The following is a 71,160-nucleotide window of genomic DNA, read 5'->3' as shown; positions in this document are numbered from 1 at the left end:
TCCTGCAGCGATGGGCAAGGGGCGAAACGGCAGGTGGAAGATGCCACTGGAAGCCGCAGTCCCGATCCTGCATGTAGGCGGTTCAGGGTATTGGTCGCCTGATGCTGACCCGGAGACGAAAGCATTTTTCGGCAGCACCCTGAACGACCAAGCAGCCTTATCTAGGGACAGCACTGCTTGCTCCGCACGGAGAGGGGCCTAGAAAAGGTGGCCTAAACAAAGCTCGTCTCCCCACCCCCAGTTGGCTAGCCGCGGTCAACGGGCATCCTTACTTGCGGTCAAAAAATACAGCACCAACCCCAAATCAGACTTTTCCCTGCAGCCACTGTGGCCGGATCTGCCTGTCCCGCATTGGTCTTGTCAGCCACCAGCGAGCCTGCAGCAGACGTGGACTACTGCACCCTCCTTAAATCTTCGTTCGCGAAGTCAAGCCGATGCAGGACATATATATATATAAATTTTTGGCCACTGTGTGATACAGAGTGTTGGACTGAATGGGCGATTGGCCTGATCCAACATGGCCTCTCTTATGTTCTTATGGGCCTACAAAATATACAGGGTGGACATAAAAACCACTACGATGGCACAGTCTGGTACATGCCATTACTATCTGGGGGTAAGATGCAGGACATTGGTTTCTGTTAAATTCTCTGTGGCTTTACATAGTGTATAGTGCATTAGGGAGGGATGGTGGCTTAGTGGTAGAGCATCTGCTTGGTAAGCAGAAGGTCCCAGGCTCAATCCCTGGCAACTCCAAGTAAAAAGGGTCCAGGCAAGTAGGCGTGAAAAATCTCAGCTGGGGACCCTGGAGAGCCACTGCCAGTCTGAGTAGACAATACTGACTTTGATGGACCGCGGGTCTGATTCAATAGAAGGCAGCTCCACATGTTCATAGTGTAAAACATTGCTTATTGCTTGTATAGTTCCCTGAGGAAGAAGTCATCGGAACGAGGGATTATCTAGAATCCTCGTATGAACTAGGACTTCCGACAGGACTTCTGATGGACTTGATGGTTTCCATTTGAGAACTAATGAGTGTGAACTTATAATGGACTTTGTGAATTAATTTCTTTGTTTATTGGACTTTATGTACTCTGTTGCTTTAATGCTCCATGCTAAGAGGCAATAACATTGTGTAGAAATTCAATAAGATTTTGTCATCATTGACATTTTTGAAAATTGTTCTTTATTTGTGTGCTGTTATAGCTAGCCGGGTGTTAGTTTTATTTTGGTCCTTCATGCTGTAATCCTTAAATATTTTTCAACCTGAATAGACTAGGCAAAGCGCAGAGAAGCAGGGCTTTTTAAAAAAAGCAGGAATGCAGTTTTGGCACCAGGGGGTGTGTCCTAATATGCAAATGAGTTCCTGCTGTGCTTTTTTTTTTCTTACAAAGCCCTATCTGAAACAATGGGGATGTCAGGGGTGTGTGGCCTAATATGCAAATGAGTCCTTGCTGGGTTTTTCTACAAAAAAGAAAGCCCTGCACAGATGTGCACAGTTTCTTTTGCTTTACATTTTCTCTTACCTTTAATTCCACTCGCCTTTGCAAGCACCAGAAATAAGCTTTCGTGTGCATGCACACTTCTTCAGATACCGTGCATGCATATGAAAGCTTCTACCCAGAATTAAACTTTGTTGGTTTTAAAGGTGCCACTAGACTCGAACTTTGTTCTGTCACTTCAGACCAACACTGGTACCGACTCAATCTTCTTACAAGCAAGTCACACTTCCCCACTGGGGTGACAAAGGAGCCAAAGGAACTGTAATGGGTCAAAAAATCTGGAACCAGCTGCAATTCTGAGCAAAACTTGGAATATCGTTGCTAGCCACGTTCCCCTCCAGAAAATGCAAATATAATCTGACACTTTTATTTTAAAACTTTTTTTAAAAAAATTGAACGTATACGTAAGCAAACAGATGAACATAAGAACATAAGAGAAGCCATGTTAGATCAGGCCAATGGCCCATCCAGTCCAACATTCTGTGTCACACAGCGGCCAAATATATATATATATACACACAAACACACACACACACACTGTGGCTAATAGCCACTGATGGACCTCTGCTCCATATTTTTATCTAACCCCTTCTTGAAGGTGGCTATGCTTGTGGACGCCACCACCTCCTGTGGCAGTGAATTCCACATGTTAATCACCCTTTGGGTGAAGAAGTACTTCCTTTTATCCGTTTTAACCTGTCTGCTCAGCAATTTCATCGAATGCCCACGAGTTCTTGTATTGTGAGAAAGGGAGAAAAGTACTTTCTCTACTTTCTCCATCCCATGCATTATCTTGTAAACTTCTATCATGTCACCCCTCAGTCGACGTTTCTCCAAGCTAAAGAGCCCTAAGCGTTTCAACCTTTCTTCATAGGAAGGTGTTCCAGCCCTTTAATCATTTTAGTTGCCCTTTTCTGAACTTTCTCCAATGCTATAATATCCTTTTTGAGGTGCGGCGACCAGAACTGCACACAGTACTCCAAATGAGACCGCACCATCGATTTATACAGAGGCATTATGATACTGGCTGATTTGTTTTCAATTCCCTTCCTAATAATTCCCAGCATGGCGTTGGCCTTTTTTATTGCAAACGCACACTGTCTTGACATTTTCAGTGAATTATCTACCATGACCCCAAGATCTCTCTCTTGGTCTGTCTCTGCCAGTTCACACCCCATCAACTTGTATTTGTAGCTGGGATTCTTGGCCCCAATGTGCATTACTTTGCACTTGGCCACATTGAACCGCATCTGCCACGTTGACGCCCACTCACCCAGCCTCAACAGATCCCTTTGGAGTTCCTCACAATCCTCTCTGGTTCTCACCACCCTGAACAATTTAGTGTCATCCGCAAATTTGGCCACTTCACTGCTCACTCCCAACTCTAAATCATTTATGAACAAGTTAAAGAGGATGGGACCCAGTACCGAGCCCTGCGGCACCCCACTGCTTACCATCCTCCATTGCGAAGACTGCCCATTTATACTCACTCTCTGCTTCCTATTACTCAGCCAGTTTTTGATCCACAAGAGGACCTGTCCTTTTACTCCATGACTCTCAAGCTTTCTAAGGAGCCTTTGATGAGGAACTTTATCAAAAGCTTTCTGGAAGTCAAGGTAAACAACATCTATCGGGTCTCCTTTGTCCACATGTTTGTTCACCCCCTCAAAGAAATGTAACAGGTTAGTGAGGCAAGATCTTCCCTTACAGAACCCATGCTGAGTCTTCCTCAATAACCCGTGTTCATCAATGTGCCTACTCATTCTGTCCTTGATAATGGTTTCTACCAACTTTCCCGGTATTGAAGTCAGACTGACTGGCCTGTAATTTCCCGGATCTCCTCTGGAACCCTTTTTAAAGATGGGGGTGACATTTGCTACCTTCCAGTCCTCAGGAACGGAGGCAGATTTCAATGAAACATTACAGATTTTTGTTAGAAGATCCACAAGTTCAACTTTGAGTTCTTTCAGAACTCTCGGATGTATGCCATCCGGACCCGGTGACTTATTAGTTTTTAATTTGTCTATCAGTTGTAGGACCTCTTCTTTTGTCACCTCAATCTGATGACGTGATGTCCAGCTATGAAGGCTTTTTCTTTCTTTCTTTTTTTGAGGGGGAGGGGTTGCTTCTTTTTATGAAGCTCTGGCTGGTGCCCTCATGAACGACCTTCTTAAGAAGTTTATTCCGGCTTGAGAAGCAGAGCAATCCTGGAGACATTACATTGGAATCCAAGTGCCATGAGCCCTGACGAGGAGGAGCTGGAAGGGTTAGCAGACCTGGAAGAGTTGCCACCGGTTCCTCAGCTGAACAAACAGCAGCTGGCCCTTCAATCACTCTCCACACACCAGTGTCAGCTGTTGACGATCAATCTCCTCCAAACTCTCCTCCTCCCATCTCAAGAGTTCGAAGCAGGCTCCGGAAAGCACTTTCAGAGCGAAGACATGAGGCACACCGATGCTTCAGATCTCTCAGCCCTGAGTTCTAACAGAGTCACTGCCACTCAGGGAGCAGGCTGATTGAGACTCCCATATAGCTCCCACCCAGGACCTTGTAACCTTGTGAAAGCAGCAAGTCTATTCTCTGGCTTGCATCCACGCTCCTTCCTGATCCTGACCTGTTTGATTTCCTTGGCACCCTGAGCTTTTGGCTTTTGGACATTGACTTCTGATTCCGGTTTGTGATTCTGCATTGGTGACTTGGCTCCTGCTTGACTTCCCGGACTTTGACCTTGGACTGGCTTTGGACTCCTGCCTGCCTGCACCCTGAGAACGTGACACCAAGCACAGCAAGCAAAATGAACAAACAAAAAAGCTAGGGCTGTCAGCCTCCAGGTGGGACCTGGAGATCCCCCGTTTTTCCAACTGATCTCCAGCTGGCAGAGATCAGCTTCCCTGGAGAAAATGCTGCAAAAAACACCAGAAGTGATAATACTATCACACTGTGCATGCAAATGCATTCTTGTTTAGTGCAAAATAAAATAAGACACGGGAACACATGTAGACGTGGGTGGAGTCTTTTGGTGTTCTGTTCGTGATTTAGATGGAGAGAATAAGGAACTGCTTATTAAAGGAATCCTCACAGTTTCGCTTATCAAGTTCTTCTCATGCTCAAGGTTTCGCTTATCAAGTTCAGCTCATGCTCTCAACATCTGCTATAGGCAGATAGAGCCGATAGCAGATGTTGAGAGCATGTGCTGATCCATGTTATAGAAAGTATTGTGGCTCTGTGTAACGTCAGGAGAAAAGGCTGAAGAACTTGATAAGCGAAACTGTGAGGATTCTTTTAATAAGCGGTTCCATATTCTCTCTGTCTAAATCACGAACAGAGCACCAAAAGGCTCCACCCACATCTACAGTTTATTTTGAAGAGGCAATTGCCAGTGAGAGACTGATGCAGTGACTTTGTGGGGATATTCAAACAATACATGTTCCCTTGTCTTATTTTATTTTGCATTAAACAAGAACGCATTTACACACTTACAGTGTGATAGTATTATTGCTTCCGGTGGTTTTTGCAGCTCTTTCTATATACACCAGGAGTGGCCAACGGTAGTTCTCCAGATGTTTTTTGCCTACAACTCCCATCAGCCCCAGCCAGCATGGCCAATGGCTGGGGCTGATGGGAGTTGTAGGCAAAAAACATCTGGAGAGCTACCGTTGGCCACCCCAATATACACCAGTCCCAGTAGTTCTAATCACCCCTGGAGAAAAAGGCTTCTTTGAAAGGTGGACTCCATGGCATTGTACCATTGCTGAGCCCCTTCCCTAACTCTGCCTTCTCCTGGATCCACCCCCAAAGTCTCCAGATATGATTTTCCATCACCATACCTGGCAGATTTCTGGAAAAGGAGAAGGGCTGGAGAATCCATGGTTTCCTCTCAGGCAAAATGGCAACATTACCCTTGGCAGAGTGGAAAAAGTGAGCTGACGGGGACAGCTTCAGGTCATCTCAGGGTCATGGACTGCCTCCCCCCAAATCCCCCTTTTATAGAAAAATAGGCGGTGGAGCTCATAATCATAACTCATTCACATATGCTGCTGCCCCCAACCAAAAGCAACCTGATGCAAGAAAGGAGAGCCCCGAGTGAGCGAAGCCTGCTTGGGCTGGCTAGAAATCCAGCCAGCCCAAACAGGCCTCACTCACCTGGGGCTCTTCTTGCCGCCGCCCCCCCCCCCCTGTCAAAAGGCCAGCAAGCCACCTGCTGCCCAAAATCACATAGGTAGTGGAGAAAGGGTGGTTTGGGCTTCTCCAGGGGTTAATGAGGGCTGCTGGGGGGCGTGGCAAAGATCCTGGTTGTTGGCTGCCCGCCTGCTCTCCTAATCCAGGGATTGTTATGCAGCTGCACCTCCTATTCAGTGGACAAGGGAGGTGGGGAGGAAGAGGGGGAACCCTCAGAAAGGTTCTGGAGTTGTGCTCCTGTGAGCTCCTGCTCAATCTGAGGCCTGATTGAGGTTAATATTAATGATAACTTTGGCAGTTTGTATTTCACTGTTTGGGGTTATGATATTGAATGTGAATTATTGGCTGCCTTTAGAGCAGGGATCCTCGGATGGCTGCAGATTCCTTTTACCCGCCTCCCCCTGCCGGAGAAGAGGGGAAGGCCGTGGCCACTGCTAGTTGGCCCTCGCCATTTACTGCCCAGCCCAGCAATGGACAAAGGCTTTGTGTGTGCCTTTGGGTGGTCGGCGCGCACGAGAATAAGAAAGACAAAAAACTTTGGCTGAAACTCGACTCTATTTTTGTTCTTTATTGTTTCTGTCCCGGTCACCATCCTTTCCCTTCAGCACCTCTTGAATGGTTTAACAGAACATAATGCCGCTTTGAAAATCCAGGGTTGGTATAAATGGCATGCAAATGCAGATTCATTCAAAGGGGGTTCCCTTATCCTTTAATCAACCCCAGTCACCTGTGCTCAGTAGTGTGCATACGTGCCATCAGTCTTACCAATGAATGACCTCCAAAATGTCAGGTTCAGCCTCGCTCAGGAATCTTGCAAACCGCAGGCTTTGGCTTCCTTTATTCAAGAAGAAAACGAAGATATTGGATTTATATCCCGCCTTCCACTCCGAAGAGTCTCAGAGCGGCTCACAATCTCCTTTCCCTTCCTCCCCCACAACAGACACCCTGTGAGGGGGTGAAAGAGCTCTTACAGCAACTGTCCTTTCAAGGACAACTCCTACGAGAGCTATGGCTAACCCAAGGCCATTCCAGCAGGTGCAAGTTGAGGAGTGGTGAATCAAACCCAGTTAACCCAGTTGTCCCAGATAAGCGTCCTTGCACTTAAGAAGAAGATATTGGCTTTATATACCACCCTACACTCCGAAGAGTCTCAGAGCGGCTCACAATCTCCTTTCCCTTCCTCCCCCACAACAGACACCCTGTGAGGTGGGTGGGGCTGAGAGGGCTCTCACAGCAGCTGCCTTTTCAAGGACAACCTCTGCCAGAGCTATGGCTGACCCAAGGCCATTCCAGCAGGTGCAAGTGGAGGACTGGGGAATCAAACCCTGTTCTCCCAGATAAGAGAGCTCTGGCTGACCCAAGGCCATTCCAGCAGGTGCAAGTGGAAGAGTGGGGAATCAAACCCAGTGCTCCCAGATAAGAGTCCGCACACTTAACCACTACACCAAACTGGCTCTCTACACCAAACTTACTTAATGTAAGAGTCACATAGAATAAACATAAGAAGTTTAAGAGAAGAAGACTGCAGCTTTATATCCCACCCTTCTCTCTGAATCAGAGACTCAAAGCGGCTTACAATCTCCTATTTCTTCTCCTTCCACAACAGACTCCCTGTGAGGTGGGTGGGGCTGAGAGGGCTCTCACAGCAGCTGCCCTTTCAAGGACAACTCCTGCGAGAGCTCTGGCTGACCCGAGGCCATTCCAGCAGCTGCAAGTGGAGGAGTGGGGAATCAAACCCGGTTCTCCTAGATAAGAGAGCTCTGGCTGACCCAAGGCCATTCCAGCAGCTGCAAGTGGAGGAGTGGGGAATCAAACCCGGTTCTCCCAGATAAGAGGGCTATGGCTGACCCAAGGCCATTCCAGCAGGCGCAAGTGGAGGAGGGGGGAATCAAGCCCGGTTCTTCCAGATAAGAGTCCGCACACTTAACCACTACACCAAACTGGCTCTCCGTCTCATGTTGGGTCTCATATTGAATCCGTCTCATGTTGGGTTTTCCTTTTTTCCTGCCGCCTTCAACCTTTCTTAGCATGATTGTCTTTTCTTGCAGTGCAGAAGTTAGAGAGCAGCAGTTCTGAGAGCACGTGAGCCAGGGCTACCAACAGCATGGCTGACTGTGAGGATACAGCTAGAGGTGAGTGTGATGCTATGGAGTAATTAATCTGAAATGAGAGAATCAGTGACCACTTCTCTTTCTCTGCCGTTCTAAACACTCACAAATCAGAACTTCCACTCTGGCTTGGAAAGCATGGTGGTGGGAAATCCACTGTTGTTGCTGTAGCTTTCTTCCTTTATCACCCCAGGTTTCCCTCATGTTCTCAAACCCACAGCAAATATCAAAAATAATTGTTTTTTTCCTCCAGCATCCAGGCACAGCTGTGGAGCTATAATCTCCCCACCAATGGGGCCGTTCTAATGTGGGAAAAGCTTGGCTAAGGAGCTGTGTACAAGCTCTCCCGCAAGAGCAAATAAGAACATGTAACTGCTCATTCCAGAGCACTTAATATGGGCCAGAGCAAAGTTGGAGTCTAGTGGTATCTTTAAGACCAACAACATTTTATTCTGGGTCTGCTCAGGGATCGCACAACTAGTTAGCATGCCAGAGACTGGTGGTGCATGCCCATTCTTAGTTGGTAAAGCGATTATCTCCAGTCCAACACTCTGTGTCACATAAGAACATAAGGGAAGCCATGTTGGATCAGACCAATGGCCCATCCAGTCCAACACCCTGTGTCACATAAGAACATAAGAGAAGCCATGTTGGATCAGACCAATGGCCCATCCAGTCCAACACTCTGTGTCACAGAAGAACATAAGAGAAGCCATGTTGGATCAGGCCAATGGCCCATCCAGTGCAACGCTCTGTGTCACATAAGAAAAGCCATGTGGGATCAGGCCAATGGCCCATCCAGTCCAACACTCTGTGTCACAGAAGAACATAAGAGAAGCCATGTTGGATCAGGCCAGTGGCCCTTCCAGTCCAACACTCTGTGTCACATAAGAGAAGCCATGTTGGATCAGGCCAGTGGACCCCCTTAAGGTGAAGAAGTACTGTACTTCCTTTTATCTGTCTTAATCTGTCTGCTCAGCAATTTCATTGAATTCCCACGAGTTCTTGTATTGTGAGAAAGAGAGAAAAGTACTTCTTTCTCTACTTTCTCCATCCCATGCATAGTCTTGTAAACCTCTATCATGTCACCCCGCAGTCGATTTCTCTGGCTAATTCCAATAACAATCAAGACTTTGTCATGCTAGCTAAATGCGACCCCTGGAAATACCCAAAATTAAACTTTGGTGGTCTTTAAAGGTGCTGCTGGACTCCAACGTTTGTTCTATTGCCTCAGAACAACATGACTACCCACCTGAAATGGTTTTAAAAAATATTTCTTCCTTGCCCCTAGAAACCACTTGTTGTGAGCTAGTCAGCTCCCTCCTCCTCAAAGGATGAGGAAATGGAGGTCAGGCACTGCACCTATGGAATGCCTAGTTCTCCCAGATAAGAGTCCGCTTACTTCACCATAACACCAAACTGGCTCTCAAGAAGAAGTTATTGGATTTATATCCTGCCCTATGCTCTGAATCTCATAGTCTCAGAGTGGTCACAATCTCCTTTACCTTCCTCCCCGACAACAGACACCCTGTGAGGTGGTTGGGGCTGAGAGGGCTCTCCCAGAAGCTGCCTTTTCAAGGACAACTCCTGCGAAAGCTATGGCTGACCCAAGGCCATTTCAGCAGCTAGAAAGTGGAGGAGTGGGGAAGCAAACCCGGTTCTCCCAGATAAGAGTCCGCGCACTTAGAAGACTGCAGATTTATTCCCCGCCCTTCTCTCTGAATCAGAGACTCAGAGCAGCTTACAATCTCCTATATCTTCTCCCCCCCACAACAGCTGCAAGTGGAGGAGCAGGGAATCAAACCCAGTTCTCCCAGATAACAGTCCGTGTGCTTAACCACTACACCAAACTGGCTTGCTCATTCTGGCAGGAGACAAATGGGACAAAGGCCCCACGCTGCCTGCATCCGCCAAACCGACAGAGCACAGAAGACATAAAAAACACTTGACAGCCGTGGAAAGTCAAAGGAGTGCCCAGCTACTTGCTCAATGACAGTCAGCACTGATTTCTGAAGCTGGGTTCGAGGGCAGAGCCAGCAAAAGATGTCACCAGGGTGGTGTCAGCCAACTAGGCTGATAAAAGGAAGATGTCGTGAGGAAGCAATTTAGCCTGCCACTCCTCTGTGTGCTAGCCTGCTCAGGGAACAGAGCATTGCCTCGTCTGTGGTCTTACGTTGCGCCTTGTAACCTGTGCTTCCCTTTTCTAAGTAGAAACTCCGCTCCTGTTTCCTGCCCTAGATTTCCACCTCTAAAAATTTTGAATCCCGATCCTTGTCGTTTCCCTTGACTCTCCGAGGAAACCCTCGGCTAGTTGGCTCTGTGCTGGTTTGTGGCCTTGCCCTTATCTCTTGCCTTGAGTTGTTGTGTTTGTGGTTATGCCTCCTGGAACTCCTAGGGAGAGAAAAAAGGTGCCAATGAACTTGACATTTGTTCTTGAGTTATAACTCTGCTGATCCATACAAGGTGGCTTGTGTTTGGTTATTACCAGATCGGTCCTTGAATGCAACACCACTCAGGCTAGAGTGAATATAGAATCATATAGTTGGAAGGGACCTCTAGGGTCATCTAGTCCAACCCCCTGCACAATGCAGGAAACTCGCAAAGACCTCCCCCTAAATTCACAGAATCCACATTGCTGTCAGATGGCCATCTAGCCTCTCTTTAAAAACCTCCAAGGACGGAGAGCCCACCACCTCCAAAGGAGGAAGCCTGTTCCACTGAGGAACCGCTCTAAACTCACAAACACCTCCCCTAAATTCACAGGATCCTCATTGCTGTCAGATGGCCATCTAGCCTCTCTTGAAAAACCTCCAAGGAAGGAGAGCCCACCACCTCCTGAGAAAGCCAATGCATGGTTATAGGATGGGGGAGACTTGTCTTAGCAGTAATATGTGCAAAAAGGATCTAGGGGTCTTATTGGATCATATGCTGAACAAGAGTCAACAGTGTGATGCGGTGGCTAAAAAGGCAAATGCAATTTTGGTTTGTATCAACAGAAGTATAGTGTCCAGATCACGTGATGTGGTGGCATCGCTTTATTCTGCTCTGGTAAGACCTCACCTGGAGTATTGTGTTCAGTTTTGGGCACCACATTTTAAGAAGGATATAGGCAAGCTGGAACGGGTCCAGAGGAGGGTGACGAAGATGGTGAGGGGTCTGGAGACCAAGTCCTATGAGGAAAGGTTGAAGGAACTGGGGATGTTTAGCCTGGAGAGGTAGCAACTGAGAGGTGATATGATAACCATCTTCAAGTCCTTGATGGGCTGTCCTATAGAGGATGGTGTGGAATTGTTTTCTGTGGCCCCGGAAGGTAGGACCAGAACCAACGGGTTGAAATTAAATCAAAAGAGTTTCCAGCTCAACATTAGGAAGAGCTTCCTGACCGTTAGAGCGGTTCCTCGGTGGAACAGGCTTCCTTGGGAGGTGGTGGGTACTCCTTCCTTGGAGGTTTTTCAGCAGAGGCTAGATGGCCATCTGTCAGCAATGAAGATCCTGTGAATTTAAAGGGAGGTGTTTGTGAGTTTCCTACATTGTGCAGGGGGTTGGACTAGATGACCCTGGAGGTCCCTTCCAACTCTATGATTCTGTGATTCTATAAGCCTGTTCCACTGAGGAATCGCTCTAACGTTAAGGAAGTTCGAAGTCCTCCTTCCATTCCACCCCCACCCCCGTGTGTGTGTCCTCATTCCTTGTCTGCATATGGACATATATGAACCTATGAAGCTGCCTTCTACTGAATCAGACCTCCCCCCTCCCTCCGGGTCCACCCAAGTCAATCTACTCAGACTGGCAGCGGCTCTCCAGGGTCTCAAGCTGAGGTTTTTCACACCTATTTGCCTGGACCCTTTTGAGTTGGAGATGCCGGGGATTGAACCGAGGACCTTCTGCTTACCAAGCAGGTGCTCTACTACCGAGTCACCATCCCTTCCCATATATATGAACATATGAAGCTGCCTTCTACTGAATCAGACCCTCAGTCCATCAAAGTCCTGTCTTGTCTACTCAGACTGGCAGTGGCTCTCCAGGGTCTCAAGCGAGGTTTTTCACGCCTATTTGCCTGGACCCTTTTTAGTGGGAGATGCTGGGGATTGAACTGAGGACCTTCTGCTTACCAAGCAGGTTCTCTACCACCGAGTCACCATCCCTTCCCATATATATGAACATATGAAGCTGCCTTCTACTGAATCAGACCCTCAGTCCATCAAAGTCCTGTCTTGTCTACTCAGACTGGCAGCGGCTCTCCAGGGTCTCCAGCTGAGGTTTTTCACGCCTCTTTGCCTGGACCCCTTTTGAGTTGGAGATGCCGGGGATTGAACTTGGGACCTTCTGCTTACCAAGCAGAGGCTCTGCCACTGAGCCACCGTCCCTCCCGTCACTGTCACTGGATGCTCACCACCGCTTGAAGGCTTTTCCACAGGGGCCCTGGGCAGTGCATGTAGCTGGGCGAATGGCAGGACCCCAGCAAATGTGAGTGGGGGGCGGGGTCAAGAGTAGGGGGCCCTGGTAGCTGCCCCTTAGGGCTGCCAACCTCCAGGTGGCACCTGGAGATCTTCTGCTATTACAGCTGGTCTCCAGATGACCAAGATCAGTTCCCCTGGCGAAAATGGTTACTTTGGAGGGGGGGGCTCTATAGCATTAGACCCCGAGGCCCCTCCCCTCCCCAAACCACGCCCTCCCCAGGCTCCACCCCCCCACACACAAATGGCCAGGTATTTCCCAACCTGAAAACAGCAGCCCTACTGCCTCACCTCTGGGTATGCTGACGCCAGCCCCAGTTGCTTGGTGAAACAGCCACAACGAGGCTAGTGACTTGGTGTGAGCGCTATAAATGGAGGTGTGGGGCGGGGAGAGCCCACACAGGCTGTGGACCCCTGACCCAGACCTGCAGAGGCCTCGGTTGGGAGACCGGCCGCAGGTTCGATTCTGGACCCTACGGCTCTTTCACGGAATCAGAGAGGAAAAGACACAACCGTATATCTCCCACCTAGGCCTTCCAGGAAATAAAAGACAACAGATAAGTGCGCGTGGCAAATGAAATGTAGGAACGGAGCCCTCTTGTCTCTTCCTGAGTCTCATACAGTCCAGCGGCTGCCGTCAGAACACGCAGTTATGGCATCGGAGCACGCCGCAGGGGTTACCCACAGCGGGCCGCCGTCTCTTGCCACGGGGCAATGGAGACTGTCTGCACTGCGTACAGTCCAGCCCTGCTCCACGTTTGCCGAGGCTGCGGGGGGGGAGGCTAGCATTCTATGGAATCTTCCAGAAGCTGTAGAAGGGTGGCAGGCATCCTAACGTTACTGACAGCCAGGCAGACGGGGGGGTCTTGACGTGCCGGAGACCCTGCTTTGGGTGTCTCCTCCCCTTCATCTTCCTCCTCCGAGATCTCTTTGCTCTCCTCTTGCAGGGTCGGCAGCGAGGTACTAGGTTCCCTCTTTGGGCCCGGGAGGGAGTCGCTGACCCCTGGGGTCACCGTCAGGGTGCCAGCGCAGGGAGCGGCATGGGAGGGGTTCGTGCGCTCCCCGCACCCTTCGCCATCCGCACAGTTCCTCGAGGCAGGCTGACTTTCAGGGCCAGACTCCATTTTCCTGGGGCTCCCTTCCGTTTGGTCTGTCTGCAAAGACTTTTCCTGCTGCTGAGAGCTGGGCCTCGAAGGTGGCTTCTCTGCATCCGTTTGCGGCTTCTTTGGTTGCTTTTCCTCCATGCTCGCCTGGGCGTTTGAGGTCAGCGGCTCCTTTGGTCCTTCCACCACCTCTGCTTCCACCCTGGCTCCTCTGGCCGCTGGCTCGGTACCGACGTCTTTAGACGTGGCCCCGTCTTCCAGACAGGGAGGGCCGGAACTCGTCTTCTCCAGCATCTTTCCATTGAGCAGCATCGCTTTGGCCCCTTCCTCCTGCTCCCTGGGGGTCATGCCGGCCTTGGCCGGAGCTCCCTGCTGGACATCGGTCTTGCTCAAAGAATTGGGTACGAGGGTATCCCTGCCTGCCAGGCTCGTCTGGCTCCGCAACGAAGCCGGCTTGGAGTTCGGCGCTTGGCCCCCGTAGCTCTTGGGCATCTCATCTCCCAAGCTGCAGTAGCCTTCATTCTGGAAGTAGATATTCGCCGGACTGGGAATTGCCTTCCCGGGATTGACCTGCCAAGGACAAAGGAAAAGGGCTCGTTCAGAGAACAGATGGGGCCGCCTGATCTCCCGGAATTACAGCTAATCCACAGGCTACAGAGATCCGTTCCCCTGGAGAAAACGGCAGCTTTGGAGTGGGTCACCAGCTTCCCCCCACCGGCCACCAGGAGGAGATGGGGGTAGGGTAGGGGCGGGGAACCTTTTTTCTGCCAAGGGCCATGTGGATATTTAGAACATCATCCACGGGCCATAAAAAAACATCAACTTAAAAAACAGTGCTCCGCCAAGGGAGAACGATTCAGGCCAGCAAAACGAATGCAAATGATTGTTTTTCTATTTGAAGTCATGTGGGGAGAACCTAATCTGACACACACACACACACAGACACACACCCAGCCCGTCGCCCTAGGCAAATGCATAGGTCCAGGGCTTTTTTGTAGAAAAAGCCCAGCAGGAACTCAGTAGCATATTAGACCACATCCCCTAATATTAGCATATTAGGTCACACGCTCATTAGCATATTAGGCCACACCCTCTGGGATAATCAAGCGCAAACTGAACTGTGGCTGTAACTTTTCCAGGCCCTGCAGCAATTCTGGCCGGCCAGCCAGGCCCCAGGGAGGCTGCCGCACAGTACATCTGGGCCCTGTGATCCCTGCCTGGCCCTGGGGAGGCTGCTGCACTGCGTGGCTGGGCCCCACGATCCTCGCTGGCCAGCCAGGCCCCAGGGAGGCTTCCACATGGCTCCGTTCGGCCCAGCAATCCCCGAGGGCCACACCAAGTGACCTTGAGGGCCGTAGGGGCTGCCAGATCCAGGTTGAGAATTTCATGGAGATAGAATCAGTGGCAGACTGGGTCTAAAAATATTGATTGCCAGGAGACAAAGGGGGCCCTCCCACAACTATAAGGCTATCGTTTAATTTTCATCAGAAATAAATAAAATTTTCTGGAAAAAAATACATAAGTGGGGAAAAGGTACAATTAAAACTTTAGCGAAATAAATGCACGTATATTTTTAGTAATTACAGTGTGCATATATTGTACATTTTACTGGCAGCATGCAGTAGACATTAAATGTAAGTACAGATTGCACTTTCTCCAGGGGAGCTGGTATCTCTGCCAGCTGGAGGTCAGTTGTCAAAGCGGGAGATCCCCAGGCCCCACCTGGAGGCTGGCAACCCTAAATACAATGTAAATTTTAGTTGCATTGCAGTAATAATATTGCGGCTCACAATCTCCTTTACCTTCCTCCCCCACAACAGACACCCTGTGAGATGGGTGGGGCTGGAGAGGGCTCTCACAACTAGGGTTGCCAAGTCCAATTCAAGAAATATCTGGGGACGTTGGGGCGGAGCCAGGAGACTTTGGGGGTGGAACCAGGAAACATTAGGGGTGGAGCCAAGATCAAGGCTGTGACAAGATCAAGGCTGTGATAATTGAACTCCAAAGGGAGTTCTGGCCCTCACATTGAAAAGGGACCGCACACCTTTTCAATGCCTTCCTTCCATAGGAAATAATGAAGGATAGGGGCACCTTCTTTTGGGGCTCATAGAATTGGACCCCCTGGTCCAATCGTTTTGAAACTTGTGGGGTACTTTGGGGAGAGGCACTAGATGATATAATGAAAATTTGGTGCCTCTATCCCAAAAAACAGCCCCCCCAGAGCCCCCGATACCCGTGGATCAATTATCCATGATTTTCTATGGGAATAAATCTCCATAGGGAATAACAGAGTTCCCAGCAGACATTTCCCTCCCCTCCCCCCGCTTTCTGATGACCCTGAAGTGGGTGGGGGTCTCCAAACCAGGAGATCCCCTGCCCCCACCTGGGGATTGGCAACCCTAGTTAATCCAGCCCTGTCTTTAGCTTAGAGGGAACATTGCTGGTGACCCCTGTTGAATGCCCAGAAGATGGCCAAAAAAAAAAAAAACCCTCTCCAGGATTCCTGGCCAAACTGGCCTGGAGGAAAATTTCTGTGTGATCGCCAAGTGGCGATCAGCATTTCCCTGGGCGTATAAGAAAGGGCCATGAGAATGAAGCACTGATGCAACCCTTCCTTCCTTCCTTCCTTCCTTCCTTCCTTCCTTCCTTCCTTCCTTCCTTCCTTCCTTCCTTCCTTCCTTCCTTCCTTCCTCCCTCCCTCCCTCCCTTCCTCCCTTCCTCCCTTCCTTCCTTCCTTCCTTCCTTCCTTCCTTCCTTCCTTCCTTCCTTCCTTCCTTCCTTCCTTCCTTCCTCCCTCCCTCCCTCCCTCCCTCCCTTCCTTCCTTCCTTCCTTCCTTCCTATGGTCTGCCTAACTCACGGAATTGTAAGAAAGAACAAGAGACACTGTGTAGCACTATATAAGAGATTATAATGAAATAAAGAATAGCCTATATTACATCATGTTAAATGTCCATATCTTTGCTGGAAGGGAAAATCCCGGGATTCCTGGTGGAGACCTTTCAAATCACCTACTACCTGTTTCTATTGACAGGAGATGCCAGGGATTGAACCAGGGACCTTCTGCATGCTAAGCAGGTGCTCTGCCATTAGGCCACAGCCTCTGAGCAAGTTAGTGTTGTGGTTAAGTGTACAAACTCTTATCTGGGAAACTCCTCCATTTGCAGCTGTAGGGTTGCAAAGTCCACTTGAAGCCCCAGCGGGGGACATTCGCACGCGTGCGACAAAATGATGCCACCCGGAAGTGACATCATCAAAATGGCAGGGTGCACGCAGGCCGCTCTAGGCGTTTCCGGGAAAACTCATGGTTTTCCCGGACGCTCTAGCCAATTGGGAGGTTAAAACTCTATGGTACTTATTGTACCACAGAGTTTTACCTCCCAAATGGCTAGAGCGTCCAGGAAAACCATAGAGTTTTCCTGGAAACGCCTAGAGTGGCCCCACATGCACGGCACCATTTTGATGATGTCACTTCCGGGTGACGTCATTACACCAGTGACGCAGGGGGAGGTTCCCCCTGCCGGCCCAATGTGGGAACCTCTGGGACGGGGGATTCCCTGCCTTGACTGGGAATTCCCCACCTGGACCAGGGGCTTGGCAGCCCTATGCAGCTGCTGGAATGGCCTTGGGTCAGCCATAGTTCTTGCAGAGCTGTCCTTAAAAGGGCAGTTTCTGGGAGAGCTCTCTCAGCCCCACCTGCCTCAAAGGGTATCTGTTGTGGAGGAAAAAGGTAAAGGAGATTGTAGGCCGCTTTGAGACTCTGAGATTCATAGTGACGGGCGGGGTATAAATCCAATATCCTCTTTTTCTTCTTCCTCCCCGTTTGCTCTGAACACTCGTTTTGTCTCTGAGCTCACCACTTCCTTAGCCATCTCCCTTCCAATAGGCTTCCTTTCAGTAAGGTGGGCAGGATGAGGAACATCTATCTAGAGCAAAGAGGATTGTGGGAGGAAGCTGGAGAAGGCGGGGGGGGGGGAGGGGAGTGAAGAGAGGCACTGCAAAAGAAGCTCTGCTTTTGGCTACTAATCCTGTATCCCCCAGTGCCTTATTCCATCAAGGTTACTTTTAAAAGTGCTGCGTTATGGGGTGGGTGAAGAGCAGTGTTCCCTCTAAGCTAGTGTGAGCTAGCTCGCATTTGTTTAGCCTCCAGCTCACACATTTTTGTCCTTGCTCAGGAAAAATGGCCACACAACTTCAAGGCCAGTTGCTCACAAAGTGGAATTTTTGCTCACAAAGTTCCCATGCTCTCCAGAGTCTAATGGATGCACTAGTCAAAAGTGATTGTTTCAGCGGATAACATTTACTTCCTTTGGATTATTTTGCTCTTGTAAACAAGCACTAAGAGCCCCGTGGCACAGAGTGGTAAGGCTGCAGTACTGCAGTTGGAGCCCTCTGCTCATGACCGGAGTTCGATCCCAGCGAAAACCGGTTCAGGTAGCCGGCTCCAGGTTGACTCAGCCTTCCCTCCTTCCGAGGTCGGTAAAATGAGTCCCCAGCTTGCTGGGGGGAAAGCATAGAGGACTGGGGAAGGCAATGGCAAACCACCCCGTAAAAAGTCTGCTGTGAAAACACTGTGAAAGCAATGTCACCCTAGAGTCAGAAATGACTGGTGCTTGCACAGGGGACCTTTCCTTTCCACTTGGAGTGCGGCCCCATAGCGCAGAGTGGTAAAGCAGCGGTGCTGCAGTACTGTGATCTGAACTCTCTGCTCATGACCTGAGTTCTATCCCAGCGGAAGCTGGATTCAGGTCGCCGGCCCAAGGTTGACTCAGCCTTCCATCCTTCCGAGGTCGGTCAATGAATCCCCAGCTTGCTGGGGGAAAAGTGTAATGACTGGGGAAGGCAACGGCAAACCACCCCGTAAAAAATTCTGCCGTGAAAACTTTGTGAAAGCAACGTCACCCCAGAGTCGGAAACGACTGGTGCTTGCACAGGGGACTACCTTTACCTTTTCTTTTCTTTTTTTAAACAAGCACTGGTTACATTTGGTTTTTTCTGGGCTGGGTTAACCCAGATGGCATTTGGGGAGGGGGCAGACACAGGTGGGAAATGTCTAGTGCACAAAAGGCCCTCCCCTCCCCTCTGGACACTCACCGGCTGGAACCATTTTAAGCTCTGTCGGGCAGCAGAGGCAGGTGAGAGAACAAAGCGAAAGAGAGAGAGAGAGAGAGAGAAGGAACAGGTGTGAGAACGAGCATGAACAGAACCACGGCACAGACATAAAGAGGAAGGGAGAGCTGTCCGCCTGGCCTAGGGAACTAGTTCTCATGCCCTTTCTACGGCGCGTGGCTGTTGTGAGGATCTTCAGTCTGATCGCGAGAATTTCTAAATAGAATAGAAGAGCAATGCCACATCAGACACTGCCCAAGGCTGGGTCCCTCTGGAAGCTCATGAACACTTAGCAGCGGGTAAAGCCCACGCCTGAGAAACAGAGGATTGGGAGAGAAAAAAAAATGCCTTCCTAAGGGACACTCTAGGAATTTCCCCGTGACTCTATAACAGGGGTGGCCGACGGGAGCTCTCCAGATGATTCTTGCCTACAACTCCCATCAGCCCCAGCCATTGGCCATGCTGGCTGGGGCTGATGGGAGTTGTAGGCAAAAAAAAACTTCTAGAGAGCTACCGTTGGCCACCCCTGCTCTATAATCATTACCGCAGAGATAAAGGAACTCTTACAGCATTGCCCAGCAGTACCCTCCTCGGTGAGGTTGCCAACAGGGGCCGACTGGGATGTTACAGGAAGTGGCCCTTTTGGACACAGGCGGCCATTGTAGTCCTGAAGGCCACTCCACCAGGAACTTCACCACTATGTTAACTGATCTCTGATATTCTTATAAGAGTCCAACAAAGGAATCAGAAAAGCCAGGGGTGGAATTCTAGCAGGAGCTTCTTTGCATATTAGGCCACACCCACCTGATGCAGCCAATCTTCCAAGAGCTTTCAAGGCGCTTTTTTGTAAGCTCTTGGAGGATTGGCAACATCAGGGGGGTGTGGCCTAATAGGCAAAGGAGCTCCTGCTAGAATTCCACCCCTGAGAAAAGCCATGATCCAAATCCCACCCACTCTTAGGGGCAGCCCCCAATGGTTTTCCCAGTCAGACCCCACAGTCCAGGCCCCAAAATCCCATAGTGAGGATACCCATCTGCTAAGTCAGACCTGCCATCTATCAAGGGCCGTCAGATATAAGACTGCCTGCCATTGCAATGCTTTCTTAATAAGAGGAGCTATGTTGGATCAGGCCCATCCAGCCCAACACTCTGTGTCACACAGTGGCCAAAAAACCCCAAGTGCCATCAGGAGGTCCATCAGTGGGGCTAGAAGCCCTCCCACTGTGCCCCTCCAAGCACCCAGAATACAGAGCATCACTGCCCCAGACAGAGAGTTCCAACAATACCCACAGTGGCTAATAGTCACTGATGGACCTCTGCTCCATATGCTTATGCAGTCCCCTCTTGAAGCTGTCTACGCTTGTAGCCACCACCACCTCCTGTGGCAGTGACTTGGACTAGATGACCCTGGAGGTCCCTTCCAACTCTATGATTCTATGACCCGGAGGTCCCTTCCGATTCTGTGATTCTATGACCCTGGAGGTTCCTTCCGACTCTATGATTCTATGACCCTGGAGGTCCCTTCCGACTCTATGATTCTATGACCCTGGAGGTTCCTTCCGACTCTATGATTCTATGACCCTGGAGGTCCCTTCCAACTCTATGATTCTATGATCCTGGAGGTACCTTCCAACTCTATGATTCTATGATTCTAGCATGAATCAAGGGGCATGGTCAGATGGGCAGATTGCTGTGGCAGCATCATAGCTTAAGAATGTAAGAACATAAAAGAAGCCATGTTGGATCAGGCCAATGGCCCATCCAGTCCAGACAATTCTTCTGTCGTGAAAATGGCGGCAATACTTTGGGATGGGCCATGCCCAGGTACCTGTTTTCAGATTGCTTGCCGCCATGTTCACATTTTAGGGCCTTATCAGACACGACCTGGGATTCCTGGGTTCGAATGTCCCAGAGATTTCCAACATGCAAATGCATTTTAGAATAAAATCAAGTTTAAAAAAGAAATCTCTGGAAGCCCTGAACAAAGGTCACCTTGTTCTTGGAACAGGTTGTGCTAGACACAGCCCGAATACCACCTAGTAACTGGTACCGATGTACAAATCGGAAATCTACAAGAATCACCGGTCAAGATATTCACACTTTCAATGTGTGCACATGCATTTGATTTAGTGCAAATATAAGACAAAATAATGACAAATAATAATGCAAAGGAACAATAAGGTATCTGTACTCCCCCAACGCGTGCAATGTGAAATTTTTACACAGAGCATAGCCTTAATACAGTCCATAGCTAAATGCTGTAGGGTGGAGTCCTTAGTACTTGTAGAATGGAGTCCATGACGACATCATGATTGGAACTTCTGGTCTTCTATTTAGAATTATATTTGCACTAAATCAAATGCATGTACACACATTGAAAGTGTGAATAACTTTACTGTTGATTGGTGACTCTTGTATATTTCCCGAATACCGCCTAGGGCTGTTTCTGTGAAGGAATGGTTTCCTTTGTTATTTGACAGCAGAGTGGGTTAAAAGCTGGGGAAAGGGGGTGGAGAAAGGCTGGGCCAAGGTCCAGAGCTTGAGCAATAGTTGGAAGTGTCCAGTGAGACAGCTCATGTAGGGCTGAAGGGAAGGGGAAAGGAGGGGGAACAGAGGAGTGGTTAGATCCAAAGGGGGGGGCACTCTTCTTCTACAGGTGAAACCCAGATATTTAAGAAGTGACTTCACTGCATTCCATTTGAATGTACTTTTCCTCCCCGGAGTCAATTCAGTTGAGGAAGCCAGCTGCATCTGAAAACATCACTCTGCGTGCATGTCAGACTAACCTGATCTCTTTTTTTGAGAAAGTGACTACCTTGCTGGATCAGGGGAATGCAGTAGGCATCGTTTATCTTGATTTCAGTAAGGCTTTTGATCAGGTTCCACATATTGTCCTTGTTGACAAGTTGGTAAAATGTGGTTTGGATCCTGTTACCGTTAGGTGGATCTGCAACTGGTTGACAGATCGTACCCCAAGAGTGCTTGTGAATGGTTCCTCACCCTCTTGGAGAGTGACAAGTAGAGTGCCTCAAGGATCTGTCCTGGGACCGGCTTTGTTCAATATCTTTATCAATTATTTGGATGAAGGAATAGAGGGAATGCTTAATGGATTTTCAGATGATAGTAATTTGGGAGGGGTTGCAAACATAGTAGAACAGGGGTGGCCAACAGTAGCTCTCCAGATGTTTTTTGCCTACAACTCCCATCAGCCCCAGCCATTTGACATGCTGGCTGCGGCTGATGGGAGTTGTAGGTAAAAAAAACATCTGGAGAGCTACCGTTGGCCACCCCTGTAGTAGAAGACAGAAACAGGATCTAGGATGATCTTGACAGGCTGGAAAACTGGACTGAAACTGATAAAATGAATTTTAACAATGATAAATGTAAAGTTCTGCATTTAGGTAGGAAAAATCCCATGCATAGTTATAGGATGGGGCAGATTTGTCTTGGCAGTAGTCTGTGTGAAAAAGATCTAGGGGTCTTAGTGGACCATACGCTGAACAAGAGACAACAGTGCGATGCAGTGGTTAAAAAAGCAAATGCAATTTTTGATTGTATTAAAAGAAGTATAGTATTCAGATCACATGAAGTGATGGTATCGCTTTACTCTGCTCTGGTAAAACCTCATTTGGAGTATTGTGTTCAGTTTTGGGCACCACAATTTAAGAAGGATATAGACAAGCCGGAACGTGTCCAGAGAAGAGCGACAAAGATGGTGAGGGGTCTGAAGACCAAGTCCTGTGAAGAAAGGTTGAAGGAGCTGGGTATGTTTAGCCAGGAGAGGAGGCGGCTGACAGGTGATATGATCACCATCTTCAAGTCCTTGAAGGGCTGTCATATAGAGGATGGTGTGGAATTGTTTTCTGTGGCCCCGGAAGGTAGGACCAGAACCAACAGGTTGAAATTAAATCAGAAGAGTTTCCGGCTCAACATTAGGAAGAACTTCCTGACTGTTAGAGCAGTTCCTCAGTGGAACAGGCTTCCTTGGGAGGTGGGGGGCTCTCCTTCCTTGGAGGTTTTTCAACTGAGGCTGGATGGCCATCTGACAGCAATGAGGATCCTGTGAATTTAGGGGGAGGGGTTTGTGAGTTTAGAGCGGTTCCTCAGTGGAACAGGCTTCCTCCTGGGGAGGTGGTGGGCTCTCCTTCCTTGGAGGTTTTTCAACAGAGGCTAGATGACCATCTGACAGCAATGAGGATCCTGTGAATTTAAGGGGAGGTGTCTGTGAGTTTAGAGCATTTCCTCAATGGAACAGGCTTCCTCCTTGGGAGGTGGTGGGCTCTCCTTCCTTGGAGGTTTTTCAACAGAGGCTAGATGGCCATCTGACAGCAATGAGGATCCTGTGAATTTAGGGGGAGGGGTTTGTGAGTTTACAGCGGTTCCTCAGTGGAACAGGCTTCCTCCATGGGAGGTGGTGGGCTCTCCTTCCTTGGAGGTTTTTAAGCAGAGGCTAGATGGCCATCTGACAGCAATGAGGATCCTGTGAATCAGGGGGAGGTGTTTGTGAGTTTCCTGCATGATGCAGGGGGTTGGACTAGATGACCCTGGGGTCCCTTCCAACTCTAGGATTCTATGCTTCTGTGTGCACCGGAGGGCTGAAACAATTGCATGCACACATGTCATTTCAGTGGTGAAGCCAGAAGGAAGCTGAGCTTGTCCTGCAGCGGAGCAATTTCGCTGTTGTCGTCAACCTAAAGCTTTGCTAGCACCTAGCTTTTCTCCACAGCACAGCTGGCAAGCCCCTTGCAAAGCAGCCTCTTCTGTGACCTGGAGGCTGTGGGAACAAGCCCCACATCCCAGCCTTCCCTAAAGCTGGAGCAGACCTCAAATTAACTTGAAAGCATGCCAGCGCCGCAACTCTGAATTCTAAAGTATGTACTGCAGGATTCAGATTCTGTAAAATTTGCAAATGCAAATTCTGGTGACACGTTTCTTCTCTACTGTGTGAGGATCTATCGTAGAGTTGGAAAGGACCTCCAGGGTCATTTAATCCAACCCCCTGCACAATGCAGGAAACTCACAAACACCTCCCCCTAAATTCACAGGATCCTCATCGCTGTCAGATGGCCCACTAGCCTCTGTTGAAAAACCTCCAAGGAAGGAGAGCCCACCACCTCCCGAGGAAGCCTGTTCCACTGAGGAATCGCTCTAACGGTCAGGAAGTTCTTCCTAATAGAATATAGATTCACAGAGTTGGAAAAGACCTCCAGGGTCATCTAGTCCAATTTCCTGCACAATGCAGGAAACTCACAAACGCCTCCCCCTAAATTCACAGGATCTTCATCGCTGTCAGAGGGCCATCTAGCCTCTTCCTCTCCAAGGAAGGAGAGCCCACCACCTCCCGAGGAAGCCTGTTCCACTGAGGAACTGCTCTGTCAGGAAGTTCTTCCTAATGTTGAGTCGGAACCTCTTTTGATTCAATTGCAACCCATTGGTCCTACCTTCCAGGACCACAGGAAACAATCCCATACCATCCTCTATATGACAGCCCTTCAAATATTTGAAGATGGTGATCCTATCACCTCTCAGCCGCCTCCTCTCCAGGCTAAACATGCCCAGCTCCTTCAACCTTTCCTCATAGGACTTGGTCTCCAGACCTCTCACCATCTTTGTTGCCCTCCTCTGGACTCATTCCAGCTTGTCTATATCCTTCTTAAAATGTGGTGCCCAAAACTGAACACAATACTCCAGGTGAGGTCTTACCAGAGCAGAATAAAGCGATAGCATAACATCACGTGATCTGGACACTAGACTTCTGTTGATACAGCCCAAAATTGCATTTGCCTTTTTAGCCACCGCATCATACTGTTGACTCATGCTCAGGGTATGATCCGCTAAGACCCCTAGATCCTTTTCGGACAGATTACTGCTAATCTTCCTACAGTCAACAGTGGTGTGAAGACAGAGATGCCCAGTGTTGCAGAGACAGATTCCTATAACCTTTGGAAGAAACCCCACATAATGACCCCATGCATCCCAGGTGCCAGTTGAGATGTCCGAGGTCAGCAGAGAGATGGGCAGAACACAGGCTCTGAGGGCATGAAATTGGTGCCCCCCCAATCACCTTTCTGGAAGCATCTGAATGGACTTTGCCAACAATATAATACACCAAAACAACAGAGGAAAAAGTTCACTTGTGCCTGACCACCCATCACTCATTCATAAGAGAACGAAGCATGCAGAGAGTGGGGAGTGACTATGGCTCAGTGGTAGACCACCTGCTTTGCAGATCAGAAGGTCCCTGGTTCAATCCCTGACATCTCCAGTTAAAAGGACCAGGCAGTAAATGATGTGAAAGACTTCCCCCCTGGAGAGCACCTGTCTGTTTCAGGAGACAAGACTGACACTGATGGATAAGAGAATGTAAGAACATAAGAGAAGCCATGTTGGTTCAGGCCAATGGCCCATCCAGTCCAACACTCTGTGTCACAGAAGAACATAAGAGAAGCCATGTTGGATCAGGCCAATGGCCCATCCAGTCCAACACTCTGTGTCACAGAAGAACATAAGAGAAGCCATATTGGATCAGGCCAATGGCCCATCCAGTCCAACACTCTGTGTCACAGAAGATCATAAGAGAAGCCATGTTGGATCAGGCCAATGGCCCATCCAGTCCAACACTCTGTGTCACAGAAGAACATAAGAGAAGCCATATTGGATCAGGCCAATGGCCCATCCAGTCCAACACTTTGTGTCACAGAAGATCATAAGAGAAGCCATGTTGGATCAGGCCAATGGCCCATCCAGTCCAACACTCTGTGTCACAGAAGATCATAAGAGAAGCCATGTTGGATCAGGCCAATGGCCCCTCCAGTCCAACACTCTGTGTCACAGAAGATCATAAGAGAAGCCATGTTGGGTCAGGCCAATGGCCCCTCCAGTCCAACACTCTGTGTCACATAAGAACATAAGAGAAGCCATGTTGGATTAGGCCAATGGCCCATCCAGTCCAACACACTGTGTCACAGAAGAACATAAGAGAAGCCATGTTGGATCAGGCCAATGGCCCATCCAGTCCAACACTCTGTGTCACAGAAGAACATAAGAGAAGCCATGTTGGATCAGGCCAATGGCCCATCCAGTCCAACACTCTGTGTCACATAGTGGCCAAAAAACCAGATGCCATCAGGAGGTCCACCAGTGGGGCCAGGATACTAGAAGGCCTCCCTCTGTCCCCCCCCCCCCCAAAGCACCAAGAAGACAGAGCATCACTGCTCCAGACAGAGAGTTCCAACAATATGCTGTGGCTAATAGCCACTGATGGACCTCTGCTCCAGATCTTTATCCAATCCCCTCTTGAAGCTAGCAATGCTTGTAGCTGCCACCATCTCCCGTGGCAGTGAATTCCACGTGTTAATCACCCTTTGGGTGAAGAAGGACTTCCTTTTATCCGTTCTAACCCAACTGCTCAGCAATTTCATGGAGTGCCCATGAGCTCTTGTATTGTGAGAAAGGGAGAAAAGCCCTTCTTTCTCCACCTTCTCTATCCCCATCATCTTGTAAACCTCTATCATGTCACCCCTCAGTTGACGTTTCTCCAAGCTAAAGAGCCCCAAGCGTTTTAACCTTTCTTTAGGGAAAGTATTCCAACCCTTGAATCATTCGGACTTCCTGTTTGGCTGGAAGACAGTCTGCAGCTCCCTAACAGAGGGGGATTTTATTGTCACTGTTCAGGGTATTAAAGACCCCTGATAAGGTCTATGCTCATTAACCCTAGGCAAGGGTTAACCCAAGACGACTTATCTTCCTTTAATGCTGTTGATATCGAACTGGAGCAGTCAGGGAGCTGACTCCTTCATTTCTTGATGTCCGGCAATGGAATGTCAACCATCGTCTGCAGTGACTCTAAAGTGACTTCGGTCACTTAAGGCTGTTGGAATCCAAGCACGCTAGAAGGACTGATTTTAATTGCAAGAAAATAGCAGCCGGGGGAGTTGAGAACATCTAAAAGGTAGACTCATCATTCTTATCTTCACTCTGAGAGACTTTGAATATAGTTTAAACACTGAGTGGATTAATAACAGACGAAGGCAAAGCATAATTGAATGGAAAAAAAAAAACTTTTACCTTGTTAAGCTGAGCTCTGTGGCTTTGGATGTGAACAACAGCAAAAAAAAAAAAAAAAAACCTTTCAAGATAAGAGTGAAAGTTGGCAATGGGAGGCTGGTGACGCAGAAGAAAGAAAAGAGAGTTGCCGTGTATATATGCCCATAAACTGCAGAACCTAGAATGAACTGAGCTGAGTGGGGGCACAGCAGGAAAAGAATTCAGCTTGGGAAAACTGAACGCCGTAAAAACAATTGCCTTCAAAGATATTTTGGAGAAAGGACATATTGTTGTGAATTTTTGTGGTTGCGGTTTCTTCATGCAGCTCAAAAAACTGCGAGATTAGACACGAGATCAGTCTAAGCTGTGACAGGAAGTGAAACTAAAAGGGGCTGGACAATAAATCAGAGCCTATAAGGACAACAAGAGCTGTGACATCCGACCTTTGAACTAGGAAGGAATTGAGTCCAAGACTCAGATCAAGAAAGACGAAGAGAGACCTCTCTAGGCTGGAACTGTACCATAGAGAAATAACGATTGCCATTTTAAAAGGGAGAAAAACTGTCAAAATTGTTAAAATTCAATATCTTTGCTCAGGAAGAAGGGAGAAAAACGAAACTAGTCTCATCTGAAAGAACTGGCTCTAAGCTATTGGATTGGATGCTAAATTTTATGTGGGGATTTTTTTAAGGTTTGGTGATTTTTTATATGTCAGTAGAAAGAACAACACGTGCAAGAGCCCAATCATTTGACAAGATGCAGGCTCAATTTGACGCTCTGGAGGCAAAAATGTTAAAAGCTATGGACAAATTGCATTTGGCAATAAAAAAAGATATTAAAAAAGAAGTTGGAGACCTTAAGAAGGAGATAGAGAATTTTAAGGAAGAGACTCAAAATAAAGTGAAAGAGGTAGAGATGAAAGTGGATACACAGGCCTCTGCCTTGCTAAAAATTCAAGAAAAGGTCATAATACACGACTGTAAGTTGCTGGAGTCACAAGTGCGTCTAAGAGGGGTACCTGAAAAAGAAGACACAGACTTAAAAGGTTATATGGTGGATATCATCACTGAGTACATAGAAGAAGACCCTGACAGATTTAAGAGTATGTTGGAGGGTGCCTACAGAGTCAACTCAGTTTATGCGAAAAATAAAGGTCTGCCAAGAGACATCGTCATAAGATTAAGATCAAAAGAAGTGGCAGAGAAAATTTTGAGGAAAGGGTACCAAAAAGCCTGGGCAATAGAAGGGAGCAGAGTTAAAATAATGAAAGAGCTACCAAGAGAAGTGATCAGCGATAGGAAAAAGTACAAGAAGCTAACCGATCAGTTGCGTGCAGAGGGCACAAGATATAGATGGATAATACCAGAGGGTCTTGGATTTGAACAAAATGGCAAAAGGATTACAATAAGAAGCGAACAAGAGATGCATAGCTTTTTTGAAGAAAATAAAGAACCAACATCATAATGGAGTACAAATTACTATCTTGGAATATAAATGGACTAAATTCACCACAGAAAAGAAGGAGAACATTTCATTGGCTTAAAAAGCAAAAATGTAATATAATTTGTTTACAGGAAGTTCATATACAACGCAAGGACAGTAAATTTTTGTGGAATAGAAATTTGGGGTTGGAATTTTTTTCACTAGCAGAGCAAAAGAAAAGAGGGGTGGTTTTTTACATTAAAGAACAACTTGACCCAAAATTAATCTTTAAAGACAAAGAAGGAAGATACATTGCTGTTGAGGTGACGATAGAGGCGAAAAAAACGTTACTACTAGGGCTCTATGCACCCAATGGAGCGAAAGACAAATTCTTTAAAGACATAAATAGACAAATGGATGAAGAGACTTATGACCAGGTATTGATGATGGGCGATTTTAATGGGACAATACAAAATAACCTTGACAGATCAAGTCCAAAGAAGAATGATAAAGAAGGGAAGCTGCCCAATTCTTTCTTTGAGTTGATTAAACAGGAAAATCTAGAAGACATTTGGAGAAAGTTCAACCCTGAGGTAAGAGACTATACATTTTTCTCAGCAAGGCATAATTCTTTTTCCAGAATTGACATGTTGTGGGGTTCCCAAGGCTTGGGCCTCATAACAAAAAAAATTGAGATTCTTCCAAAGGTTTGGGCGGACCATAATCCAATATGCTGGTCAACAAAATTGCAAAGAAAATCAAGAAGATGGAGAATTAATGAGGATTTACTACAAAATAAAGACACTGTATCATTCTTAGAAAAGGAGACTGCAGCATTCTTCCAAATAAATGAAACGGATGATATGGAATATCCAACAGTATGGGACACTTATAAAGCAGTAATGAGGGGTATATTAATTACATTGAATAATAAAGACAAAAGAGCAAGAGAAGAAAGGCTGTCAGCACTGCAAAATGAAATAAATAAAAAAGAAAAGGACTTAAAAAAAAGACCAGGGAAGAAAAAATTAATAAAAGAAATTACGATATTACAATCCCAAGTTAAACATTTGCTGAATAAAGAATTAGAATGGAATTTAAAAAATTTGAAACAGAAATCGTTTGAAAGTGCAAACAAACCTGGTAAATACCTGGCCTGGCAATTAAAAAAAAGGAAAGAAAATAAGACTATAAATAAAATCATGGCAAATGGGAAAACAGTAGTGGATCAAGAAGGAATTAAAAGAGAATTCTTTAAATACTATGCAAATTTATTCAAGGGTGTGAATGTAAGTAAAGAAAAAGTGGAAGAGTATCTACGAAACATTCAGGTGGCACCTTTGACGGAACATATGAAAAAGATATTAAATGACCCAATAGAGAAAATTGAAATAGAAGCAGCAATAAAAGCAATGCAAGAGGGTAAAGCTCCAGGGCCAGATGGATTCACGTCAAAATTTTACAAATCTCTCAAGGATGAATTAACACCCAAACTGTTGAAGTTGTTAAACACGATAAGAGAAGAAGGGAAAATCCCAAAGACCTGGAGGGAAGCTGTAATCTCTCTGATTCCTAAGGAAGATAAAGATAGCACAAACGTAAAAAATTATAGACCAATCTCATTGTTGAATAATGACTATAAGATCTATACAAGAATTTTAGCAGAGCGACTGAAACAATACCTGACCAACTTTATAAACAAAGACCAAGCGGGATTTCTTCCTAAAAGACAAATAAGGGACAATGTAAGAGCTGTTATTAATGTTGTGGAATACTATGAAAAGCACCCGGAAAAAGAAGTGGCCTTATTTTTTGTTGACGCAGAGAAAGCCTTCGACAACTTAAATTGGGACTTTATGTTTGCGGTAATGGAAAAAATTAATTTAGGGGAACAATTTATAAAAATGACAAGAGCAATATATACAGATCAGCATGCAAAATTGTGTATAAATGCAGACCTTACCAAAGAATTGAAAGTGAGTAAAGGAACAAGGCAAGGATGCCCGCTATCACCATTGTTGTTTATAATGACTCTTGAAATTTTGTTACAACAAATTCAAAAAGATGAAAAAATAGAAGGTCTAAAAATTAGAAGATTCTCTTATAAATATAAAGCTTTTGCAGATGATATAGTGTTCATAATGGAGAATCCGGTTCAAGTGTCACCACTGCTGTTAGCTAAGATAAAAGAATACGGAGAACTAGCAGGATTATACATAAATAAGGAGAAATCGAAATTCCTCTGTAAAAACATGCAACCAAATAAAACAAACGAACTACAAAAGGTGACAGGTTGTGAAGTCACAACCAAAGTTAGGTACCTTGGAATAGAGATAACAATGAAGAACATTGATTTATACAAAAACAATTATGAAAAACTGTGGTGTAAGATGGACAAAGATTTGATGAAATGGAATAAACTCAACTTGTCCTTACTGGGCAGGATAGCTGCAATCAAAATGAATATTTTGCCAAGGATAATGTATTTGTTTCAAACCATCCCGATTGTAAAAGAAGCAAAACAATTCAACAAATGGCAAAGGAAAATCTCTGATTTCATTTGGGCCGGAAAGAAACCAAGGATAAAGATGAAGATCTTAACGGATGCCAAAGAGAGAGGAGGTTTTCAACTTCCCGATCTAAGATTATACCACGATGCAGTTTGTTTGACATGGATAAAAGATTGGATAATGCTGTTAGATAAAAAACCTTTGTGGTTAGAAGCTCACGGAAATAGATTCGGCTGGCATGCATACATGTATTATGGGAAGAATAAAATGGATGGTTTTTTCTCTCACCACTATGTCAGAAATACATTACTAAATACTTGGATAAAATACAAGAAATACGGGGACGAGAGAAAACCATTATGGATAGTGCCAGCAGAAGTAATAAAAATAACAGCTGATTCTGAAGAAAAAAGAGAAATGTCATATAACCAACTGCTTAAGATTCAAGGAGACAAAATTGAATTAAAAACCTCAGAAGAGCTAAATAACAATTATGATTGGTTTCAAATGCAACAAATTAAAAGTTTGATGGAAAATGACATAAAATCAGAGGGGATTAGACGAGAACAAACAGAACTGGAAAGAGTCCTGTTAGGTGACAATGAAAAATTGATATCAAAAGTATATAAGTTATTATTGAAATGGTCTACAGAAGAAGAAGTAGTAAAGTCTCAAATGGTCAAATGGGCAATTAATGTGAATAGAGAAATACAAATGGAAACATGGGAGCACCTCTGGAAGAACTCAATGAAGATATCAACTTGTCAAAGCATTAAGGAGAACTGTTTTAAAATGATGTATAGGTGGTATATGACTCCGAAAAAATTGGCTAAGATAAGTAAGAAAATGTCGGATAGATGTTGGAAATGTAAAAAACATGAAGGTTCTTTCTTCCATATGTGGTGGACATGTGAAAGAGCGAAAGAATTCTGGAAGATGATACAACAAGAAATCACCAAAATTTTGGGCTATGATTTTAAGAAAATTGCAGAGACGTTTTTACTTGGATTACAATTAGAAAAATACCCAAAAGAAGACAGGACTTTAATTTGGTACCTGTTATCAGCTGCTAGGACTTTGTACGCGCAGCTTTGGAAGCAAGAAAAAATACCAGAGAAATGGGAATGGACCATGAAAGTTTTATCGTGGTGTGAAATGGACAAATTAACCAGAACACTAAGAGACTATGATTTAGAGATATTCAAAAGGGAGTGGAGAAAATTTAAAGGATATATGGAGAAAACTTGGAAAGTAAAGAAATATTGGACATTTTTTTAGTTGTAAGAATATATATACGGAACTTTGAGCAATCAGAAGTGTCTTTAGTATGGATTTGAACTTATAACCTCGGGGAAGTCAACATTGGAGGGAGGGGGGATGGAAATGTCATATGGGTTAATGTGAAAAAAAAGAAAAAAATTAAGAAATAGATAAGCTTTGTAACCATATGCTACCAATAAATTGTTTAAAACACCAACCCTTGAATCATTCTAGTTGCCCTTTTCTGAACTTTTCTGGATCAAGAGTCTGATTCAGCAGAAGCCAGCTTCCTGCATCACAGATCAAACACCATACATAGACCAAGCTTCCAGGTCCTCTTGGGTGCAATGTGTTTCAACAGAGGGTAATCACATATCCCACCGCCTCTCCTCATCGAGCAACATTAGCAAGTGACAAATGCATATGTGCGAATCGTCCCTTGGAGACGTTCCAGTAGCCTAAGCAATCTTGACCCACCCACAGATACTTAAGAGGCTTTGACCCCGCACCTCTGGAGACATGCCATATGCTTAGGCGGTAGTAGTAGAAAGCAAGCCGTGAAGTTGCATGGCGACCATGTAGAACTTTCAAGGATCATGGCAACCCCATAGGATTTTCAAGGCATGAGACGTTCAGAGGTGGCTTGCCATTGCCCGCCTCCGCGTAGCAACCATGGACTTCCTCGACGGTCTCCCATCCAAATACTAGCCAGGGGCAACCCTGTTTCGCTTCTTGGATCTGACAAGATTGAGCTAGCCTAGGCCATCTAGATCAAGGCAAGACACAAACAGCGATGGCTTGCCATTGCCTGCCTCTGTATAGTGACTCTGGACTTCCTTGGTGAACTCCCACCCAAGTACTAACCAGAGTTGACCTGCTTAGCTTCTGAGATCGAGCTAGCCTAGGCCATCTATGTCAGGCACAGTGTTCCCTCTAAGGTGAGTTAGCGAGAGCTAGCTCACAGATTTTCAGCTCACACATTTTTGTCTTAGCTCACGAAGGATGGCCCTAGAGCGCAATTATTTCTGCAGTGGCTCACAACTTTAACGCCAGCAGCTCACAAAGTAGAGTTTTTGCTCACAACACTCTGCAGCTTAGAGGGAACATTGGTCAGGCAATAGACATACAAAGGTGGTTTGCCGTTCCCTGCCTCTGCAGAGCAACCCTGGACTTGCTTGATGGTCTCCCATCCAAGCACTAACCAGAGCTGACCTTCTTCACTTCCAAGATTGAGCTAGCCTGGGCCATCCATGTCAGGCAAAAGACATACTAAGATGGTTTGTCATTGCTTGCCTCTGCATAGCAACCCTGGATTTCCTTGGTGGTCTCCCATCCAAGCACTTACCAGAGCTAACATGCTTCGCTTCCAAGATCAAGCTAGCCTGGGCCATCCATGTCAGCCAAGAGACATTCTGATGCAGGTTCGCCCTTGCCTGCCTCTGCAGAGCAACCCCGGACTTCCTTGGTGGTCTCCCATCCAAGCACTAACCAGAGCTGACCTGCTTCGCTTCCAAGATAGACCTAGCCTGGGCCATCCATGTCAGGCAAGAGACATTCCGATGCGGGTTCACCCTTGCCTGCCTCTGCAGAACAACCCCAGACTTCCTTGGTGGTCTCCCGTCCAAGCACTAACCAGAGCTGACCTTCTTCACTTCCGAGATTGAGCTAGCCTGGGCCATCCATGTCAGGCAAGAGACATTCAGATGCGGGTTCACCCTTGCCTGCCTCTGCAGACAACCCTGGACTTCCTTGGTGGTCTCCCATCCAAGCACTAACTGGGGCTGACCCTGCTTGGCTTCGAGAGCTGACTAGATTGGGCTCGCTGGGGCCATGCAGGTCAAGGCACAGTGTCCTTCAGGAGGATATATTTTGGATTCCCGCATGTCACGTTTCTACTTACCACATTGGGGTGCTTCTCCATGGCCAACGCTGCCCTCTCCATGCTCTGCTGGTGGCTCTGCCTCTTCTTCATGGCGCGCAGGATGAGGAAGAGGACCACAGCGGTCACCAAGAGGAGCACAGCCAGGCTGCCCGCCAGGACTCCGGGATCCAAGGTGCCCTGGTGTTCTCCCTCCAGAGGATCCACGGGGACTACCAGAAGGCAGGAGAGGGAAAGAGCAAAAACCTTATTTCGGGTAGAGGGGAAATGATACAAAAAGAAAGCTCCTAAAGCATACACAGCACTGAATCTGGATATAACGGTGAGCAAATGCACCAGAATACAACACAGAGGAGAAAAAGGGTTCCCTCGTGATGGAACTCAGCACTACGTGACTAAAATGTTTGGCAAGCCAGGCCCACCCCCTCATAAGAACATAAGGGAAGCCATGTTGGATCAGGCCAATGGCCCATCCAGTCCAACACTCTGTGTCACAGAAGAACATAAGAGAAGCCATTTTGGATCAGGCCAGTGGCCCATCCAGTCCAACACTCTGGGTCACATAAGAACATAAGAGAAGCCATGTTGGATCAGGCCAATGGCCCCTCCAGTCCAACACTCTGGGTCACATAAGAACATAAGAGATGCCATGTTAGATCAGGCCAATAGCCCCTCCAGTCCAACACTCTGTGTCACATAAGAACATAAGAGAAGCCATGTTGGATCAGGACAATGGCCCCTCCAGTCCAACACTCTGTGTCACATAAGAACATAAGAGAAGCCCTGTTAGATCAGGCAAGTGGCCCATCCAGTCCAACACTCTGTGTCACAGAAGAACAGAAGAGAAGCCATGTTGGATCAGGCCAATGGCCCATCCAGTCCAACACTCTGTGTCACAGAAGAACATAAGAGAAGCCATGTTGGATCACGCCAACGGCCCATCCAGTCCAACACTCTGTGTCACAGAAGAACATAAGAGAAGCCATGTTGGATCACGCCAACGGCCCATCCAGTCCAACACTCTGTGTCACAGAAGAACAGAAGAGAAGCCATGTTGGATCAGGCCAGTGGCCCATCCACTCCAACACTGTCAAGCATGGTAGAATTCCATTGGTAATTGATTGTTTTAGAGTCCTCCATAAAGCTGGCCTGTGAAATATCACGGAGGACCAAGGTCTGTTAACTCTATTATTCTTCCCCCCTCCTCCTTCTTACTTTAGTGCTTGCAAAGTAGAAGTGTGCTGTGAGCCGCCCTGAGCCACTTGTTGGGAAGGGCTGGATAGAAATTATTAAATAAATAAATAAATAAATAAATAAATAAAATAAGTAGAGAGAAACGAAACTAACTTGAGAAAGAGTAATCAGCATCTTCCCATACATTCCTGTTAGGGAGTATGGCACATCTGGGGAAAGCAAGGACGGAGTCCTGATAATGCCATGAGAATGTAGACATTTATGATAGTTTATGTATGAGAGCGCATCCCTCGCCCCCACCTTTTGGAATCCTTTTGACGTATGCCTTACAAGTATTGTATCAATCTATCTTTAGCATCACTCTCAAGAATCTGTTACACTGAAAGTATCGGTCTATCAATAAACGTAGTAACCGCATGCTTGACAAACACTCTGTGTCACACAGCGGCCAAAAAAACATCAGGTGCCATTAGGAGGTCCACCAGTGGGGCTAGAAGCCCTCCCACTGTTGCCCCTCCCAAGCACCAAGAATACAGAGAGTTACTGCCCCAGACATAAGAACATAAGAGACGCCATGTTGGATCAGGCCAATGGCCCATCCAGTCTAACACTCTGTGTCACACAGTGGCCAAAAAAAATCAGGTCCATCAGTGGGGCTAGAAGCCCTCCAATGTTGCCCCCCCAAAAAAGCACCAAGAATGCAGAGCATCACTGCCCCAGACATAAGAACATAAGAGAAGCCATGTTGGATCAGGCCAATGGCCCATCCAGTCTAACACTCTTTGTCACACAATGGCCAAAACCCCCAGGTGCCATCAGGAGGTCCACCAGTGGGGCCAGGACACTAGAAGCCCTCCCACTGTTGCCCCTCCCAAGCACCAAGAATACAGAGCATCACTGCCCCAGACATAAGAACCTAAGAGACACCATGTTGGATCAGGCCAATGGTCCATCCACTCCAACACTCTGTGTCACACAGCGGCCAAAACCCAGGTGCCTTTAGGAGGTCCACCAGCAGGGCCAGAACTCCAGAAGCCCTCCCACTGTTGCCCTCCCCAAGGCTTCCGAGATCTGATGAGGTCAGGCTTGCCTGGGCTATCAGGACAAGGTAGGCCCACCTTAACATACAAAGAAAAGAGGGAAGAAACCACTGACTGCATACCTTCCCCCTATGCACCCTTCTGTAAATGAATTCACGCAGAGCCAAAGGCTGGCTGAACCCTCCCCTACCCTGGCTCACCTGCCTGGCCTGGCCTCAGCACCTCCACGTGGACGGCAACATTGGCAGTCTCCCCCGACTCCTCGTCTCGGGCAGCGATCTGAATGAAAACACACAGACGGGCATTTAGGGTGGCACTCCCCTGAGACATTTGGCGTTCAGGTACAGCTCCCCTTTAAAATCAATCGCAGTGGAAGTCCAATCCTTTCCCGGGGCATCTTCCAAAGAGGGAAGCTCCATTTGTTTAAAACATTTTGTGTGCTGCCTTCCCTCCCAGCTTGCGTTCCCCAAAGCAGTGGACAGTGTTCCCTCTGAGCTGAGTTAGCGTGAGATAGCTCACAGTGTTCCCTCTGAGCTGAGTTAGCGTGAGATAGCTCACATTGTTCCCTCTGAGCTGAGTTGGCGTGAGATAGCTCACAGTGTTCCCTCTGAGCTGAGTTAGCGTGAGATAGCTCACAGTGTTCCCTCTGAGCTGAGTTAGCGTGAGATAGCTCACATTGTTCCCTCTGAGCTGAGTTGGCGTGAGATAGCTCACAGTGTTCCCTCTGAGCTGAGTTAGCGTGAGATAGCTCACAGTGTTCCCTCTGAGCTGAGTTAGCGTGAGATAGCTCACATTGTTCCCTCTGAGCTGAGTTGGCGTGAGATAGCTCACAGTGTTCCCTCTGAGCTGAGTTAGCGTGAGATAGCTCACAGTGTTCCCTCTGAGCTGAGTTAGCGTGAGATAGCTCACATTGTTCCCTCTGAGCTGAGTTGGCGTGAGATAGCTCACAGTGTTCCCTCTGAGCTGAGTTAGCGTGAGATAGCTCACAGTGTTCCCTTGAGCTGAGTTAGCGTGAGATAGCTCACAGTGTTCCCTCTGAGCTGAGTTGGTGTGAGATAGCTCACAGTGTTCCCTCTGAGCTGTGTTAGCGTGAGATAGCTCACAGTGTTCCCTCTGAGCTGAGTTGGCGTGAGATAGCTCACAGTGTTCCCTCTGAGATGAGTTGGCGGGAGATAGCTCACAGTGTTCCCTCTGAGCTGAGTTGGCGGGAGATAGCTCACAGTGTTCCCTCTGAGCTGAGTTAGCGTGAGATAGCTCACAGTGTTCCCTCTGAGCTGAGTTAGCGTGAAATAGCTCACAGTGTTCCCTCTGAGCTGAGTTAGCGTGAGATAGCCCACAGTGTTCCCTCTGAGCTGAGTTAGCGTGAGATAGCTCACAGTGTTCCCTCTGAGATGAGTTAGCGTGAGATAGCTCACAGTGTTCCCTCTGAGCTGAGTTAACGTGAGATAGCTCACAGTGTTCCCTCTGAGCTGAGTTAGCGTGAGATAGCTCACAGTGTTCCCTCTGAGCTGAGTTAGCGTGAGATAGCTCACAGTGTTCCCTCTGAGCTGAGTTGACGGGAGATAGCTCACAGTGTTCCCTCTGAGCTGAGTTAGCGTGAGATAGCTCACAGTGTTCCCTCTGAGCTGACTTAGCGTGAGATAGCTCACAGTGTTCCCTCTGAGCTGAGTTTGCGTGAGATAGCTCACAGTGTTCCCTCTGAGCTGGGTTAGCATGAGATAGCTCACAGTGTTCCCTCTGAGCTGAGTTGGCGGGAGATAGCTCACAGTGTTCCCTCTGAGCTGAGTTGGCGGGAGATAGCTCACAGTGTTCCCTCTGAGTTGAGTTGGCGGGAGATAGCTCACAGTGTTCCCTCTGAGCTGAGTTAGCGTGAGATAGCTCACAGTGTTCCCTCTGAGCTGAGTTGGCAGGAGATAGCTCACAGTGTTCCCTCTGAGCTGAGTTGGCGGGAGATAGCTCACAGTGTTCCCTCTGAGCTGAGTTAGCGTGAGATAGCTCACAGTGTTCCCTCTGAGCTGAGTTGGCGTGAAATAGCTCACAGTGTTCCCTCTGAGCTGTGTTAGCATGAGATAGCTCACAGTGTTCCCTCTGAGCTGAGTTAGCGTGAGATAGCTCACAGTGTTCCCTCTGAGCTGAGTTAGCGTGAGATAGCTCACAGTGTTCCCTCTGAGCTGAGTTAGCGTGAAATAGCTCACAGTGTTCCCTCAGAGCTGAGTTAGCGTGAGATAGCTCACAGTGTTCCCTCTGAGCTGAGTTAGCGTGAGATAGCTCACAGTGTTCCCTCTGAGCTGAGTTGGCAGGAGATAGCTCACAGTGTTCCCTCTGAGCTGAGTTAGTGTGAAATAGCTCACAGTGTTCCCTCTGAGCTGAGTTAGCGTGAGATAGCTCACAGTGTTCCCTCTGAGCTGAGTTAGCGTGAGAAAGCTCACAGTGTTCCCTATGAGCTGAGTTAGCGTGAGATAGCTCACAGTGTTCCCTCTGAGCTGAGTTAGCGTGAGATAGCTCACAGTGTTCCCTCTGAGCTGAGTTGGCGTGAGATAGCTCACAGTGTTCCCTCTGAGCTGGGTTAGCGTGAGATAGCTCACAGTGTTCCCTCTGAGCTGAGTTGGCGGGTGATAGCTCACAGTGTTCCCTCTGAGCTGAGTTGGCGTGAGATAGCTCACAGTGTTCCCTCTGACCTGAGTTAGCGTGAGATAGCTCACAGTGTTCCCTCTGAGCTGAGTTGGTGGGAGATAGCTCACAGTGTTCCCTCTGGGCTGAGTTGGCGGGAGATAGCTCACAGTGTTCCCTCTGAGCTGAGTTAGCGTGAGATAGCTCACAGTGTTCCCTCTGAGCTGAGTTAGCGTGAAATAGCTCGCAGTGTTCCCTCTGAGCTGAGTTAGCGTGAGATAGCTCACAGTGTTCCCTCTGAGCTGAGTTAGCGTGAAATAGCTCACAGTGTTCCCTCTGAGCTGAGTTAGCGTGAGATAGCTCACAGTGTTCCCTCTGAGCTGAGTTAGCGTGAGATAGCTCACAGTGTTCCCTCTGAGCTGAGTTGGCGGGAGATAGCTCACAGTGTTCCCTCTGAGCTGAGTTAGCGTGAGATAGCTCACAGTGTTCCCTCTGAGCTGAGTTAGCGTGAGATAGCTCACAGTGTTCCCTCTGAGCTGAGTTGGCGTGAGATAGCTCACAGTGTTCCCTCTGAGCTGGGTTAGCATGAGATAGCTCACAGTGTTCCCTCTGAGCTAAGTTGGCGGGAGATAGCTCACAGTGTTCCCTCTGAGCTGAGTTGGCGGGAGATAGCTCACAGTGTTCCCTCTGAGTTGAGTTGGGGGAGATAGCTCACAGTGTTCCCTCTGAGCTGAGTTAGCGTGAGATAGCTCACAGTGTTCCCTCTGAGCTGAGTTAGCGTGAGATAGCTCACAGTGTTCCCTCTGAGATGAGTTGGCGGGAGATAGCTCACAGTGTTCCCTCTGAGCTGAGTTGGCGGGAGATAGCTCACAGTGTTCCCTCTGAGCTGAGTTAGCGTGAGATAGCTCACAGTGTTCCCTCTGAGCTGAGTTAGCGTGAGATAGCTCACAGTGTTCCCTCTGAGCTGAGTTAGCTTGAGATAGCTCACAGTGTTCCCTCTGAGCTGAGTTAGATTTAGATAGCTCACAGTGTTCCCTCTGAGCTGAGTTAGGGTGAGATAGCTCACAATGTTCCCTCTGAGCTGGGTTAGCGTGAGATAGCTCACAGTGTTCCCTCTGAGCTGGGTTGGCGGGAGATAGCTCACAGTGTTCCCTCTGAGCTGAGTTAGCTTGAGATAGCTCACAGTGTTCCCTCTGAGCTGAGTTGGCGGGAGATAGCTCACAGTGTTCCCTCTGAGTTGAGTTGGCGGGAGATAGCTCACAGTGTTCCCTCTGAGCTGAGTTAGCGTGAGATAGCTCACAGTGTTCCCTCTGAGCTGAGTTGGCGTGAGAAAGCTCACAGTGTTCCCTCTGAGCTGAGTTGGCGGGAGATAGCTCACAGTGTTCCCTCTGAGCTGAGTTAGAGTGAGTTAGCTCACAGTGTTCCCTATGAGCTGAGTTAGCGTGAGATAGCTCACAGTGTTCCCTTGAGCTGAGTTAGCGTGAGATAGCTCACAGTGTTCCCTCTGAGCTGAGTTAGCGTGAGCTAGCTCACAGTGTTCCCTTTGAGCTGAGTTAGCGTGAGATAGCTCACAGTGTTCCCTCTGAGCTGAGTTGGCGTGAGCTAGCTCACAGTGTTCCCTCTGATCTGAGTTGGCGTGAGCTAGCTCACAGTGTTCCCTCTGAGCTGAGTTAGCGTGAGATAGCTCAGAGGGAACCCTCTAAGCTGAGTTAGCGCGAGATAGCTCACAGTGTTCCCTCTGAGCTGAGTTAGCGTGAGCTAGCTCACAGATTTTTAGCTTCCTGCTCACACATTTTTGCTCAGGAAAAATGGCACCAGAGCACAATAATTGATGAAGCAGCTCACAACTTTAATGCCAATAGCTCACAAAGTAGAATTTTTGCTCACAAGACTCCTCCAGCTTAGAGGGAACATTGGCAGATAACCATCTAAACATTCATCTGGTTTCAAAGAGTAGCCAGGTTGGGCTGGCTATATTTGAGACAGATAGCACCTTACAGCTCCACAAGATTTTTTAGGGTCTATGCTTCAAGAGGGGATTGGATATTAGCTATTGGCTATTAGCCTCAAGATATAGATGGACTCATCTGGGGCTATGATGCTCTGTCTTCCACGGTGCTTGAGGGGGCACAGTGAAAGGGCTTCTGGAGTTCTGGCCCTGCTGGTGGACCTCCTGAGGGCACCTGGGTTTTGGCCACTGCGTGAAGAAGAAGAAGAATTGGATTTATATCCCGCCCTCCACTCCGAAGAGTCTCAGAGCGGCTCACAATCTCCTTTACCTTCCTCCCCCACAACAGACACCCTGTGAGGTGGTGGGGCTGGAGAGGGCTCTCACAGCAGCTGCCCTTCAAAGAGAACCTCTGCCAGAACTATGGCTGACCCAAGGCCATGCTAGCAGGTGCAAGTGGAGGAGTGCGGAATGCAACCCGGTTCTCCCAGAAAAGAGAGCTATGGCTGCCCCAAGGCCATTCAGCAGCTGCAAGTGGAGGAGGGGGAATCAAACCCGGTTCTCCAGATAAGAGAGCTCTGCAGACCCGAGGCCATTCCAGCAGCTGCAAGTGGAGGAGTGGGGAATCAAACCTGGTTCTCCCAGATAAGAGAGCTCTGGCTGACCCAAGGCCATTTCAGCAGCTGCAAGTGGAGCAGTGGGGAATCAAACCCGGTTCTCCAGATAAGAGAGCTATGGCTGACCCAGGCCATTCCAGCAGGTGCAAGTGGAGGAGTGGGGAATCAAACCCGGTTCTCCCAGATAAGAGAGCTCTGGCTGACCCAAGGCCATTCCAGCAGGTGCAAGTGGAGGAGTGGGGAATCAAACCCGGTCTCCCAGATAAGAGAGCTCTGGCTGACCCAAGGCCATTTCAGCAGCTGCAAGTGGAGCAGTTGGGAATCAAACCCGGTTCTCCCAGATAAGAGAGCTATGGCTGACCCAAGGCCATTCCAGCAGGTGCAAGTGGAGGAGTGGGGAATCAAACCCGGTTCTCCCAGATAAGAGAGCTCTAGGCTGACCCAAGGCCATTCCAGCAGGTGCAAAGTGGAGGAGTGGGGAATCAAACCCGGTTCTCCCAGATAAGAGAGCTCTGGCTGACCCAAGGCCATTCCCAGCAGCTGCAAGTGGAGGAGTGGGGAATCAAACCTGGTTCTCCCAGATAAGAGAGCTCTGGCTGACCCAAGGCCATTTTCAGCAGGTGCAAGTGGAGGAGTGGGGAATCAAACCCGGTTCTCCCAGATAAGAGAGCTCTGGCTGACCCAAGGCCATTCCAGCAGCTGCAAGTGGAGGAGTGGGGAATCAAACCCGGTTCTCCCAGATAAGAGAGCTCGGCTGACCCAAGGCCATTTCAGCAGCTGCAAGTGAGCAGTTGGGAATCAAACCCGGTTCTCCCAGATAAGAGAGCTATGGCTGACCCAAGGCCATTCCAGCAGGTGCAAGTGGAGGAGTGGGGAATCAAACCCGGTTCTCCCAGATAAGAGAGCTCTGGCTGACCCAAGGCCATTCCAGCAGGTGCAAGTGGAGGAGTGGGGAATCAAACCCGGTTCTCCAGATAAGAAGCTCTGGCTGACCCAAGGCCATTCCAGCAGCTGCAAGTGGAGGAGTGGGAATCAAACCCGGTTCTCCCAGATAAGAGAGCTCGTGGCTGACCCAAGGCCATTCAGCAGCTGCAAGTGGAGGAGAGGGGAATCAAACCCGGTTCTCCAGATAAGAGAGCTCTGGCTGACCCAAGGCCATTCCAGCCAGGTGCAAGTGGAGGAGTGGGGAATCAAACCCGGTTCTCCCAGATAAGAGAGCTCTGGCTGACCCTAGGCCATTCCAGCAGGTGCAAGTGGAGGAGTGGGGAATCAAACCCGGTTCTCGCCAGATAAGAGAGCTATAGCTGACCCAGAGGCCATTCCAGCACAGCTGGGTGCTCATTTTACCGACCATGGGAAGGTTGGAAGGCTGAGTCAACCTTGAGCAGCTACCTGAAAACCCAGCTTCCACCGGGGATCGAACTCAGGTCGTTAGCACAGCTTAGGAATGCAGTGCTACAGCTTTAACACTCTGTGCCACAGGGCTCTTATAAGAGAACCGTTCCTTAAAGTCTTGTGAGAACCGTCCCTTAATGAAAAGCGAAAGAGATGCAGGTCCCAAGGAATCCAGAGGAAACGACACACCTGGCCGGCATTGTGGGCACAGCTAAGAGGCTACCCTAGTGCTGCTGAAGTCACTGCGCTCCACCCGGGGACCACAGGAAGGATCTCAGCCATGAAAGCGGCCCCTTGGCACCAACTAAGCCCTTGCTGGGCAAGGCAGCAACTCTTACCTGCAAGGTGTAGCTCTCGAGGCGTGCAGATGGTTGGCTCGAGCAACGAGGAGCCCGCTGGGGGTGATCTGGAACAGCTGCGAAATGGTTGGACTGGCGCTTCAGGCTGTAGTGAATGAGGGGGTTGAAGCCCTGCAAAAAGCCCGGGGAAGGGAAAGGGAGCAGGTCCACCAAGGGCTGAACCAAACAAAACTAGTACAAGATGATGCGCGGTATAGAGAAGGGAGAGAAAGAAGTCCTCTTCTCCCTTTCTCACAACACACGAACTCGTGGGCACTCCATGAAATTGCTGAGCAGTTGGGTTAGAACGGATAAAGGAAGTCATTCTTCACCCAAAGGGTGATTCACACGTGGGAATTCACTGCCACAGGAGGTGGTGGCAGCCACAAGCATAGCCACCTTCAAGAGGGGGTTAGATAAAAATATGGAGCAGAGGTCCATCAGTGGCTATAGCCACAGCATATTGTTGGAACTCTCTGTCTGGGGCAGTGATGCTCTGTATTCTGGGTGCTTGGAGGGGCACAGTGGGAGGGCTTCTAGCCCCACTGGTGGACCTCCTGATGGTACTTGGTTTTTTGGCCACTGTGTGATAGAGTGTTGGACTGGATGGGCCATTGAGCTGATGCAACATGGCTTCTCTTATGTTCTTATGTGAAACAGAGTGTTGGAATGGATGGGCCTTTGGCCTGATCCAACATGGCTTCTCTTATGTTCATATGTGACACAGAGTGTTGGACTGGATGGGCCATTGGCCTGATCCAACATGGCTTCTCTTATGTTCTTATGTGACACAGAGTGTTTGTCTGGATGGGCCTTTGACCTGATCCAACATGGCTTCTCTTATGTTCTTATGTGACACAGAGTGTTGGACTGGATGGGCCATTGGCCTGATCCAACATGGCTTCTCTTATGTTCTTATGTGACACAGAGTGTTTGTCTGGATGGGCCTTTGACCTGATCCAACATGGCTTCTCCTTATGTTCATTTGTGACACAGAGTGTTGGACTGGATGGGCCATTGGCCTGATCCAACATGGCTTCTCTTATGTTCTTATGTGACACAGAGTGTTTGTCTGGATGGGCCTTTGACCTGATCCAACATGGCTTCTCTTATGTTCTTATGTGACACAGAGTGTTGGACTGGATGGGCCATTGGCCTGAATCCAACATGACTTCTCTTATGTTCTTATAGATGGAACTCTCTGTCTCGGGCAAGTGATACTCTGCATTCTTGGTGCTTGGGAGGGGCAACAGTGTGAGGACTTCTAGTGTCCTGCCCCACTGAGGGACCTCCTCATGGTATCTGGATTTTTTGGCCACTGTATGACACAGAGTATTGGACTGTATGGGCCATTGGCCTGATCCAACATGGCTTCTCTTATGTTCTTATACCTGGGGCAGTAATGCTCTGTATTCTTGGTGCTTGGGGTTTTGGGCACTGTGCGATACAATTTGTTGGACTGGGCCATTGGTCTGATCTAACATGGCTTCTCTTGTGTTCTTTTGTCTGGGGCAGTGATTATCTAGGTTCCTGGTGCTTGGGGGACCAAAGTGGAAGGGCTTCTGGGAATTCTGGCCCCACTGGTGGACCTCCTGAGGGCACCTAGGTTTTGGCCACTGTGTGACACAAAATGTTGGACTGGATGGGCCATTGGCCTGATCCAACATGGCTTCTCTTATGTTCTTATGTGACACAGAGTGTTGGACTGGATCGAACATGGCTTCTCTTATGTTCTTATGTGACACAGAGTGTTGGACTGGGATGGGCCATTGGCCTAATCCAACATAGCTTCTCTTATGTTCTTATGTGACACAGAGTGTTGGACTGGAGGAGCCACTGGCCTGATCCAACATGGCTCCTCTTATGTGACACAGAGCGTTGGACTGGATGGACCACTAGGCCTGATCCAACAGGGCTTCTCTTATGTTCTTATGTGACACAGAGTGCTGGACTGGAATGGGCCATTTGCCTGATCCAACATGGCTTCCCTTATGTTTTTATGTGACACAAAGAGTTGGGCTGGATGGGCCATTGGCCTGATCCAACATGGCTTCTCTTATGTTCTTATGTGACACAGAGTGTTGGACTGGATGGGCCATTGGCCTGATCCAACATGGCTTCTCTTATATTCTTATGTGACACAGAGTGTTGGACTGGAGGGGCCATTGGCCTGATCCAACATGGTTTCTCTTATGTTCTTATGTGACACAGAGTGCTGGACTGGATGGGCCATTGGCCTGATCCAACATGGCTTCCCTTATGTTTTTATGTGACACAAAGAGTTGGGCTGGATGGGCCATTGGCCTGATCCAACAGGGCTTCTCTTATGTTCTTATGTGACACAGAATGTTGGACTGGATGGGCCATTGGCCTGATCCAACATGGCTTCTCTTATATTCTTATGTGACACAGAGTGCTGGACTGGAGGGGCCTTTGGCCTGATCCAACAGGGCTTCTCTTATGTTCTCACGAGGCACGGCTGTCATGCCACCAGGGAAGAACAAAGAAGAGGAAAAGGAGCCAGAGGCCCAATAGTAGCAGGTTTTCCTTGTGATAACCTGAGACTCGCATTCTATTGAGAATCAGTCCCCAAACAAGACCCACTCCCAGAAGCTCAATGGATAGGCGAGGCCAGCCACTTACATCAGCAAAATCCATGTCCACCGCATTCAGGAACAAGACCCGTCCACTGTAGGTCACCACCAGGGAGGCCGCGTTGTCATCTGGGTGAGTGAAGGCCTGGTACTGGGCCTGCTCAAAATGCGGCGGGTGGCTGTTGGCTGCCAGGACTCTCACGCGGACCTCGGTCACTGTGTACTTCTTGGCATCATTCACTTGAGAGGCCTGCCGCAAAGCAAGCAGAAGTGTCGTTGCAAGGCAAACAAGGTGGTCAGCAGAACACTCCCGTTCACCTCCCATGTTTTCCCCTGGTCCCCCTCCTTCAAAGCCATGTTGCCTCTCTGGTAGGGTTGCCAAGTCGAATTCAAGAAATATCTGGGGACTTTGGGGGTGGAGCCAGGAGACTTTGGGGGTGGAGCCAGGAGACATTAGGGGTGGAGCCAAGATCAAGGCTGTGACAAGCATAATTGAACTCCAAAGGGAGTTCTGGCCATCACATTTAAAGGGACGGCACACCTTTTCAATGCCTTCCTTCCATAGGAAATAATGAAGGATAGGGGCACCTTCTTTTGGGGCTCATAGAATTGGACCCCCTGGTCCAATCTTTTTGAAACTTGGAGGGTATTTTGGGGAGAGGCACTAGATGCTGTACTGAAAATTTGGTGCCTCTACCCCAAACAGCAGACCCCCCAGAGCCCCAGATACTCGCGGATCAATTCTCCATGGTTTTCTATGGGAATAAATCTCCATAGGGAATAATAGAGTTCCCAGCAGACATTTCCCTCCCCTCCCCCCGCTTTCTGACAACCCTAAAGAGAGGGGAGGGCCTCCAAACCGGGGGATCCCCTGCCCCCACCTGGGGATTGGCAACCCTACTCTCTGGCCTGCCCCTCCAGTGTTCTCTTGGAGCCCCTTTTTCAGACATCCAACTCCCCTTCTCCACATGCCCACATATGTTTTGACTTTTAAAGCCTTACACAGCCTGGGATCGACATATCTACGGGGCCGCCTCTCCCCGTATGCGCCCTGGAGATCAGTACGATCCAGCACACAACATCTGTTGACCATTCCTGGCCCAAAGGACGTCTGACTTGCCTCAACCAAGGCCAGGGCCTTTTTGGCCTTGGCCCCAGCCTGGTGAAATCAGCTCCCTCTAGAGATCCGGGTCCTCACCGAATGGTTATCTTTCTGTATGGCCTGCAAAACGGAGCTATTCCGCCAGGCCTTCGGTTGAGGCAGTGGTAGGCTTGCCAATCCCAGGTCCCAGCGGGGGTTCTTCTGCTTTCCCAGGCTCCTTCCCGCCCCCAGTCAGCTGGCCGGAGGGGGGAAGCCCCGCCCCCAGAGGGCCATGTGCCTTTCCATCTCCGGAGGCTTCAGTCTCTACTTAGAAAGCCTTCCTCTTGGGATGGTGTGTCTGTGTTACTTGGAAGAACTTGGTTGCAACTCGTGAGTAGAGAGGCCACTCCCTCGCTTTAGAGTCACCAGAAAGGGGGGGGAGGGGAGGGAAACGTCTGCTGAGCACTTCATTATTCCCTATGTGCCTTTCCATCTATCTAGTGCCTCTCCCCAAAGTACCCCCCCCCCCAAGTTTCAAAATGATTGGACCAGGAGTTCCAATTCTATGAGCCCCAAAAGAAGGTGCCCCTATCCTTCGTTATTTCCTATGGAAGGAAGAGATTTAAAAAGGTGTGCTGTCCCTAACCCCAGTGTCTCCTGGCTCCTCCCCCAAAGTCTCCTGGATCCACCCACAAAATCCCCAGATATTTCTTGAATTGGACTTGGCAACCCTAGGCAGTGGGCGCCCTATTCCATAGGCTGGCCCTATTTTGCGATCCATCTCTGCAGTAACATTTAATTTATTTACTGTTTTAGACTCTTAGTCTATAGTATATCTGCCCAACTGAGCCACCTTTAATACCGGTTTAGGATTTGTTAAATTGTATTGCTTGATTTGGTTTTTAACTGCTCTTTTATACTGTTTTTAGAACATTGTCATCCGCCCTGAGCCCATTTTTGGGAAAGGGCAGACTTAGGGTTGCCAAGTCCAATTCAAGAAATATCTGGGAACTTTGGGGGTGGAACCAGGAGACTTTGGGGGTGGAGACAGGAGACATTAGGGGTGGAGCCAAGATCAAGGCTGTGACAAGCATAATTGAACTCCAAAGGGAGTTCTGGCCATCGCATTTAAAGGGACAGCACACCTTTTCAATGCCTTCCTTCCATAGGAAATAATGGATAGGGGCACCTTCTTTTGGGGCTCATAGAATTAGACCCCCCTGATCCAATCGTTTTGAAACTTGGTGGGTATTTTGGGGAGAGGCGCTAGATGCTATACTGAAAATCTGGTGCCTCTACCCCAAAAAACAGCCCCCCAGAGCCCCAGATACCCGCAGATCAATTCTCCATGATTTTCTATGGGAATAAATCTCCATAGGGAATAATAGTTCCCAGCAGACATTTCCCTCCCCTCCCCCAACTTTCTGATGACCCTGAAGTGGGGGAAGGGTCTCCAAACCGGGGGGATCCCCTGCCCCCACCTGGGGATTGGCAACCCTAGGCGGACTACAAATTGCCTAAATAAATAAATATGGCAGGAAACCTCCAGCCCATTGCACACATTGCCTGCTGATGCTCAGCCTATCAGTGGCAGAAACTGGGACCAAAGGTGGGAGAGGCAATGCTCCTGTAGAGAAAAAGTAAAAAGCAAAATATGGCTTCTTACAGGAAGTGCTGATCATAGAGCTCCTCTCAATTCCAAGAGCCACCCAGAAATGTCAAGGGTAGCTCTGGCAATCACAGGAAACTCTATGGTAATCTGACCATAGAGATTCTGGCAATTGCTAGAGCTGCACTTATTATGCCCAGGTAGCTCTAGGAATCACCACGAATTCTGTGGTCAGAACTTAATGTAAGTAGCTGAGAAGAAGAAGATATTGGATTTATATCCCGCCCTCCACTCCAAAGAGTCTCAGCGCGGCTCACAATCTCCTTTCCCTTCCTCCCCCACAACAGACACCCTGTGAGGTAGATGAAGATATTGGATTTATATCCCGCCCTCCACTCCGAAGAGTCTCAGAGCGGCTCACAATCTCCTTTCCCTTCCTCCCCCACAACAGACACCCTGTGAGGTAGATGAAGATAATGGATTTATATCCCGCCCCTCCACTCTGAAGAGTCACAGAGCGGCTCACAATCTCCTTTACCTTCCTCCCCCACAACAGACACCCTGTGAGGTGGATGAAGATATTGGATTTATATCCCGCCCTCCACTCGGAAGAGTCACAGAGCGGCTCACAATCTCCTTTACCTTCCTTCCCCACATAGGGTTGCCAAGTCCAATTCAAGAAATATCTGGGGACTTTGGGGGTGGAGCCAGGAGACTTTGGGGGTGGAGCCAGGAGACATTGGGGGCGGAGCCAGGAACAAGGGTATGACAAGCATAATTGAACTCCAAGATGGACAATTATGCCACTGATGGACCTCTGCTCCATATTTTTATCCAATCCCCTCTTAAAGCTGGTGATAAGTCCTCAAGTGACATGTGGATCCACCCCCCAATGCAAATCTGCATTCTGCCATGGTCCTGCATCTGGCTGAAATCCCAAAGGCTTTGATGACCAACCCTTTCCTATTGGCAGCTCTTTACTCAAAGGCTGCCGGGGGGGGGGGGGGGGGGAGCCTGCAATTTGCGGACGCTAAAGCGGGGAAGCCAAAGCCCAGCGACTGGCGCCCTAGAAAAAGGCTGATGTTTCCCCAGGAGCAGGCATTGCTAAGCGGCAGGCGAGCGGAAAAGGCCGGCGCGTTGAAGGGAGCCAGGCCTGGGAGTGGGAGGGGAGCTGAGGAGAAGCTGCCGGCGATTCCGGCCGGGCGAAAGCAGGCGGGCGCGTGTGAGTGGCAGAAGCGAGGAGGGAGGCGCTAGCGGGAGAGCCGAGCGAAGAGCCCTCGAGCCAATCCGGCCTGTCTGGAGCACCAGCCAGCACGAGAGGGAACGGGGCAGGGAGAAAAGTTGGGCCCTCTTGGCCTCCCTTTGGGCGCCGCCGGGGGTTCCTTCTCCTCTTCCTCAGCCAGGCCTTCTCCCTTCACTTCCTCCTTCCCCACCTCATCACGCGATCCCCCCTTCCCTGTCGCCGCTCAGCGCCCGCTCTGCCAGGGGTTTCCTGAAGTGGCTCTGCTGCAGCCCCTGGTAGGAAGCGAGGGCACAGGGGGTGGTAATGCGGCTGGAGCCGTCGATGCCTGCGGAGTGGCTGCGGGCGCCAAGCGCGGCCAGCAGCAACGGAGCAGGGGCTTCCCCCTCTGGTCAGCTGGCGCGGCGGCGGCGCGGGAAGCAGTTCCCCCCACCCCCCACCCCCGCCTCCAAATGTTGGTGCGGCGCTGGTGTTGCTGCGGCGGCGGCCCGGCGCTGTGAGGGGGAAGCATCGTCCCCCCTCCCGCTTCCGAATATTTGCAGACCGGGGGAGGAGGCTCAAAATCCAGTGTTCTCCCGCCAGGGAGGGAGATTTGGGACGCCTATCCCCACAACAGGCACCCTGTGAGATGGGTGGGGCTGAGAGGGCTCTCACAGCAGCTGCCCTTTCAAGGACAACCTCTGCCAGAGCTATGACTGACCCAAGGCCATGCGAGCAGGTGCAAGTGGAGGAGTGAGGAATCAAACCCGGTTCTCCCAGATAAGAGAGCTCCGGCTGACCCAAGGCCAATCCAGCAGGTGCAAATGGAGGAGTGGGGAATCAAACCCGGTTCTCCCAGATAAGAGAGCTCTGGCTGACCCAAGGCCATTCCAGCAGCTGCAAGTGGAGGAGTGGGAAATCAAACCTGCTTCTCCCAGATAAGAGAGCTCTGGCTGACCCAAGGCCATTCCAGCAGCTGCAAGTGGAGGAGTGGGGGAATCCAACCCGGTTCTCCCAGATAAGAGAGCTCTGGCTGACCCAAGGCCATTCAAGCAGCTGCAAGTGGAGGAGTCTGGAACGAGCAGTTTAGATGCCTCTGGGTGTCCTGCCCTGGGGCTTTCACCTACACTAGGAAGCCAAGATGACGACTCAGTGGCTCTCAGAAGCCTACCTTTTTATTGTTTTTTTGTCTTCTTTTTAAATTTTATATGATTTTTACCCTGTACTTCTTCACCCAAAGGGTGAATAACACGTGGAATTCACTGCCACAGGAGGTGGTGGTGGCTACAAGCATAGCCAGCTTCAAGAGGGGATTGGATAACAATATGGAGCAGAGGTCCATCAATGGCTATCAGCCACAGTATATTATTAGAACTGTCTGGGGCAGTGATGTTCTGTATTCTTGGTGCTTGAGGGGGCAAAGTGGAAGGGCTTCTAGACCCACTTGTGAACCTCCTAATGGTACTTGGGGGTTTTTTGTTTTTGTTTTTTTGGCCACTGTGTGACACAGAGTGTTGGACTGGATGGGCCATTGTCCTGATCCAACATGGCTTCTCTTATGTTCTTATGTGACACAGAGTGTTGGACTGGATGGGCCATTGGCCTAATCCAACATGGCTTCTCTTATGTTCTTACGTGACACAGAGTATTGGACTGGATGGGCCATTGGCCTGATCCAACATGGCTCCTCTTATGTTTTTATGTGACACAGAGTGTTGGGCTGGATGGGCCATAGGCCTGATCCAACATGGCTTCTCTTATGTTCTCATGTGACACAGAGTGTTGGACTGGAGGGGCCATTGGCCTGATTCAACATGGCTTCTCTTATGTTCTTAAGCAGGCTCATAGTGGGCTACAACCTATTATAAAACAGTTTTAAAATTAAAGAAGAAGACTGCAGATTTATACCCCACCCTCTCTGCATCAGAGACTCAGAGCGGCTCACAATCTCCTATATCTTCTCGCCCCACAACAGACACCCTATGAGGTGGGTGGGGCTGAGAGGGCTCTCACTGCAGCTGCCCTTTCAAGGACAACTCCTGCAATAGCTATGGCTGACCCAAGGCCATTCCAGCAACTGTAAGTCAAGGAGTTATGGCTTGATAAAATTTAGCCCCATACAAACAATAGCATAGGTTATAAGGTGGGTTGAAATTAAATCAGGAGAGTTTCCGGCTCAACATTAGGAAGAACTTTCTGACAGTTACAGCAGTTCCTCAGTGGAACAAGCTTCCTCAGAAGGTGGTGGGCTCTCCTTCCTTGGAGGTTTTTCAATAGAGGCTAGAGGGCCATCTGACAGCAATGAGGGTCCTGTGAATTTAGGGGGAGGTGTTTGTGAGTTTAGAGCGGTTCCTCAGTGGAACAGGCTTCCTCCTTGGGAGGTGTTGGGCTCTCCTTCCTTGGAGGTTTTTCAACAGAGGCTGGATGGCCATCTGACAGCAATGAGGATCCTGTGAATTTAGGGGGAGGGGTTTGTGAGTTTAGAGCGGTTCCTCAGTGGAACAGGCTTCCTCCTCGGGAGGTGGTGGGCTCTCCTTCCTTGGAGGTTTTTCAACAGAGGCTAGAGGGCCATCTGACAGCAATGTGTATCTTGTGAATTTAGGGGGAGGTACTTGTGATTTTCCTGCTTTGTGCAGGTGTTTGAACTAGATGGCCCTGGAGGTCCCTTCCAGCTCTATGATTCTAAGATGGCGTCGACATGGCCCAAGCACTCCCAGAGTTTCTATTGTACGTACCATGATGCTGAGGCTGTAAACAGAAGTGTGGCTCCTGCTCTCCACTGGCCGCAACATGGTGATGATCCCTGTGACGTTGTCGATGTGGAAGTAGCCGTAGTCGGTCCCTGGAAAGGGAACGCAGGTGAGATAGAACTGGCCAGGTGTGGCAAGTAGGAGCATTGGGGTGGGGTGCAGCAGGAAATCCAATGTGCCTTACAGGCTTCTTTCTTGTTCTTCAGGGCCATTTCCACACAGGTTATTTGCCCTGGGTTTCATGCTGCTGGGAAGAAGCCCCTCTCCGCCCCTTCCCCATACCACGGTGGTTCATTTGTACACCTCCCAGGATTTCCCTGGCTTTTGGTTTTTTCCACATTCTCATTTTCATCACTTGTAAGAGCCTGTTTAGGGGGGAGTTCCCCTCCCCACCGCCCTATTTTGCATATGTGTTGCTTTCTCTAGTGGTCGAGTCAATATTACAAAACCCGCAGTTTAAATCAGCGGGGAGATATGCCAGAATTAAACTAGTGTAATATCAAGTCCTATGAGGAAAGGTTGAAGGAGCTGGGGATGTTTAGCCTGGAGAGGAGGTGGCTGAGAGGTGATAGGATCACCATCTTCAAGTACTTGAAGGGCTGTCCTATAGATTATGGGGTGGAATTGTTTTCTGTGGCCCCAGAAGCTAGGACAAGAACCAACGGGTTCAAATTAAATCAGAAGAGTTTCCAGCTCATCATCAGGAAGAACTTCCTGACAGTCAGAGCAGTTCCTCAGCAGAACAGGCTTCCTCCTTGGGAGGTGGTGGGCTCTCCTTCCTTGGAGGTTTTTAAGCAGAGGCTAGATGGCCATCTGACAGCAATGAAGATCCTGTGAATTTAGGGGGAGGGGTTTGTGAGTTTCCTCCATTGTGCAGGGGGTTGGACTAGATGACTCTGGAGGTCCCTTCCAGCGCTATGATTCAATGAGCTGAAATTAAATCAAAAGAGTTTCCATCTCATCATGAGGAAGAACTTCCTGACCATTAGAGCGGTTCCTCAGTGGAACAGGCTTCCTCCTTGGGAGGTGGTGGGCTCTCCTTCCTTGGAGGTTTTTCAACAGAGGCTAGACGGCCATCTGAGAGCAATGAGGATCCTGTGAATTTAGGGGGAGGCATTTGAGTTTAGAGTGGTTCCTCAGTGGAACAGGCTTCCTCCTTGGGAGGTTGTGGGCTCTCCTTCCTTGGAGGTTTTTCAACAGAGGCTAGATGGCCATCTGACAGCAATGAAAATCCTGTGAATTTTGGGGGAGGTCTTTGTGAGTTTCCTGTATTGTGCAGGGGGTTGGACTCGATGACCCTGGAGGTCCCTTCCAACGCTATGATTCTATGATCAAATCAACCACTAGAGGAAGCAAAACATGTGCGGAAGAGGGGTGGCGGGGGAAATAGAGAAAGAGGAACTCACAAGCAAGAAAAATGAGAGTATGGAATAACCCCCCATTCATCCTGCAAGACTCACCAAACCCAGAAGCTGAAAACCCACTTTCTTCCAGGAGATGTTAATTATTTAGTAACTGGGGAAAACAGCATGCTGATAACCTAACTAACATTGGGGGAAACAGGGACCGTAGTCACAAAATATCATCTTTTTCACATACACAAAGGGATAGGGGGTTGGATTTATACCCTGCTCTTCACCCAAAGGAGTCTCAAAGCAGCTTACAATCTCCTTTCCTTTCCTCTACCCTCAACAGACATCCTGGGAGGTAGGTGGGGCTGAGAGAGCTCTGACAGAAACTGCTCTTGTGAGGAAAGCTCTGAGAGAGTTATGACCAACCATCGGTCACTCCAGCAGTTCCATGTGGAGGAGTGGGGAGCAATTAACTTCCCTAGCTGATCAGACCATGAAACCCAGTTTTTTACATTTCACATCAGTTGCTGAAGTGCGTATTTTCACACATACATCAAGCTTGGGTCAGCATGTAGAATGTAGGACTAGCTAAAAAGTGGGTATCACCGTCACGCACGAGCGTCTGGCGCCTTCTGCAGCTCGGCTAAGAGATCTGCCCACCCCCAACACAATAATTACCTGCAAGAATAGAATATGTGATGGGGGTCTTCAGCTCGTGGTCTCCATCCTCAGCGTGAATGGCACCAGGCAGGAAGAGAAGGGGACCTGTCTGCAGATGACACACATTGGAACATGGAAGGTGTACAACAGAGAAGGATATGTCTCTCAGGCATCAGCCATGGAAACAAACTCCAGGGCCCTAGCTCCTTGGGATATCCAGAACCACTCTTAAAGACCTCTGAATCCCAGTACCAAGAGGCAATGTCAGGGGCAAGCCCTCAGCCTCTCTGCCGTGTTTGTTGTATCTACAGAGGAACTGGTTAGCCCGTGTATGAAACAGGATGCTGGACTAGATGGACACTCACTGGTCTGATCCAGCAAGGCTCTTCTGATATTCTTATGAAGGCCACTGCCTCTTTGCCCTGTTGTTGACTCTCCAGAGGAACTGACTGGCCACTGTGTGAGACAGGAGGCTGGACTAGATGGACGCTCACTGGTCTGATCCAGCAGGACTCTTCTGATGTTCTCATGAAGGCCTCAGCCTCTCTGCTCTGTTGCTGGCCCTCCAGAGGAACTGGCTGGCCCCTGTGTTAGACAGGAGGCTGGACCAGATGGACCCTCCCTGGTCTGATCCAGCAGGGCTCTTCTGATGTTCTCATGAAGGCCTCGGCCTCTCTGTCCTGTTGTTGGCCCTCCAGAGGAACCGGCTGGCTAGTGTGTGAAATGGGAGGCTGGACTAGATCAACCACTGGTTGACCCCACAGGGCTCTTCTGTTGACAGTGTATCTGCAGTTGCCCTTAACACCTGGGTATCAGGTACAGAGTCCAACAAGTCTACCTTTCCATCCCATTTTGTGGTTGTGCCCACCACGCTATGTCAGAATTAACAAAAGTGCCCGCAGGCTGTCTGATACTGGCCACTGATGTCATGTGCAGTAGATTGGTTGGCACATCTTCTGCTGAGATGCCATTCCCATTTTTTTAAAAGTAGCATCTTGGAGACAACTCAAGAACACTCCAGGCCAAACAAAGAGCTAACTAAAGCCAACCTACACTCTAACATAAAGAAGAAGAGATTGTATTTATACCCCACCCTTTGCTAACCAAAAGAGTCTCGGAGCAGCTTACAAATCTCCTTTCCCTTCCCCTCCCCGCAACAAGACACCCTATGGGCTAGGTGGGGCTGAGAGAGCTCTCCCAGAAGCTGCCCTTTCAAGGACAACTCTGCGAGAGCTATGGCTGACCAAAGGCCATTGCAGCAGCTGTAAGTGAAGGAGTGGGGAATCAAACTTGGTTCTCCCAGATAAGAGTCCATGCACTCAACCACTATGTCACGTTCTCAGGGTGCAGGCAGGAAGGAATCCAAAGCCAGTCCAAGGTCAAAGTCCAGGAAGTCAAGCAGGAGCCAAGTCACCAATGCAGAATCACAAACCGGAATCAGAAGTCAATGTCCAAAAGCCAAAAGGTCAGGGTGCCAAGGAAATCAAGCAGGTCAGGATCAGGAATCAGTAGGGAGCGTGGATACAAGCCAGAGAATAGACTTGTTGCTTCCCCAAAGTTACCAGGTCCTGGGTGGGAGCTATATGGCATAGAGCCAGTTTGGTGTAGTGGTTAAGTGTGCGGACTCTTATCTGGGAGATCCGGGGATGATTCCCCACTCCTCCACTTGCACCTGCTAGCATGGCCTTGGGTCAGCCATAGCTCTGGCAGAGGTTGTCCTTGAAAGGGCAGCTGCTGGGAGAGCCCTCTCCAGCCCCACCCACCTCACAGGGTGTCTGTTGTGGGGGAGGAAGGTAAAGGAGATTGTGAGCCGCTCTGAGACTCTTCGGAGTGGAGGGCGAGATATAAATCCAATATCTTCTTCTTCTTCTTCTTCTTCTTCTTCTTCTTCTTCTATATGGGAGCCTCCATCAGCCTGCTCCCTGGGTGGCAATGACTCTGCTAGAACTCAGGGCTGCGAGATCTGAAGCACCGGGGTGCTTCATGTCTTTGCTCTGAAAGTTCTTTCTGGAGCCTGCTTCGAACTCTTGAGATGGGAGGAGAAGAGCTTGGAGGAGATTGATTGTCAACAGCTGACACTGGTGCCTGGAGAGTGATTGATGGGCCAGCTGCTGTTTGTTCAGCTGAGGGACCGGTGGCAACTCTTCCAGGTCTGTTAACCCTTCCAGCTCCTCCTCGTCAGGGCTCATGACACACTACACCAAACCGGTATAGAGGCTCTACCCCACAAACCGTGTGTTAAGCACCATCACATACCTCCCCCTCCTTTAAGCCCATCCCCACCTTCATCTCCCTTTCCGTGATGTTGGTCGTGTAGACAGGGCTGACGCAAACGCTGACCCCGTCATGTGACAGGAAGTTACACGGCAGGAACTGGGGGTACTGGTCATCTCCATCCATCACATTGATGTGGATCCTGGCCGAGGAGTTGTACCTCTCCTTGGTGTTCATTTCCTGTGGCGAAAGAAAGAAGCATGGATAAAGATTGCCCATCAGTCCTTTCCTTCCTCGGATGATCCATCTAAAGAGTAATGAAGAAGTGGAATTCCCTGCCGCTGGAAGTGGGGGCAAAATAAGTATGAGAGAATCACAGAAAGCTGCCAAACAAGAAACAAAAAACCATGACAAGATTACTAACCATTGCTAAGATGACTATTTGCTTACTATTTTCATATATGCTAAATAAAGTGAATATATCCAAGGAAAAAGGATAAAAAAAGATACAGTTGGAGTCCGGTATATTCTAAAGCCCTTTCAGAAACACAAAGCATATTTTTCACAGTCCTTTCACAAAGTTAAGTTTTCAGTAATGAAACGTCAATTCACCAAAGTCATCTCGGTCTCATGAATAGAATAAACGGTTGTCCAATTGTTCAAACAACATATTCCAATAATTGTTGAAGAAGAAGAAGATGATGATGATGATGATGATATTGGATTTATATCCCACCCTATACTCTGAATCTCAGAGTCACAGAGTGGTTCACAATCTCCTTTCCCTTCCTCCCCCACAACAGACACCCTGTGAGGTGGGTGGGGCTGAGAGGGCTCTCACAGCAGCTGCCCTTTCAAGGACAACCTCTGCCAGAGCTATGGCTGACCCAAGGGCATTCCGGCAGCTGCAAGTGGAGGAGTGGGGAATCAAACCCGGATCTCGCAGATAAGAGAGCTCTGGCTGACCCAAGGCCATTCCAGCAGCTGCAAGTGGAGGAGTGGGGAATCAAACCCGGTCCTCCCAGATAAGAGAGATCTGGCTGACCCAAGGCCATTCCAGCAGCTGCAAGCGGAGGAGTGGGGAATCAAACCCGGTTCTCCCAGATAAGAGAGCTCTGGCTAACCCAAGGCCATTGCAGCAGCTGTAAGTGGAAGAGTGGGGGAATCAAACTCGATTCTCCCAGATAAGAGAACTCTGGCTGACCCAAGGCCATTCCAGCAGCTGCAAGCGGAGGAGTGGGGAATCAAACCCGGTTCTCCCAGATAAGAGAGCTCTGGCTAACCCAAGGCCATTGCAGCAGCTGTAAGTGGAAGAGTGGGGGAATCAAACTCGATTCTCCCAGATAAGAGAACTCTGGCTGACCCAAGGCCATTCCAGCAGCTGCAAGTGGAGGAGTGGGGAATCAAACCCGGTTCTCCCAGATAACAGAGCTCTGGCTGGCCCAAGGCCATTCCAGCAGCTGCAAGTGGAGGAGTGGGGAATCAAACCCGGTTCTCCCAGATAACAGAGCTCTGGCTGACCCAAGGCCATTCCAGCAGCTGCAAGTGGAGGAGTGGGGAATCAAACCCGGTTCTCCCAGATAACAGAGCTCTGGCTGGCCCAAGGCCATTCCAGCAGCTGCAAGTGGAGGAGTGGGGAATCAAACCCGGTTCTCCCAGATAAGAGAGCTCTGGCTGGCCCAAGGCCATTCCAGCAGCTGCAAGTGGAGGAGTGGGGAATCAAACCCGGTTCTCCCACATAAGAGAGCTCTGGCTGACCCAAGGCCATTCCAGCAGCTGCAAGTGGAGGAGTGGGGAATCAAACCCGGTTGTCCCAGATAAGAGAGCTCTGGCTGACCCAAGGCCATTCCAGAAGCTGCAAGTGAAAGAGTGGGGAATCAGACCGGGTTCTCCCAGATAAGAGAGCTCTGGCTGACCCAAGGCCATTCCAGCAGCTGCAAGTGGAGGAGGGGGGAACCAAACCCGGTTCTCCCAGATAAGAGTCTGCACACTTAACCACTACACCACTACGTCTGGAAGGAAAACTTTCTCCAGTAGAACATGGCACTTGAGCCCGAAAGATTCTACAAACCCTAACAATGGTATTTTGGCTGCCCTGATCACAGCTCATCTCACGAAGTTTAGTTTTTGCTCACAATAATCATAAGAACATAAGAGAAGCCATGTTGGATCAGGCCAATGGCCCATCCAGTCCAACACTCTGTGTCACATAAGAACATAAGAGAAGCCATGTTGGATCAGGCTAATGGCCCATCCAGTCCAACACTCTGTGTCACATAAGAACATAAGAGAAGCCATGTTGGATCAGACCAGTGGCCCCTCCAGTCCAACACTCTGTGTCACATAAGAACATAAGAGAAGCCATGTTGGATCAGACCAGTGGCCCATCCAGTCCAACACTCTGTGTCACATGAGAACGTAAGAGAAGCCATGTTGGGTCAGGCCAGTGGCCCATCCAGTCCAACACTCTGTGTCACATAAGAACATAAGAGAAGCCATGTTGGATCAGACCAGTGGCCCCTCCAGTCCAACACTCTGTGTCACATAAGAACATAAGAGAAGCCATGTTGGATCAGGCCAGTGGCCCATCCAGTCCAACACTCTGTGTCACATGAGAACATAAGAGAAGCCATGTTGGATCAGGCCAGTGGCCCATCCAGTCCAACACTCTGTGTCACATAAGAACATAAGAGAAGCCATGTTGGATCAGACCAGTGGCCCCTCCAGTCCAACACTCTGTGTCACATAAGAACATAAGAGAAGCCATGTTGGATCAGGCCAGTGGCCCATCCAGTCCAACACTCTGTGTCACATGAGAACATAAGAGAAGCCATGTTGGATCAGGCCAGTGGCCCATCCAGTCCAACACTCTGTGTCACATAAGAACATAAGAGAAGCCATGTTGGATCAGACCAGTGGCCCCTCCAGTCCAACACTCTGTCACATAAGAACATAAGAGAAGCCATGTTGGATCAGGCCAGTGGCCCATCCAGTCCAACACTCTGTGTCACATGAGAACATAAGAGAAGCCATGTTGGGTCAGGCCAGTGGCCCATCCAGTCCAACACTTTGTGTCACACAGTGGACAAAAATGTGTGTGTGTGTATACACATCTATATACACACTGTGGTTAATAGCCACTGATGGACCTCTGCTCCATATTTTTATCTAACCCCCTCTTGAAGCTGGCTATGCTTGTAGCCGCCACCACCTCCTGTGGCAGTGAATTCCACATATTAATCACCCTTTGGGTGAAGAAGTATCTCCTTTTATCTGTTCTAACCCGACTGCTCAGCAATTTTATTGAATGCGCACAAGTTCTTGTATTGTGAGAAAGGGAGAAAAGTACTTCTTTCTCTACCTTCTCCATCCCATGCATAATCTTGTAAACCACAGTCGACGTTTCTCCAAGCTAAAGTGACCAAAGCGTTTTAACCTTTCTTCGTAGGGAATGTGTTCCAAAATATCAAATCCACATATAGAGTAATAAGGAAGATGTGAACATTGGAAAGATCTGCGGAATCAGGCATCAGGATACAATGTGATGTCTCAGAACTATATATCTGCAGTTCCTATAACTGACATCAGCAGTCTGTGCATGAGCTGAAATACGGAAGTTTAACTCCGCAAAATGAGCGCAGCAAATCCACAAAGCAGGACTCAAGTGGCACCTTTAAGACCAACCAATTTTTATCGAGAACGTCAGCTTTCGTGTGCTCTTAAGCACACTTCCTCAGGCGAGGAATCCAGCACAGTGAGCAAAGCCACACAGAGCTGAGCAGAGCCATACAGAGCTGGTAGGCAGTATCCACAAATGTAAAAAGGAAATAATTAAAGCGGAACAGTGGCAGGCAATTTGAATACTCGATAACTCTGGATCAAAACTGAATATAAAAACACCCCCAAAAAAACAGCTTTGAGAAGAGTCTGGAGAAACATACGGAGCAGAGGTCCTTCCGTGGCTATTAGGAAAACTCTGTCTGGCGTAGTGATATTCTGCACTCTTGGTGCAAAACGAAGAATTTGTAGAGCTTATGGCTTCCTCAAAGGCCAGGTAGACAGGCGGCCAGCTTACGCCAATTTGGACAGTCAAAGACCCCAGGGAGTAGCACAGATTGTGATGGGGTTAGCTGAGCGCTGGAGTACAGACACTGTTTTCTGGGACTGCTGGCTCACACCTGCGCACATGTCCACCCTACCAGTCAGCCGCTCACGTGGACCAGGTGGCTTTGCACGGCGTACCTGAAGGACACACAGCTCAGGAGCGGGCAGCCAGTGGAACAAAGAAGATAGAGAGAGAGAGAGGTGAGACCTGAAGCATTAGGGACGGTGTGCTAAGCAGGTGGCGCTGGGCACCCTGCCATCTGGAGGGCAGCCCAAATCCATCGCACGGGGCAAGGGCGGGCAGCGAGGTCCAAGCAGAGCCGGTGTTTGGAAATCCGGAGAGAATGGGGCACAGCGGTAACCCACCGGTGGTCCCAGAATCAGGATTGGGGGCGGGAAGGGTTGCCCCAAACCCAGCAAGGTGCAGAGTCACGTTTAGCCCTCTTAGGGAAATTAAGAGAGTGATTTGTGCCGTTCATTCTAAAAGGGGAGCTGACGGGATAATGTCACCCCCAATTAGCCAGGGAAACAGGGCTTAGGGTGGCAGGGAAAGGACAAGAGAGCATCTGGAAATAGCCGGCCATGAGCAAGAGATGGCTCTTCCTTCCTCCACCTGTCCCTCCCACTACTCCGTGCAACTCACCCTCTCTTAAGGCACATCGCCCTTCTCTCTGACGTGACTGACAAATCGTTCCCAGCGCGAAAGTCAAGCTGCCGGCCCTCTCCTTTCCCTCCCCATCTCTCCATCCAAGACATCCAAGAGATCCAGTTTGGTGTAGTGGTGAAGTGCGCAGACTCTTATCTGAGAGAACCGGGTTTAGATTCCCCACTCCTCCACTTGCACCTGCTGGAATGGCCTTGGGTCAGCCAGAGCTCTTGCAGAGCTGTCCTTGAAAGGGCAGCTTCTGGGAGAGCTCTCTCAGTCCCACCCACCTCACAGGGTGTCTGTTGTGGGGGAAGGAGATAAAGGAGATTATAAGCCACTCTGAGATTCAGAGAGAAGGGAGGGCTATAAATCTGCGGTCTTCTTCTTCTCTTTTGACTCCTCTTACCCTCTGCTCTCTATACCACTCAGGGCCTATCCACACCACAGACTCATGCTCCCCAGCTCTGCAGGGGAAATGGGCATCTCAGCCACTCGCAGCCCTCTCCCTCAACTACAATTCCCAGGATTCACTGGGAGAACATAAGAGAAGCCATGTTGGATCAGGCCAATGGCCTATCTAGTCCCGGTTCTCCCAGATAAAAGTCTGCACACTTAACCACTACACCAGACTGGCCAACATGGCGGCCGTGGAGGTCAAATCTTCTTCCCTCTTGAAAGAGAACATTCCCTTTGACAAAGACCAAAGGATCACCATTAGACCAAAGATCTTTTGCCTTGGAGTCACCTTTTTCTCATGACATTTCCATGTGACAGACCAGACCAGCTGGGCCAGAACTGCATGGGCCTCCATCATGAACGAAGGCTGTGTAGAGAGGTGAGGGACTAAAGTTGCCAAGTCCCCCGCATTCTCTGGCGGGGGACTTTTGCCCGCACAAAACCACGGAAGTGACGTCATCACGCCGGCGATGCCGCTCGCGGGCGCTCTAGGCATTTCTGGGAAAACTCTCTGGAGCGTCCGGGAAAACCATAGAGTTTTCCCAGAAACACCTAGAGCGGACACAAGCGACATCACCCCCCCAGGGGCGTGGCAGCCCTATGAGGGACACCAGCCAAGGAAGGGGCCACGGCTTAGTGGTAGAGAAACGTGGTGTGCAGAAGATCAGTGGAACCTCTGCCTGGCATGCAGGAGCTGCAAGGTTCAATCCCTGGCAGCATCTCCAGCTAAAAAGGACCGGGTAGTGGGTGATGGGAAAGACCTCCGCCTGAGACCCTGGAGAGCCATGAAGTGGGGCTGTGGCTCAGTGGCAGAGCCTCTGCTTGGTATGCAGAAGGTCCCAGGTTCAATCCCCAGCATCTCCAGTTAAAAGGACCTGACAGTAGGTGATGGGAAAGACCTCAGCCTGAGACCATGGAGAGCCATGAAGTGGAGCTTTGGCTCAGTGGTAGAACCTCTGCTTGGCATGCAGAAGGTCCCAGGTTCAATCCCCAGCATCTCCAGTTAAAAGGACCTGGCAGTAGGTGATGGGAAAGACCTCAGCCTGAGACCATGGAGAGCCATGAAGTGGAGCTTTGGCTCAGTGGTAGAACCTCTGCTTGGCATGCAGAAGGTCCCAGGTTCAATCCCCAGCATCTCCAGTTAAAAGGACCAGGCAGGAGGGGATGGGAAAGACCTCCACCTGAGACCCTGGAGAGCTGCTGCCAGTCTGAGCAGACAATACTGACCTATCTTAATTTATAATAATAAAGAATGTATTGATACTACTGACCTTGATGGAACAAGGTCCCGCTTCGGCGGGAAGGGCAGGATATAAATTGAAATGAACTGAAATTGAAACAGTATAAGGCACGTTCATATATGTTTGGGAAGGGGCTGTCAGTCAGCTGTACAGCATCTGCTTGTTGTTCAGAAGGCCCCAGGTTCAATCCCTGTGGCATCTTCCATTAAAAAGGACCAGGAGGTGATGGGAATTTGCCACAAGGTATAGATCAGGGGTGTCAAACATGCAGCCTAGGGGCCGAATCAGGCCCTCCGGAGAGCTCCTATCAGGCCCCCAAGCAACTGGCTGCCATCTGCTTCCTTCTCTCTCTTTCTTTTGCTTCCTTCTGCATCACAGCTTGCTTTGCAAGGCTTGCTCAATCGCACAGGACTTACAGAGCAAAGCCTCTGTTTTCTCCATTGCCTGAGGCTCCTCCCTTGGGGAGGATGGTGGCGGGAGGGAGAGCTTGCTTTGCCAGGCTCTCTCAATCACACAGCAGAGCTATGGAGCCAAGACCAAAAAAAACCCTTCAACTGTGTTTGTCTGTGTCCTTTATAAAGTTTATCTCTCTGCTACTAATCTTAAATAGGTACACACATGGCCCAGCCCGACATGGCCTGGCCCAACAAGGTCTCATTTATGTCAGATCTGGCCCTCATAACAAATGAGTTTGTTATGACACCCCTGAGTTTGACAGAGATGGAACTCTCTGTCTGGGGAAGTGATGCTGTGTCTTCTTATGTTCTTACGTAACACAGAGTGTTGGACTGGATGGGCCATTGGCCTGATCCAACAGGGCTTCTCTTATGTTCTTATGTGACACACAGTCTTGGACTGGATGGGCCTCTGGCCTGATCCAACATGGCTTCTCTGCTGTTCTTCTGTGACACAGTGTGTTGGACTGGATGGGCCATTGGCCTGATCCAACATGGCTTCTCTTCTGTTCTTATGGAAAGACCTCTGTCTGAGAACCCAGAGAGCTGCTGCCAGACAGAGCAGATGTTACTGACCTTCATGGACCCAGAGTTCCATTCAGGAATGGAGCCGTGGCTTAGTGGTAGAGCATCTGTTTGGGTTTCAGAAGGTCCCCAGTACATTCCCTGGCATCTCCAGTTCAAAGTCAGAGAGCCAGTTTGGTGTAGTGGTTAAGTGTGCAAACTCTTCCCTGGGACAACCGGGTTTGATTCCCGACTCCTCCACTTGCAGCTGCTGGAATGGCCTTGAGTCAGCCAGAGCTCTCTTATCTGGGAGAACTGGGTTTTATTCCCCCCTCCTCCACTTGCAGCTGCTGGAATGGCCTTGGGTCAGCCATGGCTCTCTTATCTGGGAGAACCGGGTTTGATTCCCCCCTCCTCCACTTGCAGCTGCTGGAATGGCCTTGGGTCAGCCATAGCTCTCTTATCTGGGAGAACCGGGTTTGATTCCCCCCTCCTCCACTTGCAGCTGCTGGAATGGCCTTGGGTCAGCCATAGCTCTCTTATCTGGGAGAACCGGGTTTGATTCCCCACTCCTCCCCTTGCAGCTGCTGGAATGGCCTTGGGTCAGCCAGAGCTCTCTTATCTGGGAGAACCGGGTTTGATTCCCCACTCCTCCACTTGCACCTGCTAGCATGGCCTTGGGTCAGCCAGAGCTCTCACAGGAGTTGTCCTTGAAAGAGCAGCTGCTGTGAGAGCCCTCTCAGCCCCACCCACCTCACAGGGTGTCTGTTGTGGGGGAAGCAGATAAGGGAGACTGTTGTCCGCTCTGAGTCTCTGATTCAGAGAGAAGGGCGGGGTATAAATTTATGTTCTTCTTCTTCTTCAGTCTTCTTTAAAGGATCGGGTGGTGGGTGACATGAAAGGCATCCTGGGGGTCCACTGCTGGTCTGAGTGGACCATACTGACCTTGCTGGGCCCAGGGTCTGACTCAGTGCAACACAGCTTCATGCGTCTAACAAACCAGAGAAGAAGCCCCCCCCCAAGCACCCACCGGCCCCCGTTCCCTTCTCACCACAGCATGAATCACAACTTCCAGGTGCCTCTTGGTCTCGAAGTCCAACGGTTTCGCCAGGACTATCTTGCCACTGTTGGGCAGGTCAATCCGGAAGTATCTGGCATCAGCCTGGAAGTTAAAAAGGAAGCGCTCATTGGCTGGGCGTCCCTGAGGATGCTAATTCGGACCGTCCTGAGCTGACAGATGGGACTCGGGTTGCCAAGTCCAATTCAAGAAATATCTGGGGAGTTTGTGGGTGGAGCCAGGAGACTTTGGGGGTGGAGCCAGGAGCAAGGGTGGGACACGCATCATTGAACTCCAAAGGGAGTTCTGGCCATCACATTTAAAGGGACTGCGCTCCTTTTAAATGCCCCCTTCCATTGGTGTCTCTCTACCTAAAAAAACAGCCCTCCCCAGAGCTTCAGATTAGGCTTGCCAATCCCCAGGTCCCAGCGGGGGTTCTTCCGTTTTCCCAGGCTCCTTCCTGCCCCCAGTCAGCTGGCTGGCGAGGGGGGAAGCCCCGCCCCCAAAGACACCATGTGACTTTCCCCCTCCGGAGGCTCCAGTCTCCGATTGAAAGGCTTCCTCTTGGGATGGGGTGCCTGTGTTACTTGGAAGGAGTTGGCTGCAACTCGTGAGTAGAGAGGCCAATCTCTCTCTTCAGTCGCCAGAAACGGGGGGTGGGGGGGAGGAGAATATCTGCCGAGCACTTCATTATTCCCTATGTGGAGATCGATTCTCATAGGGTATAATGGGGAATTGATCTGGAGGTTTCGGGGGCTCTGGGGGAGCTGTTTTTTTTTTTTTTTGAGATAGAGGCACTACATTTTCAGTATAGTACCTAGTGCCTCTCCCCAAAGTACCCCCCAAGTTTCAAAACGATTGGACCAGGGGGTCCAATTCTATGAGCCCCCAAAGAAGGTGCCCCTATCCTTCATTATTTCCTATGGAAGGAAGGCATTTAAAAAGGTGTGCTGTCCCTTGACATGTGGCGTTCAATTATGCTTGTCACACCTTGTTCCTGGCTCCGCGCCCAATGTCTCCTGGCTCCACCCCCAATGGAGTTCAGTGATGCTTGTCACACCCTTGCTTCTGGCTCCACCCCCAATGTCTCCTGGCTCCGCCCCCAAAGTCCCCAGGTATTTCTTGAATTGGACTTGGCAACCCTACCTCAGATACCCATGGATCAATTCTCCCCTATGGGAATCGGTCTCCATAGGGAATAATGGAGTGCCCAGCAGACATTTCCCGCCCCACCCTTTGCTTTCTGATGACCCTGAAGTGAGGCGGGGGGAGACATCCAAACTGAGGGATCCCCTGCCCCCACCTGGGGATTGGCAACCCTAAGATCTGCACACCTCCCTTCCCTCTCCCAAAGCTGCCACCCGCCTCACCACTCTCCCCACCCCAGCCCCATCTCTGCAAATCCAGACGCCCTTGGCTCCGCACACGTAGGGCCGTAATCTCCACCCACACCCATGCCAAAGTGTCCTTGTTCCCCTGGCTAATCTTGTGCCCACGCATGGGCTCGCTCAGGACGGCTTCCGATGGTGCACCCAGGGGCCGGAAAGAAGCCAGGTAGGCTGAGCATCCTCCCTGTAGGGGGAGCCACTAAGCTCAGACAACGGCGACTGCATTCTTCCGGTCCTTTCTCTTTCCCGTGTGCTTTCTTGGCAAGATTCGGCCTGCGAGTCTGAGACGCACCTCTGTCCCTGGATTGAGATGCGATATTTGGAGTGCTGGAGAGACTTCTGGTGGGTCTGAGGACCTGCAGCTGCTTCTCCAAACAGGGTGGCCAGCTTTGAGTTGGGAATACTTAAGTTCAAGTCCAAAGCTCAGACTACACACGACGGCAGGCATAGTCCTTCCCCTGGCTGCCAAGGCCATCTTAAGAGCATTTGCAGCTCTTTAAAAATCGCCACAAGGCTCCCACGTGGACAGGGCCTGTGGGGTGGCTGCCCCAGCAGCTCTCGTCTCCCCCCCTCCCATGCCCAGGGCTTTTTTTGTAGCAGGAACTCCTTTGCATATCAGGCCACACACCCCTGATGTAGCCAATCCTCTTAGCGCTTACAGTAGGCCCTGGAATAAGAGCCCTGTAAGCTCTTGGAGGATTGATTTAGGGTTGCCAAGTCCAATTCAAGAAATATCTGGGGACTTTGGGGGTGGAGCCAGGAACAAGGGTGTGACAAGCATCATTGAACTCCAAGGGAGTTCTGGCCATCACATTTAAAGGGACAGCACACCTTTTTAAACGCCTTCCTTCCATAGGAAATAATGAAGGATAGGGGCACCTTCTTTGTGGGCTCATAGAATTGGACCCCCTGGTCCAATCATTTTGAAACTTGGGGGGGTACTTTGGAGAGAGGCACTAGATACTATACTGAAAATTTGGTGCCTCTACCTCAAAAAACAGCTCTCCCAGAGCCCCCGAAACCTCCAGATCAATTCCCCCTTATACCCTATGAGAATTGATCTCCACACAGGGAATAATTTATTTATTTATTTATTCGAGATTTATATCCTGCCCTTCCCACGAATGGCTCAGGGCGGCTTCCAACAATTAATCAAACATAAAATTTAAACAATTTTAAGTATAAAAACAATTAAATATTTAAACAGTTAAAACCTTAAAAAAAACCAGTAACATTTCAATTTCCTATAGACAGATGGCTGGCCAGCTTCATCAAGTTGTCATCCTAGCTAGGTATAGGCTAGCCGGAAGAGGGTCGTCTTACAGGCCCTGCGGAACTGCGCCAAGTCCCGCAGGGCCCTCACCTCTTCCGGCAGCTGATTCCACCATACGGGGGCCATAACGGAGAAAGCCCTTTCTCTGGTGGCTTTCAAACGGGCTTCTTTTGGCCCGGGGATAGTGAGGAGATTTTGTGTTCCTGACCTCAGTGCTCAGCAGATGTTTCCCTCCCCCCCCCCTCTGTTTCTGGCAACTCTGAAGCGAGGGATTGGCCTCTCTACTCACGAGTTGCTGACAACTTCTTCAATGAGTACTCCATTGTCCCCGTTTCACAATTGCTTCTTCTCTCCCTGAACGTTTTAACAATCAAGACACAGCAAGAATGTTTCAAGGCACTTCCAGAATTCAGGCGCAGTAGGAAAAGCTTTAGCTTCCACACCCGAATGTTGGAAGTGCCTTGAAGCGTTCTTGCCATGTGTCCTATATTTGGTGGTGTGAAATAATATGAATTTCTTACTACTTTGGTTTCTTATTTGAGGTTAGTTTCACGGAACCTTGGGTTCTCCTACTCCCTTCCTCCCCCTCCCCCAGCTCCTTGGCCCACTGAGTTACTAGGACAACTAGGGAAACCTGGCCATGTCTGCCCACGCAACCCACTAAGAAGAACTCACCGAGTTGCTGTCGATCACATACATGATGGTGTCCCCATCCGCGTCTTCTGCCTGGGTGCTGAAAAGAATCGAATGCACTGCAGCCAGCTGAACATAAGAAGATAAGAGAAGCCATGTTGGATCAGGCCAGTGGCCCCTCCAGTCCGACACTCTGTGTCACATAAGAACATAAGAGAAGCCATGTTGGATCAGGCCAGTGGCCCATCCAGTCCAACACTCTGTGTCACAGAAGAACAGAAGAGAAGCCATGTTGGATCAGACCAGTGGCCCATCCAGTCCAACACTCTGTGTCACATAAGAACATCAGAGAAGCCATGTTGGATCAGGCCAATGGTCCATCTAGTCCAACACTCTGTGTCACATAAGAACATCAGAGAAGCCATGTTGGATCAGGCCAATGGTCCATCCAGTCCAACACTCTGTGTCACATAAGAACATCAGAGAAGCCATGTTGGATCAGGCCAGTGGCCCATCCAGTCCAACACTCTGTGTCACATAAGAACATCAGAGAAGCTATGTTGGATCAGGCCAATGGTCCATCCAGTCCAACACTCTGTGTCACATAAGAACAGAAGAGAAGCCATGTTGGATCAGGCCAATGGTCCATCCAGTCCAACACTCTGTGTCACATAAGAACATAAGATGGATCAGGCCATGTTGGATCAGGCCAATGGCCCATCCAGTCCAACACTCTGTGTCACATAAGAACATCAGAGAAGCCATGTTGGATCACGCCGATGGCCCCTCCAGTCCAACACTTTGTGTCACACAGTGGCCAATATATGTGTGTGTGTATATATATATATACATACACACACACACACACACACACACACACATATATATACTGTGGCTAATAGCCACTGATGGACCTCTGCTCCATATTTTTATCCAATCCCCTATTGAAGCTGGCTATGCTTGTAGCCGCCGCCACCTCCTGTGGCAGTGAATTCCACACGTTAATCACCCTTTGGGTGCAGAAGGACTTCCTTTTATCCGTTTTAACCTGACTGCTCAGCAATTTCATTGAATGCCCACGAGTTCTTCTATTGTGAGAAAGGAAGAAAAGGGCTTCTTTCTCTACTTTCTCCATCCCATGCATAATCTTGTAAACCTCTATCATGTCACCCCGCTGTGACATGATAGAGGTTTACAAGATTATGCATGGGATGGAGAAAGTAGAGAAAGAAGTCCTTTTCTCCCTTTCTCACAATGCAAGAACTCGTGGGCATTCAATGAAATTGCTGAAGGAAGGAAGGCAGAGATGGATTAGGAAGGAAGGAGGAAATAGAACCATAGAGGTGGAAAGAGCCATAGAGGCCATATAGTCCAACCCCCTGCTCCAAGTAGAATCATAGAGTTGGAAGGGACCTCCAGGGTGATATAGTCCAATCCCCTGCACAATGCAGGAAACTCACAAACCCCTCCCCCTAAATTCACAGGATCTTCATTGCTGTCAGATGGCCATCTAGCCTCTGTTGAAAAACCTCCAAGGAAAGAGAGCCCACCACCTCCCCAGGAGGAAGCCTGTTCCACTGAGGAAGTTCTTCCTAATGTTGAGCCGGAAACTCTTTTGATTTAATTTCAACTCATTGGTTCTGGTCCCACCTTCCGGGGCCACAGAAAACAATTCCACCCCATCCTCTATAGGACAGCCCTTCGAGTACTTGAAGATGGTGATCCTATCACCACTCAGCCGCCTCCTCTCCAGGCTAAACATCCCCAGCTCCTTCCATGGAATTCACTGGCACAGGAGGTGGTGGCAGCTACCAGCACAGACAGCTTCAAGAGGGGACTGGACCAGCTTTTGGAGCAGAGGTCCATCGGGGGCTATGATGCGCCCCGCCTCGACTCCCCCAAGCTCACCTCGCTGATGTTTTGGGCCATGATGGTGTCCTCTTGAAACTGAGGCTTGTTGTCATTCTCATTCATCACTTGGACTATGATCCTGTACTCGACCTGGAGGGGAAGAGGAAAAGGCTGAGAGGTTTCCTCGAGATGCCTGAACTCCCATCGCTGCCTAGCACGGACGGGCACAGAGAGCCCTCCTTGCCAGAAATGAGGAATCCTAAGAACAACACAATGTGCCGTTCCTTCCAGCAGCCTCTGGGGGAGTTGGCACCTGCCCTTCCAACCCATCAATTCGGGGCCAGTTCTCCTGACAAGCTATCCAAGCAACTGCTTCTGGACGCACAGAGAGGAGGGCACCGATCTACTGCAGACCCTCGGTTTTCTCCCAGAAAGATAGAAAACGTGGTGTCCCAGGCCTGTGCCACTGCTGTCCTGGATCGAGGAGAACATGCGTGTATTTTGCTTGAGCAACAAAATACCTCACAGCTGTCCTACAGAAAAGCCAGTTGTGCTTTGAGAAGAAGAAGAAGATGATGATATTGGATTTATATCCCGCCCTATACTCTGAATCTCAGGCCGTTTTCGCACTCACGTTTTACTGGCGCCACGACCATCCTGACGCCGCGAATCTGCATGAATTTCGCACCAGAAGCTCCGGCGCTCCCAGAAGCGCCGGCTACTTCCGTCGCTAAGCCAGCGCAAACGGAAATCGCAAAGATGCAGGAAAACGTTTGCGCTGGCTTAGCGACGGAAAGCGCCGGCGCTTCTGGGAGCGCCGGCGCTTCTGTTGCGAAATCCATGCAGATTCGCCGGCGTCAGGAGGGTCGTGGCGCCAGTAAAACGTGAGTGCGAAAACACCCTCAGAGTCTCAGAGCGGTCACAATCTCCTTTAACTCCCCCCCCCCCACAACAGACACACTGTAAGGTGGGTGGGGCTGAGAGAGCTCTGACAGCAGCTGCCCTTTCAAGGACAGAGTCTCAGAGCAGCCTACAATCTCCTTTCCCTTCCTCCCCCACAACAGACACCCTGTGAGGTAGGTGGGGCTGAGAGAGCTCTCACAGAAGCTGCCCATTCAAGGACAGAGTCTCAGAGCAGCCTACAATCTCCTTTCCCTTCCTCCACCACAACAGACACCCTGTGAGGTGGGTGGGGCTGAGAGGGCTCTCACAGCAGCTGCCCTTTCAAGGACAGAGTCTCAGAGCAGCCTACAATCTCCTTTCCCTTCCTCCCCCACAACAGACATCCTGTGAGGTGGGTGGGGCTGAGAGGGCTCTCACAGCAACTGCCCTTTCAAGGACAGTGTCTCAGAGCGGCCT

The 71,160-nt window shown here is 49.3% G+C and overlaps 1 protein-coding gene across 1 annotated transcript; it reads right to left on the bottom strand.

Moving 5' to 3' along the window:
- Positions 1 to 12,761: 12,761 nt before the first annotated feature.
- LOC132575948 (uncharacterized) lies at positions 12,762 to 69,946 on the bottom strand. Its single transcript, XM_060244636.1, has 11 exons — positions 69,859 to 69,946; positions 67,993 to 68,079; positions 64,651 to 64,761; positions 56,263 to 56,433; positions 53,998 to 54,088; positions 51,953 to 52,059; positions 45,358 to 45,558; positions 42,715 to 42,846; positions 36,007 to 36,085; positions 33,594 to 33,784; positions 12,762 to 13,919 (listed from the first exon to the last, which is right to left on the bottom strand). Exons 1-11 carry the CDS (start codon positions 69,922 to 69,924, stop codon positions 13,029 to 13,031), a joined length of 2,127 nt encoding a protein of 708 aa, XP_060100619.1. The 5' UTR covers positions 69,925 to 69,946; the 3' UTR covers positions 12,762 to 13,028.
- Between the last annotated feature and the right edge of the window lie 1,214 nt (positions 69,947 to 71,160).

Source organism: Heteronotia binoei, chromosome 8 (genome assembly GCF_032191835.1).
Source record: "Heteronotia binoei isolate CCM8104 ecotype False Entrance Well chromosome 8, APGP_CSIRO_Hbin_v1, whole genome shotgun sequence".
NCBI classification, from domain to species: Eukaryota; Metazoa; Chordata; class Lepidosauria; order Squamata; family Gekkonidae; genus Heteronotia; species Heteronotia binoei.
Note: the sequence above shows the minus strand (reverse complement) of the source record. Positions and strands in the feature narration are given on the sequence as shown.

Coding starts and splice junctions, on each gene's coding strand:
- LOC132575948 (XM_060244636.1), bottom strand. CDS start 69,924: ATGAATGAGAATGACAACAAGCCTCAGTTTCAAGAGGACACCATCATG. Junction 45,559..51,952: donor TTTACAGCCTCAGCATCATG/GTACGTACAATA, acceptor GCTTTGCGGCAG/GCCTCTCAAGTGAATGATGC. Junction 13,920..33,593: donor TGGAGAAGCACCCCAATGTG/GTAAGTAGAAAC, acceptor TGTCCTTGGCAG/GTCAATCCCGGGAAGGCAAT.